Source organism: Pinus tabuliformis, chromosome 7 (genome assembly GCF_031772625.1).
Source record: "Pinus tabuliformis cultivar Carrire ecotype Pingquan chromosome 7, CPIR1, whole genome shotgun sequence".
NCBI lineage: Eukaryota > Viridiplantae > Streptophyta > Pinopsida > Pinales > Pinaceae > Pinus > Pinus tabuliformis.
Genome location: NC_142293.1, coordinates 770,144,228 through 770,216,316, shown reverse-complemented (window position 1 = coordinate 770,216,316; position 72,089 = coordinate 770,144,228). Strand labels below are relative to the sequence as shown.

The window sequence follows — 72,089 nt, the reverse complement described above, 5'->3', positions numbered from 1 at the left end:
ACATCTTCAGAAATCTTCAAATGATGGTCAACAGGATTCAAACCTCTGGCCTCTCTCTTTTGGTTAGCATGGGAGCCACTTTACTTGTTTGATCATTGTCTAGTCCTTAACATGAGTGCGACCAAGGACAAGATATCCTAGATCTGTGACTGCAACTAGAACAGAAACCCTAATTTCTATATGGGCTTCATATCCAAAGTCATGTTGTAGATAAATACTATCAGGTGCACTTAAATCATACTTCAACATTATAGAATACAAATATTTATAAGGGTAAGAATCTTGAGAAGTGATTCTACCTCTACCTAGGGATCTGCATCATTCATCTTCATTCATGTAGTCAACCTGTCCCAACTTGAGTCATGTAACAACATATCTATTAGATCATAAACATATGGCTATCAACATCATGAAATCAGTCTTTCATCAAAGGTTTAGACTCAAAGAAGCAAATAGAAGCAACATCATATCTCAAAGATTATGAACACATGAGCATTTTCTATCAAGTCACTCCATCAAGTTATTGTTTCATGTTTAACCATATTCCATCAAGACAAGACCATGGGTAGTAAGAGATCGGGAATATAAATCTTACACTTATACTTGTCATTTCAAAGTTACCATGCTCCTCATGACTAATGAGATCAAATTAGGTCAAACAACAAGAGTGCCAATCACTCTTTCCATATGCTTTCATCATGCTTATCGCAAGCATTAACAACAGAATCATGTATAGGAGTCAATGAACTATCCTTCTATGAAAAGTATCATTTTCTAGAGCCAAGGTACTATCCTCCTTTAGGATCGAGATATCCAAAAAATAGATCATAGATGTTAGCCAAACATTAATTGTATCAATGTATCAACATTAGATAACCTCATTGAATTCAATAAGATCAAAGTGTTCAATAACAGGTGTATCATTTCATCATAGGAAACATAGATCCAAGTCACTTTCATATACATGTATGATCTAATAAATAAAGAATCATTCTCATCCAATCTTAGGGCTTACCATGACAATAGTTGAAAGACAACATACCATCCATATCTTGTAGTATTCAAATACTAGAGCATGTGCTCATTACCCATGAGCTACTTGAAGTACTTTTTCATATTTTCATCAAGCACCTCTTTACCTATTTCCAGATATGCATCTCAAAAGGATCCTTAGGAAGGACCTATTCATCACATCTCATCATGGAGATTAGAAACATCCATATACTAAAACAAATATAATCATAAGATATATAAGTAAGAACATCATAAGTCAAGCAATGCATATCTTCAATGAGAGGTGATCCTCTCCCTCTTGAATCAATATTCAAGAGTCATCAATGTCCATGTAAAATTTACCATCGTTGTCTTCAAGTATCAAACGAAACCTCCTAAGGGTTATCCCATCTGCAACTTCATCAAATCTTCCATGCGTGATTGAGCATCTACACATAGATCATGCTGGAGTTTCATACATCAAATCTCGAGACTTTACCATAGACCAAGATTTTCTCTCCATCCCTAGCCTCATATAATACATCAAACCCTAATCATCAAAATGCCTATGGTTTTTGGTAAACCCTACCATTCTTATAGGTTTCCACCATCCTCTTGTTGCTTCCATAAATGGTGTCATCATCACGGTGATTTCCATGGATTTTATTCAACCCGGCTCTGATTCCATGTTAATTTTCCTTAAGGAAACATTGTTCTTTACTATGATAGTTGTGTTTCACCATTAATACTTTAAGTTCACCCAATATTACTAAATAATTATTCATGTCTACACTATTATACATCAACATGTGTAATAAAGTAGAAAGAAACAACATCACCATCATCATCAATGTAGAAGAATATAAAAGGAACATTAGAAGAAATCATGCACACATATAGAGACAACAGGATTGGTCTGCGACCAAGGAAAAACCCATTATTGGGAAAACCCTTGAAAATCTTCTTCTTCTTCTTAGATTGTCACAAAAAGTTATAACAATGAGTAAAACGAGCCTAATACATATGATCAACAATAGGTAACAACATGCTAGATCTATAGATCTATCATAACAACAGAGAAAGTCGGATCCACTGATATGTAGCAGAGAAACCCAAATCCACAGATCACTGATGCTGAGATGCCAAAACCCTGGATCTAAATTGGGTCACTATCATCAATATTGACTTTGAGCAACTGAAAACCTTAAAGTCACACTCACTAAGACATTATATGAGAAACTATAACAACAAATTCACTCTGAGGAGTGTGCCTATGAATATTGCCTTGAACACAAAAGAACCAAAGTCGCTCTCTTGTCGATCTGTTTGAGTGACCAGTAAGTCAAAATCGCACCCTTGTAGTGCTATTCGAGTGACTGAACTAACAAAGTCACTTCCTGGGCTATCTGAAGCCTGCAACCGGGGACCAGAACCTTTCGATGAGTCTCTAAACCCAAAGTTTCTCCCTCCGAACTAATTCCCAGTGACCAAAGGGCTAAATTCATTATCTTACACAATCTCTGCCAACAACTGAGGACGAAAACACCAGATATGTGCCATAGGAAGTTCATAGAAGCCATAGAAATCAACAAACACCCTAATAAACTTAATCAAGAGGATAGATGGAGAATTAGCAAGAACTCAATTCCCACCTTAACATCCAAATCAATATCTTCAAAACCTCCTCTCCCCAGCCTTGAAGAATCCTGAATGCGTCACATCATCAATCACTTTATCTATTTTTCTTAATTTGATTCATAAGATTATTAATATATAACCCCTTCTAATCAAAGCCTAGTTAATGACATTATAATCTATTAAAAAACAATCAAAATTTTTATTTCTAACTTATACACATTTGTTTGATTCTCATTATATATTTATATTCTTATTATCTTTTGAATATTTATTAATATAATATAATCTGATATGAATATTATAATCCTAACATTACTTAGTAAGGCATTTGTACATATTAAATTCATATTATCTAAATATTACAATTTATATTATTAATTGAACCATAAAAAAACTTAGTTGATTTTATCTTTAATCCCCATAAAATTCATAAATTCTAATTAATTATAAATTTTGTAAATTTAGGGTTAGTGTCAGCTATTATTCTCACATCCTCTTTCTATTTATTAATAACGCGGAAAGTTCATTATTTCATATCTTTTTCATCTTGAAGATGAACCATAGCTGTTGGTTCAAAACATCAATAGTAAAAATAGCAAATGCTGCGAATCCATAAGCTTTTTTACAACACAATGAAAATGGTCGCATAAATTTAAAATCCAAAATACTAGCAAAATATTTAAAATATCTAGGATATAAGAATTTCCACCATGGGATGAATAATATATTTATATAAGAATGTTTGAATACATGTAATATGAGATATGATATTTCGATGTTACAAAGGAGGGCCTATGAATATACCTAGGCAGGTGCCCCTTGATGAATGGTCATGTTCCCTTAGACATGCCTCCTAAGTACTAATTATTATTTATTTTATTATTATTATGATTATGATTTTTATTTTATTTTGTATATAATTATATTCATAATGTGATGAACAAGTTCATTTTCATAATAGAATATTCAGAATATATGGAATATAAGAATGTCTATCATGGGAATAATAATATATCTATATAAGAATGTTTAAATACAAGAGATATGAGATATTAGATGTCAATGTTACAAATGAGGGCCTGCTTATTGCCGACAATGTGTTTCATCTATTTATCTCTCTTGTAATTTATTCACATCTTTTTGGAATTATTCAAGTTGTCATCTTCGATGATAGAAGATGATAGGATCCTTTGAATGATAAATAAAGTTTTTGAACTCAGAAGGTATCTCACCATCCTAAATCAATATTCTATGGAAATTTCCAATTACTTGATGGCTGGGACAATTTCTTATCGTGAGACTGGATTGTGTTGACATCATTATTCTTCGAAACATAAGTGTTTTTTTTTTAGTGATATGGATACCCAAAATTTTTGCGATGTCTTCTCTCATGGTTCAGATGTCGATAAGGAATTTTGTGATTTGATTTTATATTATCATATGTGTGGCAACTTCCTAATTTACTTCGGGTATTAATGTTTTTGAGCTGGTTACAAAATATTCGCTTGGAAATTTCATCATCTGAGCTACAACATCTGAGTATGTTTTTCCTTCAACTGATTTGTCATATTCTTGAGTCATGGTATTGAATGGATCAATATTCTTTCCTTTTTCTTCAACTTTCATTGTTACATTTGAAAACTTTGATAGTTCTTTCATGATTAGTTCTTCTAATTTTTTCTTTAATGATTTCTTATCATCTTTAAGCTTCTTAATTTGAGTGAGAAAATTTTGGTTATCATTTTTTTAGAGTGAAAGTTCTTTAGCTTATGATTCAATTTTATTTTGATGCCATGTATTGGGTGAACCACGTATATCTATGTCTCTATTGTTTTATGTGTTTTCTATATTTATATTTCTGCAATATATTTTATGTGTTCCATTGCTTTGTAATATATAATTTTCTAACATTTATAAAAGAATAACAAGATTTTCTCATCTTTTAAATCTCTAATTTGTTCTAATAATTTTTTATTAAGGTTTTTTAAGTGCAAATTTTCTCATTCTTTTTCTGTTAGAGTTTTTTAAGTGTAAAACTCTATTTCTTTCTTCCTTTTTAATGGCCAAAAGGTATTGAGGAAAATTTGGAGAATCTCCTAAAAATGTGCAGTGAAACACTTTGATCACCATGGAAATACAGATGGAGTGTTTTATGGGAAAAAGGTTGAGATCGAAGAACACAACTCTGATACCATTATAGTAAAAAATTATTGTAGTTGTTTGTACTTATAATGTATTTGTACATAAAATATTGTAAACAATATACATATTGATGGATGATACAATAAATTGGATTGATAGTTATGATGAGGACCCATTATAAATACTAGACATAGTGCCCTTTCATATGAAGAGATGTGTTTCTTTGATAAGATACACCTTTACACATTTTAATTAATTATTACTCATTATTATGTTTGTTACATAGTTAACTTTCCCTTTTTTAATATTAATTTAGTTTTGTATTTTGAAAGTGAATTCAATATTTTTTTAAATATTGTAATGTATTTATTAAGTATAACAACTTGTCTCCCATACTGTTGTAAAACGCTAAGAGCTTTTAAAACTAAGAAATATAAAATAAAGATATATTCTAGGAATAAATCTAAAACCATATTATTATTTAAGTCACAATAACTATCTATATAATTAAAGATGAATAAAATTGCTTTTTTTGTATTTTATAACGAAACAATTAGGATTTTTTATATTAATATCAAGTAGTTTTAAAGGCTAGAACATTTTACAATTTCACCTAAATCTTCGACTATTGAGCTCAAACATGTCCAAAAATATCTTTTCAACTGCTACACTTCCTGCATACTGTGAATCTTAGTTTATATCATCTCAAAACCTTCTAGTAAAATCCTAAAAATGGTACATATTTGAAATACACAATTTAAAAAGAAATAGAGAAATAACCTACATTAATCAAGCCAGATTTAGGGTTAACATCAACAATTTCATCAGCATCTTTCATTAATTGCATTGGAGCAGGGACCTGGGTCACTTCCGCCACCTCAACATCTTTCTTCAGTCCTTCCAAGGTCATAAGTTAATTCACATCCAATATCTTTCTCATGTCCTCACCCAAGATAATTTCTTATACACCTTTAGCGCTCAAGGATTCATGTCTTACAAGATGGAGGTCTAATAGATCTATATTTTTTTGTAGTCTATCAGTTTTAGTTTGTAGCAGACAATTCTTTTGATTTAGGACCAGTAACTAGGCCTCAACCTCTCCGACCCCTGTTCCCTCTTATTTGTTTAAATAATATAAAATGTGATCCAATGTTGTAGAGTGGTAATCTAGATGATGGATGAACTCCTCCTTATCTAAGATAGGTGGTATCTCCATGTCTTGACATATGCAACGACCATGTTTATTTTCTATGACCTTAGATATTCAAACTTGAAATTTTGCAAAAAAAAAGTGATGACCATCCCAGCCTTATAATCTCATTATCCAGGAATATATGCCCCCACTAAGAAACAGATCCACACACCATCTTCAATGTACCAATTTTCAATGTACATTCTACAGACTAGAAATTCATATCTAAGTTAAAACCAGTGCAATTCTCTATCTGTGCCATTAAAATGTTTTACCTTAAGTGTGTTTGATTCTCCTTATTAATGATGGAAACATGCCTCTACTCCCTCCCACATTTATAATGAGTGTGGTTGAACCTCCATATATCCCATACCACACTTACAACAATATTTGGAAGGCATGTGTTTGCATGGGCTCGAATTTCAATGGTAATGAGGAGCCACCAAACTGTTGGGGAATCATTCTGAAGATTCATGAGACATGAATGTTGGATAACGTGTGGATTTGGGAATCATTCTGAAGGTTCATGAGACATTAATGTTGGATAACGTGTGGACATTGGACCACATTATTTAACTATAAAAAATAGAATTATATTTGACTTTAGAGAACCTCATCACTTTAAGCTACAATTACTATTTAATACTAGTGATAAATCAATTTTAAAATCCCAAAATTAAATATTGTTATTTAGGTTATGAGTATTTGTTAATAATAATAGTCTAATTTTGTGAAGTCCGACTAGCACAACCGGTTAAGCATGGGCCTCATTAACAAGGTGACCTAGGATCAAACCTCACATGGGGTTGTTGTACCCTGTGTTAGGGGAGGAGACATGTCAAAAAATTGATTCATCTTATGGATGGCATCGCCGAGGCTGAGTGCGATCCCTCGGTGATTTTGAGGGCTCGGATGCCCCTAGGTCATGAATCCAACTTAGATGCCCTTGGGTCGCTACTCCTTAAACCATACGTAAAGCTTGTAGGATCCAACTTGAAAAATAATAATAGTAATAATAATAATAATCTACTTTTAAATTTATGGAGTTAAACATTAAATTGATGTATGAAACTTTCTTGTTTATAGGATAAGTGACACATTTTATTCTAATAATTTGATTAGTTACAAAAGTATATATTCTTCCTTTTTTCTATATATATATATATATATATATATATCTATATATATATATATATATATATATATATATATATATATATATCTATATATATATTTTTCTTAACAATCATATCCACCAATACATATCTCTTAATTCATGAAATGAGATCAATACTAGTCTAAGAGTTAACTTTTTCATATTCAAATCTAAAACATACAAATGATCTAAAAAAAAGTGTTGTGTAATTATTATGAGTTTTGGAATTTTTGGTGAAATTTACTATAAATACTTTTAGTTAAATTGTGACATTTTGTTGTTTAAAGTGTTTTTTTGACTACATATACGATTACTTACCATGAAAAACACGAAGAGTTAGAGGATTGTGCAAAAATAACAACTAGTGATTCCAATCATTGGATCAAATTTCAAAAAGAAATTTTACAATATGAAGTTTTTGACTGGAACCGAGTGAAACTATTTTAGCTAAATTTTGATCTTTTATTCTTTAAATTTTCTTTTGTTTTATATATATGCGTGTGTGTATTCATCAACCTAAAAGACCTTCAGTGCCTTATTATGCCAATAGATCACCACCTTATTTTTTTGCAGATTATAGATTTTTTTTGCAAAATAGAGTAGAAAATTTTACTGGAAAAACTTCAAAATATATATCACATAGGTTACCACTTTGAAAAAATGTTTGTCTAATTATTATATGTTTTAGAGCTTTTGGCTAGAATCTAGATTATGGAGAGTTAACAATTCAAACTTGTTATTCCAACAATATACAATCTATTTTTTTCAATGTGTTTCATGAACCCCGAAGGTCTCTGAGTCCACGAAAGACTAACTCATCACTTAATAATAATAATAATAATTATTATTATTATTATTATTTTATTATTATTATTATTATTATTATTATTATTATTATTATTATTATTATTATTATTATTATTATTAAATTTAAAATCAGGATTAAATATTATTACTTATGTTACAAGTATTATTTAATAATAATAATTTAATTTAAAAATTCTAATAAATTGATTAGTTACAAAAGTATATGTACTTGTTTTTTAATGATATTTCATATATGTGTATATATATAAATCAGCAAATACATTTTCAATAATCTTCTAAAAAAATACATATTTTAAATGAGCAAATCAATTTATTGACCCAAGAGGAGGCTCATTATACAACGGAGTATGAGAGAGATTTGTGATGTCTAAATATTATTTTGTTCAACTTGTTGTTGACATGTGTCACATTTAAGATTAATATATAAATATATATAAACCATCACATATAATAAAAAACAAAACTGAATATGTTTTTTTAATTTAAACTATTATAAAACATCAATAATTTCACTTAGTTGCCATACTAAAGATAAGTGGTAAAAAAATTTCCCTCTCACTCTCAAGCATAAATAAAGTATTTAAATATACACAAAAAAAAAACTAATCTTATATCAATTTAGAGAAATAAATTAGTTAAAAGTTAGAGAAAACTATGTATACATTACATAAAGAAATTGAAAAAAATAATTATAGTTATAACATTTTAAGAAGTTCTCACTATTTTATGCTCAAGTAAATTTTTATCCATTTTATACATTAAAAAATGCAACATAAAAAATGAAAAATTACAATTTATATATAGATATATGATCAAATCTGTCTAGTTGTAAAAAAATTATTCAAATTTTCCACTCTGAAAGAAGTTATCGCTTGAGTATTTATTCAAATTTTCCACTCTGAAAGAAGTTATCGCTTGAGTATTTATTCAAATTTTCCACTCTAAAAGAAGTTTTCACTTGAGGAGATTTGATCATTCACTCTTGCTAGATTTCTAGCTAAGATGGATCTATATTGGTTGATCCTAGAGGCTCATTCTACAACCCAGTATGAGAGAGATGTGTAATTATGTCTCTCTTCAACTTGGCATTGACATGTATCACTTTTAAAATTAAATAAATAAATAATAAAAATCATCATATATAATAAAAAATAAAAATTAATATACATGTTTGGTTTGTTTAATTAAAAGTATTATAAAACATCAATAATATCTCTCAGTGGCCATACTAAGAAGAAGTGGTAAAAAATTTCACTCTCACTTTCAACCATAAACCAAACATTTCAATGTCCATATAAAACAACATAATCCTATGTTAAAGTAGTTAAAAGTTAATTCTACAACCAAATATGAGAGAGTTGTGTATGTGTATGTTCAACTTGCAGTTAACATGTGTCCATTTTAAAAAAAAATAGTTAAATAATAATAAAAACCACCAAATATAATACTTGGAAGATATACTCAAAAAATCTATATCAAACTTTAGACTACCTTATCACCTAATAATAATAATAATTAGTATTATTACTACTCAATTTAAAATCACAATTAAATATTATTATTTATGTTACAAGTATTATTTAATAATAATAATTTAATTTTAAAAGTATAATAATTTGATGAGTTACAAAAGTATATATACTTGTATTTTAATAATCTTCTAAAAAAGTACATATTTTTAACCATCAAATCAATTTATTGACATGAGAGGAGGCCGATTCTACAACCCAGTATGAGAGATGTGTAAATATTTTTTTGTTCAAATTGGACTTGACATGTGTCCCTTTTAATATATATATATACATATGTCCATGTTCAAGTTGGAGTTGGCACGTGTACCATTTAATATATATATATATATATATATATATATATATATATATATATATATATATATATATATATATACAAAAACCATCACATATAATAAAAAACAAAACTAAATATGTTTGTTTAATTTAAAGTATTATAAAACAACAATAATTTCTCTTAGTGGTCATACTCAACAGAAGTGGTAAAAGTATTTCCCTCTCACTCTCAACCATAAATAAAATATTTCAATATACACATAAAACAACATAATATTATATCCATTTAGAGAAATAAATTAGTTAAAAGATGTAAAAACATGGCCTAAGATAGCCTTCTTCATCTAGATCCTAAGCCATGGGCGAGCATTAACATGGGACCAACTGCAAGAAAAAGGAAAGCAATGCCCATCGATATGTGTGCTCTACCAAGAACAGGAAGAGACAATGGAGAAGCTTACTATTGCTTGCATTTTAGTGATAACCTATGAAAACAACACCATCAACTTTTTGAAATTAGAGACAGGAATCCAAACAACATGCAAGCAACAACAGAGAATTGGAGGAAAAAACCGTACTAGAACACAATTTTGAACCATGGTTGGAGACTTCGGCCAGGATTTGTTGTGTGGAATATATGGAAAGAATGAAACATAGGGATCTTTAAGGATGAAGGTAGAGCAAAAGCAGAAAAATGAAACCAGATAATCCAAAACATTAGAGAGACTATTCCTACAGAGAATTGGTTCGAGGAGGATTGGAAAACTAACCTGAAGGAAGCAAAGATAATGACCCGCCTGAACCTAAAAACAAGCATGTTGCATAAGCCTTCTAGGAAGCACCAAAACAAAAAAGAGGAGGAAGTAAACCAATTCAGAAGACCACAGTAGGATTTCATCAAACTAAACTTCGACGGCACTGCTAAAGGTAATCCTCGCAAGGCGAGGACAGTAGGAGTATTCAGAGACGATGGGGGGGACACTTAGAATCTATGCGATGGACTATGGTAATGCAACAAATAATGAAGTTGAGCTTCACGCCCTGAAAAAAGGACTAGAAATCACAATAAGAGAGAAATATAAAAAATTACATGTTGAAGGCAATTCGAAAATGGCGATCGAAATAGTAAAAAATATACAACAAGGAACTCAGTGGGAGAAGATCATCCGATGTTGGAGAACCACATGGCTAGTGCAGGAGATTTTTAAAATAACGAGATAGATTGACTACATCCTCCCTACACACGTGTGAAGGAAAGGCAGTGCGGCAACTAACAACCTCGAAAATTGGGGAAGCAACCAAGTAGGAAGAACTGCAGACATAAACATGGAAGAGCTACACCAGATGGAGGAGATGGAAAACTTAGTAAAAATCCTATAAAAAGTTAAGGAAAGGGAGGGGATCCCTCGATTGGGGTGTAACACAAGGGAGGAAGAGGGAGCGGGGAGATGGGAGCGGGAAGGGGGAGAAAGTGGCCAAGTGTGTGAAAGGACAAGCAAGGGAAATGGAGTGAGAAGACAAGGGTGAAGGCAAGTAGACGGGCAGGGCAGAGAAGGAACAACCCCTGAGAGGAGGGTGGAGACGGATGAGGAGGACAACGAGGATGGTAGCGGGGTCAACAGGAGGGCGGGCAAAAAAACGCCAACAAGTGGCAAGGCGAGGGATATGATCATATGACAAGAGCACCTGGGAGTAAGTGAGTGTTAATGTGAGGAGGTGGAAGTCAGGATGGAGGGTTACCATTCCAGGGTGACGACATAGGGATTAGTGCAACGAATGATGATAGATAGGTGGCCACAAAGGGAAAAGACAGAAAGGGTGGGGGGGAATAAAACATAAGGGAAAACAAGCCATAGACAGACGCATGCAAAGGGAGGAGACGAGAACCAGAGAGAGGAAAGGTGGTGGAAGAACGATGGTGCAGCCTGCAGATAGAGGTGGGGCCAGTCCTGCAAGTTGGTATGTTAATCCTCTGGCCCCTAGCTTCGTAAGGCATAGGATTAATTTCTACATTAATCTACGAAATTTTTAGGAGAAGGTATAAGTCAGGTGGGGAGGCACCCAAGAATTCCTAGGACCCTGGTTGGCCGAAAACTGTAGAATGGGAAATGAAAATCCCGGGGAGTAAGCTAGGAAGGGAGGGAATAGATTCCAAGAAGGGGAAGGACTCCACCATAGAAAATTCTCGGAAGGAAATGAGGAAGAGAAAGATCATAATTATCCCCATTAGAAACTCTGAGATAAAACCAGAAGAAAAAAAGGAAAAACCTCAGAGAGAAAGTAGAACCGAGAAAAGAGGGAATCTTGGAAACATAAGACCTCTCACGGTGGAAGAAAATAGGGTCAGAATTCTGAGGGAAAACATATCCATGACCAAGACTCCTTGAGATGCGAGAAATAATAAACCAGCCTACCCTGGGGGTGAACCTATGCGAATACCTCGTTCGTTCTATTTGAGAAACGTATGTTGCCGCGAGGGAAAAACTTCAAAAACATTAAGAATGGAAAGAACCCATAACTATGAGAGGAATGGGGAAATTATAAAAGACATCTCGCAGAGCATAAGTTCTGGCACTGAAAGGGATAACAAAAGTGACACAAGTAAAAGGGAAATTGATTTGTTTTATTATTATCAAACTGATAATCACAATGGTTATGTGATAGGTCTCACCTCACACCATGCACAGCACAGTGAGGAGGAAAATGAACAAAAAGAAGCAGCCAGCAGCAACCACGCAGAAAACATGGCGACCAAGGAGGGCAAGAGAGACAAAAAGATGGCAGAGGGATTGAGCGGCTCAAACAAACAACAAATAAATAAAGGGAGAAAGTTAGGAAACCTACATGGCAGGGAACATATCGGACATCAAAGCCGAGATTTTTGGATGGGAGAGAGAGGTAAACGACAACATAAGGAACCAAGACATCCCCATGGAGGAGTGGGAGATTATGGTTCCAGATCTACGAAACTCTCAAGGATTGCAGTCCCTCTTCAGACAGACAATACAACAGTATTGGGTCATGAAGAACATGGTGGCATGAGCCATGACTCTTAATTGGTAACAAGCAGCTAGTAGACGACTAGAGGAAAAGGAGGACGTCAAGGAAAAGGATCCTGTCAGGGTGGAACTCAGGGAGATTGCAATAGTCCAGATACAAACTTACGGAAACAGCTTGACTTTTGGAAGAATTGAGCAAACACTACAAGACATTAAGAGGAACAAGATGCTTGGCTTTAGTTCCAAAGCACCAGCCCCAGTAATATCCTGGACGAGGATTGAAACAGAGGTCGAGTACATTTCTGATAAAATTTTGGTGAACAACTTTTACTTGTTTAATTTGAACAATATTATAGATAGTAAAGACAATGTTGCTAGCTGAATAGAGAAAGACCTTTTCAAATTTTGGATAGGGTTTAATGCAGACATGTGGCTATCTGGTTTCCTCCGGGCAGGAAAGCCACCTGGAACAAATGGAAGTTCTGATTTTTGAATAGTTAATATTAATAGAGGAAGCACCACCAAGTTTACAAAAAAAAAAAAAAAAAATAGTTAAAAGATAAAGAAAACTATATATACATAATATAAAGAAATTGAAAAAAAAAAATTATAGTTAAAACATTTTTAGCAGTTCTCACTATTTTATGCTCATGTAATTTTTGATCCATTTTAAATATTAAAAAATGATGAAAATTACAATTTATATATAGATATATGATCAAATTTGTCTAGGTGTAAAAATTTTACTCAAATTTTCCACTCTAAAAGAACTTTTCACCTGAGGAGATTTGATCCTTCTCGGCTCTTGCTAGATCTCTCGCTAAGATCGATGTATATTGGTTGATCCTAGAGGCTCATTCTACAACCTAGAATGAGAGAGATGTGTAATTATGTCTCTCTTCAACTTGGAGTTGACATGTATCACTTTTAAAATTAAATAAATAAAGAAATAATAATAAAAACCATCATATATAATAATAAAAAAAATTAATATAGGTGTTTGGTTTGTTTAACTAAAAATATTATAAAACATCAATAATATCTCTCTAGCCATACTGAGGAGTAGTGATAAAAAATTTGACTCTCACTCTCAACCATAAATCAAACATTTCAATGTGCATATAAAACTACAAAATCTTATGTTAAAGTAGTTAAAAGTTAATTCTACAACCCAGTATGATACAGACGTGTATGTATGTCTATGTTCAACATGGAGTTGAGATGTGTCCCTTAAAAATAATAATAATAATAATAATTAATTAATTAGATAATAATAAAAACCATGAGATATAATAAAAAATAAAAATGAATATATGTGTTTGGTTTGTTTAGTTAAAAGTATTAGAAAACGTCAATAATCTCTCTAAGTGACCATAATAAGGAGAAGTAGTAAAAATATTTCCCTCTCAGGCTCAACCATATAAAACAACATAATCTTATATCAACTTTATAGAGATATAAAGTAGTTAAAAGTTTTAAAAGAAGTATATATACATTATATAAAACAATTGAAAAAGTTTACCTTTTGACAGTTAAAACATTTTAAGCAATCTCTCTATTTTATGTCTAAGTAAGTTTTGATTCATTTTATACATTAAAAAATGCAACATAAAGAATGAAAAATTGCAAGTGGTATATATATATATATATATATATATATATATATATATATATATATATATATATATATATATATATATATATATAGATATATATATATATATATATAATTTTTTATTGGACTAAAGCCAATTTTTCTCTAGCAAATGAAATAACATTTTCGAATTGAAAATTTATGCGATTATGTATATATAAATGTTTAAGCAATAGTGGAGTATTTTCCTTTTCAGGGTTCTTTTCTTCTAGCTGGAATGTCTCGCTATAAACTTCTACTGTAGCAATTGCTTCTTCTAACTTGATTCTCCAGGCTCACCTTTAAATCTACTACTACTTCCATAATTTTCTCTAACTTCATATTTACATATTTTAACTTATCGAAATGCTCAAAAGCTTTTTGACTCAAATCATCTAAACTAGAATGGACTCCCTACACATAAGACTATACTTTCAATCCTTCTTGTGATAGGTCATCTAAGTTTCATGCTACACATGTTAGTTGATAATTGCTGTAGGTCTAAAGCTTTATAATCTCTTGGGGCTTCCCATCTATCACTTTCTTATAATGTAGTAAATCTACATCAGCTACAACATTCCCATCTTTGATTTTTTGTACAAAATTGCGAGGAGGAAGTCTCGTTTCTAGGAGTAGAAGCTTTTCTACATCTTCCGCTTCTTTTTCTCTAGGCAGTGTGTATCTCATGAACTTAATATCTCTCAGAGAGGCAATCAGCAAACATTCGTGACATTCTGTATGTTGGCCCAAATGTTCCTCTTTAAGGATGCACTGAGGTCTTTGAAAGACTTGAATTTTTTTAGCAAAACTCGGACTTCTAGAGGCAATACATAATTTACAGTGAGAGGATGATTCATACTTGTGTTTTCTCAAATGCCTACTTAGGTCTGAAGTATCATGGCTTCTGAGAGAGTGACTTCTTACATGGATTTTCTGTAATGTAGTTTCATTCCTTAGTCTAATGATTGGTCCTCTACTCGACTCAAAAATAGATAATATTTTAGGTTTTGGAGTTAGAAAATACCTTTGAGACAATGGATGGTATTCTGTAGTCCACTCATCTAGGACTATTAATTGAGAAAACCTTATTGCGATAGGAGTGACATTACCAGGTCCAACCACTACTCCTTCTGTTGTGGCTCTTTGAGTAAGCTGAGGATTGTGTGATGGCAGAGTTGTTGAGACAAATCACAAAACAAATAGTGGAATGTAACTGGGCAATATCAGATTTCTCAGTGATATTAAAGCCAAAAAAATGGATGTAAGCTTGAAGTAGTTCATTAATATGGGGATCAGTTAACCAAGTAGTTCATTAATATGATCAAATTTGTAGAGGTGTAAACATTTTATTCAAAATTTTCACTATAAAGGAAGTTTTCACCAAAAAAAATTTGATCCTTCTCAGATCTTGGTATATTCATGGTAAAGACGGATCTATACTGGTATACATATTTCTTAACAATCAAATCCATTCATACATATCCCATATCTCTTAATTGAACAAATGAGATTAATACTTATTTCACAAATAAGCATTTCATTTGTGAATCTAACACATATAAATGATCCAAGAAGGTGTTGTCTAATTATTATGAGTTTTGAAGTTTTTGGTTAGAACCTAGTAAAAGTAGCTATGTTAAAATGTGATATTTTGTTGTTTAAAATGCAGATTTGACTACAAATATGGAGTCAAAACTTTAAAATTCACTAGGGTTTTTGGATTGTGGAAAGTTAATAACTCAAACTTGTCATTCCAATGAATCATTGGGTCAAATTATACCAAAAAACATCGCAAGAAAATATTAAAAAATATGGAGTAGAAACTCTAAAAATCCCTAGGGGCTTTGGATTGTGGAAAGTTAATAACTCAAACTTGTCATTCCAACAAAACATTCAGTCAAATTATACCAAAGGTGCCAAGAAAATATCAAAATTATAGAATTTTCTAATTATTATAGGTTTTGAACTTTTTGTCTAGAATCCAATGAAAATATTTTTGATTAAATTGTGATCTTTTGTTCTTTAAAATTATTTTTTTATTGCATATATGTATTCATCGGCCTAAAAGACCATAGCAGCCCTTGTGATTCCAACCATTCACTTCAGAATTTTATTGAAATTTGACTTGAGAATTTGCCCAGAAAGGCTTCAAATCATATGACATCTATACTACCACATCCAAAAAGTCATTGTCAAATTAATATATGTTTTGGTGTGTTTTTTTGTTGGAATCCAATGAAAATATTTCTGGTTAAATTGTATATATATAACAAGTCAAGGAATTTTTTATGGAAATTTAACGAAAATTCTATAAATTGTATATATATATATAACAAGTCAAGGAAATTTTTATGGAAATTTATCAAAAATTTTATAAATTGTATATATATAACAAGTCAAGGAAATTTATGGAAATTTATGGAAAATTTTATAAATTGTGTATATATAACAATTCAAGGAGTTTTAAATGGAAATTTATAGAAAATTTTATAAACATTCAAGAATCTTGCTTGTTTCTAATATGTAAAGTATAAAATGCTTGAACTTACTTTTATAAAACAGTTAAATTTGTAATGATTTTATATAGTATATATAAAATTTTAGTTATTTTCAAGGTAAAATAATTTTATGACTAACAATTTTTTGGAAAAATGGAAATTAGTGAATTTTTGTTTTTTGAAATCCATGATAAATTAGCCCACTTCCTTGCAAGAAGTGCATAAATGTAGGGACTAGATTATGGAGAATTAATAACTCAAAGTGTCATTTTAACAATTGTATTTTTTTTATGTGAACATGTGATCACTCGTTGTTAGGTCCATGGAATATTTGTATTTGTACTAGGTAAACAATAGAGCCTCAGCCTAAAGGTGTTGAGAGAATTGAATCTATGTCCTCTCAATACAAAATACACTTTAGTCATTGGAACTTGACTAATTAAGCTCACCCTCAAAATTAACAATAATCTATTATATATAAATTATATTCAATACAAATACTATTAATAAATTTAAAGTATTATATGTCAATAATAAATTATTAATTCCCATGAAATATATTTATTATAAATAATTTAGTGTGAATAAAATTCAAACGCATTATGGCCAATATTTTTTTTAGTTCAAGTTTGATGTCAAATAATTATGGGTAAAATTTTTAATATTTAAAAGAATAAATATTAATAATTTTTTTTTTTTCTCATATATATAGTTTAAGAAGGATTTTATTTATATTTTCATAATATTTATTTATTTAATTCAATTTTGAATATTTTTTTAAATAGTTTTTTTCCTAATTCAGATATATTATAAAATGTGAAATTTTAAATATATTATAAAATGTGGAACTTTTTAAGTGAGATATCAAACAATCAAATAATGAACCAAATTTTAAGTGCAATTTTTCATATTTAAAAAAATTAGGTGTTAACTAATTTGATCCTTCTCTTTTTCATTTTTGTTTTTTGTTTTTGAGATGAATTTCATTTGTTTTTTTAAGATTTTTACTTTTATTTAATTTAATAACTAAATTTTAAATATAATTTTTGATATTTAAAAGAAATACATATTAATAAGTTTGGTCTTTTTGTTTCCTACATTTTAATTTAAAATAGATTTAATGGTTTGGTTTTTTTTATTTAATTATAATAAATACTTTTTATTACTTTTTATTTTTTATTATTTTATTTAATGTATCATACATCTAAATATTAATAAGTTTGGTCTTTTTGTTTCCTACATTTTAATTTAAAATAAATTTAATAGTTTGGTTTTTTTTATTTAATTATAATAAATACTTTTTATTTTTTATTATTTTATTTAATGTATCATACATCTAAATTATTATGGACCCATTTTGATTTTTAATTCATATAAATTTTATATAATATAAATAATTTTGTGCCTATATAATTCAAACACATTATATAGTCTAGACATTTGCTGGTTGAAATATGATACCTGACCAAAATTTTAAGTTTACTCTTCTGGCAATGCTTCAAACAAAAGGTTACTATTCCACTTTTCACTAAAATTTTAGGTTGGTGCCTAACCTGTTTTTAGGAGATCAAATCACTCAACGTCTTCTTCACTCCTAGGTACAAAACAACATAAATCGACATGGTGTTGATAAACCAACATTCCATAGGGTTTGGGTTTCAAAGGGAACTATCCCAATTTAATAGATACTAAATAAAATCTATTATATTTAAATAAAATGATTTTAATAATACATTTCCAGTTATTAAAAAGAAAAGAATTTTATTTTAAGCTATTATTTTATTAATTATAAAAAATTAGTATAAGATTAAAATATATATACATTTTAAAATTTATAAGAAACGGTTGATCTTGGGATTCAGGTCTATTTTTCTATGAATATTTTAATATTATGATTTATTTATATTATAGTTTGATTATATCAATGTTATAAAACTTAAAAGACTTAAAATACATTCCTGCCAAATTTCAATTAAAGTTGATCATAAAAATGGAAAAGAAAAACTCTCTTTGTTGTTCGTTAAAGCCCGTGAATCTTGCTTGTTGATGCGGTTAAAGATGGTACCATATGTGGACATCTATGCGTACATGTCATTTCATGCCCTGTCATTTCTCCATCTAGGGCTATATAATTGTCACAAAACTACTCATCCTTTCACCTCTCATTTCTATTTGTTTGCAAATCTCAGTTATCTCTGAAGTTGCGAGCAACAAAAAAATTTGCGAAAACAAATTTGGGGAATCAGTTAATGATGACAATGACATGGAGAGCTATATTTCTTGTTACATTTACGTCTTTTCTCTGTTCTTGCATTGCACGTAAAATTCTCATTGTCAAATTGAATTGTTCAGGCTAATGTTTGTCTCAAATTTGTAGAGTAATAATGTTATTATGTTTTGTTAACTAATTTTTACTGAATGAATTAATGGAATCTGATGGATGAACAGAGTCACCTATGCCTTATAAAACAATAAGGGTGGTGAGCAACTGCCTGCAACGGTCATTTCTATTGGAAGTACTACACACCTACATGCAAACTCTGAGTTAGAGCATGGGACTACATGTAAGATTCCTTTTGCATGATTTACTCCTTGATTTGCTCCTTCTTTAACTCCGCAACTAGTTAGTTCTTCTACATGATTTAGTCCCTGATTTGCTCCTTCTTTCACTCCGCAACTAGCTAGTTCTCTCCGGAACTTGTTGTAGGTGTTGAGTCTTCTCATTCATCACCACTATGGTGCATTATCTTGGGATCTTCACCCAGTAATGCTATATCATGAGCATTGTAACCTATTTTCTAATGAATCGTTCTTTTGTTCTTTCGATTTTCTTTTAATGTTTTTGCTCTGCAAAGCTGTGTGTTCAACCCTTACTAGCTAGATTCATCTGTGTAGGTTTTTTAACACATTTAAATGGTATCAGAGCCCACAGGTTGCTAGATAAAAGGCACACCAGTACTTTATTTTGCAGGTATTACAGCTTGGAGATCGAATATTGACATAAAAATGGAGTTTCCCAAAGCATCGACCCTAACACCGTACAACTATCACGAATGGAAGGACCAAATGGCTTGATACCTTCGTCAAAAAGGGTTGTACAAGATTAACATGGCTTCAGAAGTGGAACCAACTTCAGCCATAGAGAAATCCAGGTACCTCAACCGCATGGATGAGGCCCACGGATCCATATGCATGTGCATCTCCCCAGAGTTGCAGTTTCATTTATCTGCCTGCAATAATCCCAATAAGATTTGGAAAAAGGTTGAAGAACTCTACGGGAAACAGGATGAGATGAAAGGACATCTGTTCAAAGTGGAGCTGCTGTCGTTCGATCCATAGAACTATGACAGAATTCAAGACTTCTTCACCAAATATAATGATCTATTGTTGCAACTCAAGGGTTGTGGAATTGACAAATCCAAGGAGGAGAGTTGTCAAGTTCCCTTATTATGTCAAAGCTTGGACTAGAATACTCCGTCTTTGTGTCTACATTTCATTCAGTAAGGCTTGCAATAGGTAAATCCTACACTATGCCTTCTCTCAAAGAATTCATGGAGTAGCTTACTTTTGAGCAACATAAACTCATTGGCATGGGGAAAATCAAACCTCCAAAAGCGCATGAACTTGCTGTGCATGATGGCAACCACAATAAAAATCACAGATATTATTCAAATCAGAAAAATCAGCAGCAAAAAGACAAGGGAAAAGCACATTCCCATCCAAATAAGGAAGGGTACACCAAGCCCTTCAATGACTCCTCCGGCTTGAGAAATGAGAAAGGGAAGAAAGGAAACACATGCACCTACTGTCAAAGAGGATTCCATCCAGAATCCTCTTGTATGAAGAAACAAATTGACCAAATGGCAGAAATCCTTCAGAAGCACAACCTTGGGGACCACATCCCTCAGGGTGCCAAGAAGAAAATTGAGGATCCGCCACACGAGAAAGGTAACAATTTTCATGCTTTAATTGCAATTAATTCTTCTCTTGATGCATGGATTATAGATTCTACTGCATCACATCATATGGCTGCTGCAAAGAAAGTCTATTCCTCTTTGGATGGATGCAAAGGACCTCCCATCCTCATGGGAGATGACTCACCTATTGAGGTCACTGGAAAAGGTAGAGTGGAACTTTTACACGGAAGCTTTGAAGATGTGCTTCATGTTCCAAAACTTTCGGTAAACCTACTTTAAATTTATCAGATCACTCATTTTGGCACCGAAAAGTGAGTGGAATTCACTCTAGATGCAGTGAACATATATGACCTACATAGCAGCTCCAAAATTGCAATCAGTGAGGTAAACAATGGAGCCAGACTATATAGATTTTTTTGAATTTATTGAATCTGAATCCTCCTTATTGCTTACACATGCTGATGATAGTAGTAGGCTTTGGCACAAGAGGTTTGGTCACTTAAATTACAGGTATATGCAACAACTAAGCAACAATGAGATGGTGGAAGGCTTGCGAAATATTAGTTTCTCCAAAGGAGTTTGTGAAGGGTGTGTCCTTGGCAAACATCCTAGAGAAAAGTTTAACACCGGAAAGACTCACAGAGCATCCTCTCCTCTAGATATGATCCATAGTGATCTCATGGGGCCTTTTACTCATCCTTCCATCAAAAAATCAAGGTATGTGCTTACATTTATTGATGATTTCTCACGATATACTTGGGTGTATCTTCTCAGGGCAAAATCTGAAGCTTTTGCACACTTTGAAGATTTCAAAGCACTAGTTGAGACACAGTCAGAGAGAAAGATCAAAGCCCTCCGTACAGACAATGGGGGGGAATATGTTAACACAACACTTTGGAACCTTTGCCTTCAGTTCGGCATACAGTTGTAGTACACAATTCCATACACTTCGCAGCAGAACGGAGTTGCCGAGAGAAAGAACCGATCTCTCAAAGAGATGGCTTCCTACATGTTTCATGCTAAGTCACTGCCTCATAAGCTATGGGTTGAAGCACTTAATTGTGCTAACTACATCTAGAATAGATCTCCTCATAGGTCTATCAAGGACCAGACCCCCTTTGAGGCTTGGAGTGGCACTAAACCAAAGGTCACCCACTTTCGTGTTTTCAGCACCCAAGAATGCGCCAAGATCCCCTCTGAAAAGGAGAAAGCTCTTGATCCACAAAGCATTGAGTTCATCTTTACTAGATACCCTGATGTTGTGAAGGGATATGTCTCCTGATTCCCTCTATGGACAAGCTCATCATTGACCGAAGTGTCAAATTTGAGGAAAGTCTCTCGCATGCACCTCAATCGCCGCATGCAGACACCTTTTATCTACCTCATGTCCAAGATGATGACTCGATACACTCAGATGTAGATACAGAGCATGCAAATGCCGAGGTAGAGCATGCAGATGCAGAGACAGAGTCTTCAGATACAAATCTAGTGCATGCAAATGATGATCCACATCCAAGCCCAGATTGGGTTTCCAGCAGTGAATCATATTCCCCTGTCATAAATCAGAGAAAAAGGAGCTTACGTGAGATTTATGCACAAGACCACCCAGCTGCTAGAAATGGTCTTGTGGGGGATAATTCTGATTTGCAGAGGACTAGCTCAGAGTTTATTGAGCCTCTTCTTGTCCTCACTACCACTGAACCATCGCCATCCTGGCATTGTCATTTGGTTCAGTCTTCTGATCCATAGTCTTATGCTGAGGCTACTGGGCATCCATCTTGGGAGTCCGCCATGGAGGAGGAGTATAACTCCCTCCTTGAGAACCAGACTTGGGATCTGGTCCCCCTTCCTTCTGGAAGGAAACTTGTCGAATGCAAATGGGTCTACAGGACCAAGAGTGCTACATATGGCCAAATCACTAGATAGAAAGCAAGGCTAGTAACCAAAGGCTTCCAACAAGTGCATGGCATTGATTATGATGAGACCTTTGCTCCAGTAGCAAAGATGGATTCCATACACCTTACACTTGCCATTGTGGCTGCCCAGGGGTGGGAAGTACATCAGATGGATGTGAAGAATGCCTTTCTTCACGGAGACCTATCTGAGGAGATCTACGTGGAGCAGCCACATGGTTTCATTCAGGATTCATCCTTGGTCTGCAAACTGAAGAAATCTCTCTACAACCTTAAGTAAGCCCCGAGAGCTTGGTATGCGAAGATGGATTCTTTTCTCCTATCACAAAACTTTGAAATATGTAAGTCTGATCCGAATGTTTACATGCTTAGGACACATGATTCTCTTCTTATATTAGTTTTGTATGTGGATGATCTCCTAATCATCGGCAACTCGGCTTTAGCCATTGCTACAGTTAAGAGAGCCTTCCATGATAGGTTCTTGATGACAGACATGGGTCCATTACACTTATTTATTGGTCTTGAGATCAGTCAGGATGCCACAGGCATCAAACTCCCTCAGGCTAAGTATGCACGGGATCTCCTTGAGAGATTTCGCATGACTAACTGCAAGCCAACACCGACTCCTTTTCTGTCTGGGGTCCGTCTTGAGGATGGAGGTGACGCTCCATTAGTTGACAACACTCTCTACTAACAGCTAATGGGGAGCTTATTGTACCTCACCCACTCCAGACCAGATCTCTCATATGCAGGGGGCAGTTTCCAAATACATGCAGGAGCCACATGAGCTACACTGGAATGCTGCCAAGTGCATCCTCCAATAAGTGCAGAGAACCATCACCTTCGGGATTCACTATGCAGCAGACACTCCATTGAATCTCCTTGGCTTCACAAATTCTGATTGGGCGGGAGATACCATTGATCGCAAGTCCACCTCCAGATATTCACTCAGTCTAGGATTTGGCCCTATCTGTTGGTTGAGCAAGAAGCAGGCTGCTATTGCTCTCTCTTCAGCTGAGGTCGAGTACAAAGGAGTAGTCAACATCATCATTCAGGCTCTATGGCTACAACACTTCCTCATTGAGCTGGGCATCCAGTTCCACCAGCCCATTGTCATCTAGTGTGACAACCAGAGCACTCTCAAATTTTGCAGGAATCCAGTACAGCGGCACCAAACGAAGCACATAGAGATCCATATGCACTACCTTAGAGACTTAGTACATGATCAGGTCATTGATTTGCAGTTCTGTCCTTCAGCAGAACAGACTGTAGACATCTTCACCAAGACATTCACTGAGAAGAAGTTTTTCTCTTTACGCGATCGTCTTGGAGTGAAGGACACAGTTTCTTAGCAACTGTCTTTTCTTCCTCTTTTCTTTTGATTACATTTTATTTTGAGGGGGTGTTTTTCCCATGAATTTTTTCCTCTTGCCTCAATTTTAGTACAAGTTGCACTGTATTTTGGGTGACCTTTGGCCTTAGTTGCCAGGGCCCATTTTCTATTTTTCCCCATAGTGGTGTTCAAGGGGGGTGTTGGAAGTACTACACACCTACATGTGAACTCTATGTTAGAGCATGGGACTACATGCAAGATTCCTTTTGCATGATTTACTCCTTGATTTTCTCCTTCTTTAACTCCGCAACTGGTTAGTTCTTCTGCATGATTTACTCCCTAATTTGCTCCTTCTTTCACTCCGCAACTGGCTAGTTCTCTTTGGAACTTATTGTAGGTGTTGAGTCTTCTCATTGATCGCCACTATGGTGTATTACCTTGGGATCTTCACCCAGTAATGCTATATCATGAGCATTGTAGCCTATTTTCTAATGAATCATTCTTTTGTTCTTTCGATTTTCTTTTAGCGTTTTTTCTCTGCAAAGCTGTGTGTTCAACCTTTACTAGCTAGATTCATCTGTGCAGGTTTTCTAACACATTTACAATTTCCATCGACATTTAAGAAGGCGTGTCCTCGTATGTTCCCCTTCTAAAATAGCACCATATGCCCTCCTTCCACGACTTCCTACACCCTCATCTTCCACCCCCACCGTCCTTTGCCCTGAATATGTAATGCATACATTTTCTAAGTTTGGCTCCCTTGGTGGGCTTCTCAGCTACTTCATTACTTCCACTCCAAACCCATTTCTGAATGGGCTCGTTATGTATTCGAATGCCAGAATAAGAGGTTGCATTACATGGTTATGACTGCAAATAATGTGTGTGTTGCACCAGCGATGGATATGAATTTGCTGCTGCATAATGGAAGATCTACATATATTTCTTTACTTCGCTTTTTTTGTCCTTTCTAATATCATGAAGCAGAGCATTTTGTTTTAGTATACAAATCTTATGTTTTCCGCCTCAAACACCAACCACAACTGAAAGGCGACGATATAGTACAGTGCACACTTCTTCCTTTTCACCTTTCAAAAATTGGTCTTCTTCCTGATCAATGATTATGTAGTTTCGTTGACACACTAGAATGCTTTGAAATTAGCTGACAACAGTGTGGCTCTAAATTTAAATCAAACTTTTTATAATATACACAGTAGCAGAGATTTATCTTAAACACCTAGATCTATTTTAAGCATATGTTTAGATCTGTTTTAAGTATAAATTTACCTAGAATTGAGAATAGATCCATTTTAGGGCACATATTTATTTATTAAGAATTGAGAGATAAAAACATATTTACATGTCAACAGACTTTATCTTTTATCTTTTTCAGAGTTAAGTAAATTTTGATTAAAATAAATTAATTTTTTAGAGTGATAAATTCAAAAAATTATATTAAAAATAAAAGGAATTACAAATTTTCCTTTAATTAAAATAAATAAATAAATTATTTTATCTTTAATTACTTTTTAATATAATATATATACTTACCCTTTTTATCTGTATATTTCATATTGAAATATATGATTCAATATTAATATTTAATATTAAAACCGTTTATTTAAATTATACTATAAAATATTGATAAGAGAATGTAACAGCCATCCACCAACAATATAGGAATTAATCAATTAACTGTTAAATAAATTAGTTAATATCATGCATTAATTTCTTTTTATCTTTTTAAAGTTTCCCGGAGAAATAGATTTATTGGATTACACAGCAGAATACTTGTTATATTAATCAGTGTGGTTTCTATACCATGTGTAAATATACTATTGCACTAAATACTTTTCTCCCGAGCTAACAACATTTATTTTGAGCATTGGAATGTTAATTTTATTAATCCTCTGATCACATTATTACTAGAATTTTGACGTTCATTTAACTTATTATATAAATTTAGAGGTTAGGCTTTGTAAACCTCACGCGAGACAACCCTTTAGAGACTCGCCATCTCACCACCTGTCATAATTGTGATTAATTACGATGGGTGCAACTATATTAGTCTCCACCGTCCAAGCATTAGGGTTTCAATTAAAGGTCTAGATTTCAACGAGACAGTTGATGGTCAGTGCAGCCGAAATAGTTTTTTATTAAAACCTAGCTATAAAATTTAAATTAAAAATGTCTTTTTGTTGTTGTTTAAAATACATTTTTGATTACATAAATAGATTCAACATTCAATACACCACTTAAGGGTACTCATGACAAAGCTTATATTTTAATGGAAATTGTTTCTAGTCCAAAACATGTCAATGGCTCCAATCTCCTTCAGTCACATTGATCTCAAAGGGTAATCCTTTTCTAACATGAGCATCTGCACGTGGTTAATGGGTGAATGCATTAAGATGGGTTACACTATGAAATTTCAAATTTTACTCTTTATCGAATTAAAGCCCTCAAAATTCATATAAGTGTTGTCAATTTTTATTCGGAGCAAATACAAAATCATGGAATGGCCAACAACCAATGTTCATGAAATACGAAGTTTCATGAGCATGGTCTTGTATTATTGCAGATTTGTCTAAGGGTTTTTGAATATGGCAAACCATATTTTTGAATATGGTACCATATTACCAAGCTCCAAGGAAAGAACAAGAAGTTGATTTAGACTGAAAAACGTGAAGACTTGTTCCCAAGGTTAAAAGTATTATTAATAACAAGGCCAATTTTGAAGGAACCACATATATATATATATATATATATATAGCTTAAAAAGGAGTTTATCTATTTTTTTTATAATATTTTTTATTTAATTTAATTTTGAATTTTTTTAAATAGATTTTTTTTCCTAATTCAAATATATTATAAAATAAATGGTGAAACTTTAAATATATTATAAAATGTGAAACTTTTTTTAAAGTAACATATCAAACAATTAAATAATGGAGGAAAATTTAAGTACAATTTTTTGTATTTAAAGTGATATATCAAACTATCAAATAATGGACTAAAGTTTAAGTACAATTTTTCGTATTTGAAAAAATTAGGTGTTAACTAATTTGATCCCTCCCATATGTCTGGTTTTTCTGTTTTTTGTTTTTAAAATGAATTTCGTTTGTTTTTTCAATATTTTTTATCTTATTTTATTTAATGAACTAAATTTTAAATATAATTTTTGATATTTAAAAGAAATACATATTAACAAGTTTGGTCATTTTTGCTGCATACATTTTAATTTAAAATAGATTTAACTTAATTTATTCATTTTTTAAATGTTTTATATATATAATTAAATTTGTTTTTGTGTTATTTAAAATGGAGTCACTTTTTTAATATTTCTTATGTAATTATAATTAATATTTTTTATTACCCTTTTTTTTTTCTATTTTATTTAATGCATCATACATGTAAATTATTATGTACCTATTCTGATTTTTAATTCATATAACATATATATAATATAAATAATTTGTACTCCCAATCGGGATGAAGAGCCGGGTAGGTAGAGATGACAGGAGTAATCATAGCACAGAGAGGGCAGGTGGATGTGACTCCTGGGAAAAGGCGGCACCCCCAACAAAACTAATGAGTAGGAGGTCATCCCAAGCCTCAAGGCATCGCAGTGGCGGTAGTGGTTTGCAGATGAGTAGAAGGAGTGGAGACGGTAGTGGCAGAGAGACTAGGATGGAGAGCAGTTTTTATATGAAGACTGAGGGAGGTAGTTGTAAACTTATCCTGTTCGTGGCGAGGGTGAAGCAGCAAGATCTGCAACCAGAAGCTCTCAACAGGGAGGTCGGCATCCACGGGTATGTGTTTACTGTGAACTCTGTTTCTTTTCCATATTGCGCTATTGTCAGAATGGAGATGTTTAATAGTTGTGAAGCTGGGGAGGACGAGAGTTATGAGAGCCCCTCTGTAACTCATGGAGAAGGTAATAAGGGATTATACTGGGCGGGAAATTCTGTGAAAAAGGAAAGTGGTCACAGAGATAATAGTGGGAGAAAGCATGAGGGATCCCGTGACAAGTATCCCCAGGAGGAAGAGGAGAAGAAACCTGGTAAGGGTGACCCGAGAATTACTCCAATTGCCCATCATCTGGTCCGTATGGCAGAGGGTATAATTGAGTTTTTTTACCCGGATGGGCGAGAGCAGAATCAAACATATGAAAACAAAGGGAATTGTAGTAGAAGCCAGGGATTATCCAAAGGAGCCGAGGCAAGGGCGGATGATGAGAAGCATATCCACAAACTAACTCCTGCAATTGATGAATGTTTACAGGTGAGTGCAAGACAAGGGATGGCACACTCAGGCCGGAGAAGAGGTCGTGGTGGTCGGGGTTGCCCAAGGTGGTAGGACTGCAGACTCATCAGGTGGACCACACAGGGGTAGGAGAACGACCCTGACTGTGGTTCAAGAGGCAGCCCATGCCTATCAGGAAGGGACCGATGAAGATATCAGGCGCATTATTCAAAACATGGAATCCAACATACTAGAAGAGCAGTTGGGTTTTGAGACAGAGGAATTAGCAGAAGAGGTGACCGACCCAGGCAATACTAGGGGCAGGATGACCCTGTACAGACAATCCTTGCATATCTACTGGGTCCTTAAGTGTTTGTTGGCTAAAGCCCTTGAACAGGTGGCTAAGGAAATAACTGAACTTGCCAATGGGGTGCCTAATATTCAGAAAGAAATGAAGAATTTTCAAGTTATCATGATAAACCAGAATAACAAGATTGAGGAGATGTCACAAATCCTGTCCAGGATGGTTGGACGTGGCCCCAGCCAAGCTGATCAGGTGCATATGCCCATGGAGATGGACCAGCAAACAGGAACCAGGGGAGAATGAGCTTCAGATGGCTCGATGTTAATTGTTTTGATTTTCTTTCTGTGTTATTTGCATGCGTATAAGTAGTCTGATAAGTAGTTTCAGTTGTTTGGTGTATGTAGCCAATATGGACAGATTAGCAAAATTTTGTTTTTGGAGTGCCTATAACAATCTAAGGTGGCCAACAGACCTGGTTTCCCTTAGGGGCAGGGTGAGGCCACCAGAACAATGTATATGGTTGCCCTGTTTGATATAATTGAAAAGAAAAAAGACGGTACTACCTTTACTTACAAAAAAAAAAATATAAATAATCTTGTCCTGATATAATTCAAACACATTATATAATGTAGACATTTGCTGGTTGAAGTATGATACCGGAACAAAATTTTAAGTTCACTCTTTTGGCAATGCTTCAAACAAAAGGTTACTATTCCACTTTTCACTAAAATTTTAGGTTGGTGCCTATCTAGTCTTTAGGAGTTCAAATCACTCAACGTCTTCTTCACTCCTAGGTACAAAACAACATAAATCCAAATGGTGTTGACAAACCAATATTCCACTTGTGTTTCAAAGGGAACTATCCTAATTTAATAGATACTAAGTAAAATCTATTATATTTAAATAAAATATAGTCTAAATAAAATAATTTTAATAATACATTTCGAGTTATTAAAACGAAAAGAATTTTATTTTAAGCTATTTTTTTATTAATTGTAAAAAATTAGTATAAGATTAATGTAAACAATATACATATTAATCGATGATAGAATAAATTTGATTAACAGTTATGATTAGGACCAAATATAAATATTAGATATAGTGCCCTTTCATACGAAGAGATGTGTTTCTTTGATAAGGTACACTTTTACACATTTTAATTAATTATTACTCATTATTATGTTTGTTACATAGTTAATTTTCCTCTTTTTTAATACTAATTTAGTTTTGTACTTTGAAATTGAATTTAGTATTTTTTAAATTATTGTAATGTATTTATTCAGTATAACAACTTGTATCCCATATTGTTGTAAAACACTAAGAGCTTTTAAAACTAAAAAATATAAATTAAAGATATATCTTAGGAATAAATCTAAAAAAATATTATTATTTAAGTCACAATAGCTATCTATATAACTAAATATGAATAAAGTTGAGTTTTTATTTATGTATTTTCTTTTAACGAAATGATTAAGATTTTTTTATATTAATATCAAGAAAATTTTACAATTTCACCCAGATCTTCGGCTATTGAGCTCAAACATGTCCAAAAATATTTTTTTCACTGCTACACTTCTTGCATACTGTGAATTTTAATTTATATCATCTCAAAACCTTATAGTAAACACTTACAACTAGTACATATTTGAAAAAAATAGTGAAATAACCTACATTGATCAAGCCAAATTTAGGGTTAACATCAACAATTTCATCACCATCTTTCCTTAATTGCGTTGGAGCAGGGACCTGGGTCACTTTTTCCACCTCAACATCTTCCTTTGTTTCTTCCAAGGTCGTAAGTTAATTCACATCCAACACCTTTCTCATGTCCTCACCCAAGATGACTTCTTATACACCTTTAGCACACAAGGATTCAAGTCTTGCAAGATGGAGGTCCAATATATCCAGATTTGTTTGTAGTCTATCAGTTTCCATTTGTAGCAAACAATTCTTCTCATTGAGGAGCAATAACTAGGCCTAAACCTCTATGACCCCCATTTCATATTATTTGTTTAATTACGACAAAAAATGATCCAACCTTGTAGAGTGGTAATCTAGATGACAGATGAATTCCTCCTTATCCAAGATATGTGGCATCTCCATGTCTTCACATATGCAATGACCCTATTTATTTTCTATGACCTTAGATATTCAGACTTGAAATTATGCAAAAAGAAAAATAAAAAAAAATTGATTAGCATCATAGCCTTATAAACTCATTCTCCAAGAATATATGCCCCACTAAGAAATAGATCCACACACTATATCCAATGTACCAATTCTCAATGTACATTCTACTGACTAAAAATTCATTATCTAAGTTAAAACCACTGCAACTCTCTACCTATTCCATTAAAATGTTTTACCTTAAGTGTGTGTGCTTCTCCTTGTTAATGAGGGAAACATGCCTCTTCTCCTTCCCACATTTATTATGGGTGTGGTTGAACCTCCATACATCCCATACCACACTTATGACAATATTTTGAAGGCATGTGTTTGCATGGGCTCATATTTCGATGGTAATGAGGAGGCACCAAACTATTGGGGAATCATTATTTAACTATAAAAAAATTCAATTATATTTGACTTTAATCTACCATTACTATTTAATAATAGTGATAAATCAACTTTAAAATCACAATATTAAATATTGTTATTTAGTTATTTAGGTTACAAGTATTATCTAATAATAATAGTCTAATTTTCTGAAGTCTTACTAGCATGGGGATGGGCCTCATTAAAAAGGTGACCCACGATAAAACCTCACATGGGGTGGTTGTACCCTGTGCTAGGGGGAGGAGACATGTCAAAAAATCGGTTCAGCTTAGGGATGGTGTCCCAGAGGCATCCCTGGGTGATTTTGATGGCTTAGATGCCCCTAGGTCATGACTCCAGCTTAGAAGCCCCGGGTCGCTACTCCTCACACCACAGGTAAAGGTAAATCCTGGAGGATCCAACCTGTAAATAATAATGATAATAACAATAATCTAATTTTAAAGTTATCAAGTTAAATATTAAATTAATTTATGAGACTTTCTTGTTTATAGGATAAGTGACACATTATACTGTAATAATTTGATTAGTTACAAAAGTATATATGCTTCCTCTTTATATATATATATATATATATAAACCAACAAATCCATTTATATATATATTTCTTAACAATCATATAATTGATGAAATGAGATGAATACTAGTTTAAGAGTTAACCATTTAATATTCAAATATAAAACATACAAATGATCTAAAAGAGTGTTGTGTAATTATTATGAGTTTTGGAGTTTTTGTGAAATTTACTGTAAATACTTTTAGTTAAATTGTGATATTTGTTGTTTAAAGTTTGTTTTTGACTACATATAAGATTACTTACCATGAAAAACACTAAGAGTCATACCATTGTGTAAAAGTAACAAATAGTGATTTAAATCATTAGGTCAAATTTTAGAAAGGAATTTTACAATTTGAAGTTTTTGTATTTTTGACTAAATTTTGATCTTTTATTCTTTAAAATGGTTTTTTATTATTATTATATATAATATATGTATTAATCAACCTAAAATACCTTCAGTGCCTTGTTATTCCAACACATCACCACCTTATTTTTTGCAAATTAGAGTAGATTTTTTTTTCAAATTAGAGTAGATTTTTTTTGCAAATTATAGTAGAAAGACTTCAAAACATATAGCACATAGATGACAACTTTGAAAAAAAGTGTTTCTTAATATGTTTTAGAGTTTTTGGCTAAAATCCATATTATGGAGAGTTAACAATTCAAACTTGTGATTCTAACAATATACAATCTTTTTTTTCAATGTGGTTCATGAACCCCGAATATTTTTGAGTCCATCGAATATTTATACCAAAACTATCTATCCAAAAAATTTATATTGGACTTTAGACTACCTTATCACTTAATAATAATAATAATAATAATAATAATAATAATTATTATTATTATTATTAAATTTAAAATAAAAATTAAATATTATTATTTATGTTGCAAGTATTATTTAATAATAATAATTTAATTTTAAAAATATAATAATTTGATTAGTTACAAAAGTATATATATTTGTTTTTTAATAATATTTCATATATGTGTATATATATAAATCAACAAATCCATTTTTATTAATCCTCTAAAAAAATACATATTTTTAACCATAAAATCAACATGAGAGGAGGCTCATTCTACAACCTAGTATGAGAGAGATCTGTGATGTGTAAATATTTTTTTGTTCAAATTGGAATTGACATGTGTCCCTTTTCATATATATATATATATATATATATATATATGAGAGGGGTGTAATTATGTCCATGTTCAAGTTGGAGTTCGCACATGCCTCATTTAAAATTAATATATATGATGATGATGATGATGATCATGATGGTTAATGCCCACTCAGACCAAACTTTGGTCTATCAGACCTAAAGAAACGAATTATTTAGTTTGATTTAAGATTTTATTCCTATGCTCAAAAAGCTTGGAGAGAAGCCTCCCAAATATATATATATATATATATATATATATATATATATATATATATATATATATATATATATAAATTGAATATGCTTGTTTAATTTAAAGTATTATAAAACATCAATAATTTATCTTATTGGTTGTACTAAGGAGAAGTGGTAAAAATATTTCTCTCTCACTCTCAACCATAAATAAAATATTTCAATATACACATAAAACAACATAATATTATATCAATTTAGAGAAATAAATTAGTTAAAAGATAGAGAAAACTATATACATTATATAAAGCAACTGAATTTTTTTTTTATAGTTAAAACATTTTAAGGAGATCTCAATATTTTATGCTCAAGTAAATTTTGATCCATTTTATACATTAAAAAATGAAAAATTACAATTTATATATAAAATTTGTCTACATGTAAAAATTTTATTCTAATTTTACAATCTAAGAGAAGTTTTCACCTCAAGAGATTTTATCCTTCTCGGATTTTTCTAGATCTCTCGCTAAGATGGATTTATATTAGTTGATCCTAGAGGCTCATTCTACAACCCAGTATGAGAGAAATGTATAATTATGTCTCCCTTCAACTTGGAGTTGACATGTATCACTTTTAAAATTAAATAAATAAAGAAATAATAATAAAAACCACAATATATAATAATAATAATAATTAATATAGGTGTTTGGTTTGTTTAACTAAAAGTATTATAAATAATCAATAATATCTGTCTCGCCATACTAAGGAGAAGTAGTAAAAAAATTCACTCTCACTTTCAACCATAAACCAAACATTTCAATGTGCATATAAAGCAACAAAATCTTATGTTAAAGTAGTGAAAAGTTAATTCTACAACCAAATATGAGAGAGATGTGTATTTACGTATACTTTCAACTTGGAGTTGACATGTGTCCCTTTTAAAATTAAAAAAATAAATAAATAATAGTTAAATAATAATAAGAACCATAAGATATAATAAAAGATAAAAATTAATATATGTGTTTGATTTGTTTAATTAAAAGTATTAGAAAATATCAATAATCTATCTAAGTGACCATAATAAGGAGAAGTAGTAAAAATATTTCCCTCTCACCCTCAACCATATAAAAGAACATAGTCTTATATTGACTTTATAGAGAAATAAGTAGTTAAAAGTTTAAAAAGAAGTATATATACATTATATAAAAGAATTGAAAAAAAAGACCTTTTGACTTAAAATTTTTTAAGAAATATATCTATTTTATGTCCAAGTAAGTTTTGATTCATTTTATACCTACAAAAATGTAACATACATAATGAAAAATTACAAGTGGTATATATATATATATATATATATATATATATATATATATATATATATATATATATATATATATATATATATATATACATATATATATATATATATATATATATAAATAATTTGTGATTGGACTAAAGCCAATTTTTCTCTAGCAAAAGAAAAAATGTTTTCGAATTAAAAATTTATGGGATTATGTACATTTGAGCAACAGTGGAGTATTTTCATTTTCAAGGTTCTTTTCTTCTAGCTAGGATGTCTCGCTATAAACTTCTATTTCATTAATTGCTTCTTCTAACTCGGAATACTCGAGACTCACCTTTAAATCTACTACTACTTCCATAATTTCATCTAACTTCATATTTACATCTTTTAACTTATGGAAATGCTCAGAAGCTTTTTGACTCAAATCATCTAAGCTAGAGTGGAGTTCCTACACATGGGACTGTACTTTCAGTACTTCTTGTGATAGGTCATCTAAGTTTCGTGCTAAACATGTTAGATATATTTGTTGTAGTTCTGAAGCCTTATAATCTCTTGGGGCTTCCCATCTATCGCTTTCTTATAATGTGGGAAATCTACGTCAGCTACAACATTCCCATCTTTGAATTTTTGTACAAAATTGCTAGGAGCAGGTCTCCTTTCTAGGAGCAGAAGCTTTTTTAAAAATTTCGTTGCCTTTTCTCTAGGATGTTTGTATCTCTTGAACTTAATATCTACGAGAGAGGCAATTTGCAAATACTCCTGACATTCTATATGTTGGCCAAATGTTCCTCTTTCATGATGCACTGAGGTATTTGAAAGACTTGAATACTTTTATCAGAACTTGGACTTCTAAAGGCAATACATAATTTACATTGAGAGGATGATTCATACTTGTGTTTTTCCAAATGCCTAGTGAGGTCTGAAGTATCATGGCTTCTGAGCAAGTGACTTCTAATAGGGATTTTGGGTAATGTAGTTTCAAATCTAATGACTGGTCCCCTACTCAACTCAGAAATAGATAATCTTTTAGGTTCTCGACTTGGAAAGTACCTTTGAGATAATGGATTGTATTCTGCAGTCCCCTCATATGGGATTGTTAATTGAGAAACCCCTATTGTGATATGAGTGACATTACGAGGTCCAACTACTACTCCTTCTATTGTGGCTCTCTGAGTAAGTTGAGGATTGAGTGATGGCAGAGTTTTTGAGACAAATCACAAAAAAAACCATGGAATGTAACTGGGCAATATCATGCAAGAAAAATGGATGTAAGATTTAAGTAGTTCATTAATATGGGGATCAGTTAACAAAGTAGTTCGTTAATATCATCAAATTTGTAGATGTGTAAACATTTTATTCAAAATTTTCACTCTAATAGAAGTTTTCACCTCAAAAGATTTGATCCTTCTCAGCTCTTGGTATATTTGTGGTAAGCATGGATCTATACTAGTATAGATATTTCTTAACAATCAAATCCACTCATACATATCCCATATCTCTTAATTGACCAAATGAGATTAATACTCCTTTCAGAGATAGTCATTCATAAGTGAATCTAAAACATATAAATGATCCAAGAAGGTGTTGTCTAATTATTATGAGTTTTGGAGTTTTCGGTTAGAACCTGGTAAAAATAGTTTTTGTTATGTTGTTTAAAATGCATATTTGACTACATATATGGAGTCGAAACCTAAAAATCCCTAGGGGCTTTGGAATGTGGAAAGTTAACAACTAAAACTTGTGATTTCAATGAATCATTGGGTCAAATTATACCAAACCATTTTCGAAGAAAATATTCAAAAATTATAATAGTTAGACTCCCACATCCATTCCAATGAATCATTGGGTCAAATTAAACAAAAAAATGTGCCAAGTAAATATTCAAAAATTATAATAGTTGGACTCCCACATCTAAAACACAATTGTTGTAATTTTTTTTTCTTTAAAATGCTTTTTATATTGCACATATGGATTCATCATCCTAAAATACCATTAGGGTCCTTGCGATTTTAACAATTCACTATAGAAGGTTTTTAAAATTAGACTAGAAAATATGCCCAAAAAAGCTTCAAATCATATGACATCTAGAATACGACACCCAAAAAGGGATTGTAAAATAATATATGTTTTAGCCTTTTTTTGCTGGAATCCAATGAAAATATTTGTGGTTAAATTGTATATGTATATTTATATGTATATGTGTGTGTATCTATCTATCTATCTATCTATATATATATATATATATATATATATATATATATATATATATATATATCTATAGATATATATATCAGAAGTCAAGGAATTTTTTTATGGAAATTTATCGAAAAGTTTATTAACAGTCTAGAATCTTCCTTGTTTCTAATATGCAAACTATAAAATGCTTGAAGTTATTTTTGTAAAAATAGTTAAATTTGTAATGATTTTATATAGTATGTATAAAATTTTAGCTGTTTTTAAGGTAAAATAATTTTATGACTAACATGATGAGAAAACTCTACAATGGAAAGGCATGGGACAAGCTGAGCCAAAGCTAGAGAACAACAAGCCTCATCCAAGAGCTGGGCGAAATAATGAAATGGTTTGATTATATGATAATCAAGGACGTAAAAAGAGAAGGGAATAAAGCTGTCGATTTCCTGGCCAATGTTGGTAATAATACTGAGAGGGGGGGTGAATTAGTATTATCAATTTAACAATTTTCATTTCCATAAACAAATTTATATACACTACTTCTGTTAATTAAACATGCGTACATACGCAACTGTGTTTAGAGAAAACTGCGTATATCTTGTAGATGTCTAATTTAGTTAGTTGATCTTAATTTTTGTATAAGAACCATAAAACAATAATCAAGTGCAGTAAACAGTACATGCAATCACACACATGAACACAAGATGTAAGGTGGAAACCCAATGTGGGTGAAAGCCAGCTACTGCAATTCGTCTCTATCTTATTTTAGTAAGAAACTTCTTTTACAAAATTTTTGTACTGGTGCAGTTTTATTCCAATACGCAGGCTTCTACCTACAAAAGGCTACAACCTTCTCTCGTTCTCTAGCTTCTCCTGGAAGGGAGCTACAACCCCCTTAGCTCTTGTACTGGATGATGTACTAGTACATAGGTGCTGACCTACAGAAGGCTACCACCTTCCCTTTTCTTCCAGGGACCATGTTTCATAAATTTTCAGACTGGATCCATCAATAACATCAATCAAGCTTCAAGTATATCTGCATCAACCAATCTCCTTTGCACCAACCAAAACTAAATCTTACAATCACTTTTCTGAATGTTGTAACGAGAATACAGTAACAGTAACCAGAAACTAGTCCTTAACCCAGAATACTGCAGTAATAAATAGATGTAGCTAAAACATGTTTTATGAGACGTACACTACTTCAATATGTAGAACTTGCATGCATATGCTACTGTATTAAGGCAAACCTATGTATATGCTTTTTTGAATTACCGAATCAGCATGTATATGCGCCTTTGCTATGCTAAACCTGCATACAGATCTGTAGAAGATAATTTTATCCTTTTCACCTATTCAAACATCATTTATACCGAGATCATTAGATTTACCGATCAAGACATGTGCCAAATATAACAGATCAAAATCACACAAAGGTACTTCTCTTCAAGCCTTAAGATCTTGACCCATCAATAGAACTTATCTTTCTTCTAGTGCTCGGGTTCCTCCTTGATTCAGATCCAGCTATGCACCATAACACAATGACTAGTATTCTAGATCTTGCTTTTCATAATATATTCAATCCTTGAGTGCCTTTTCCTAATGATCTCCTTCCCCTTTTATAGTCTTAGGCCTTACTCAATACCATGGTCCAAAACCACAGGTTCAAATACTAAGGACTAAATACCATGGGCTAAAAACAAGTTTTTCCACATGTACGTGCTTTTCCTTGCATGAAAGTGTGTGCATACGCATACGCGTCTTTTGATAGGTGATCTCACATGTATACGCGACTTGGTTAAGTAGAACCTATGTATATTTCTTTTTCCTTCATTCTGAGAGTCTAAACTATGATCTATCATCTGAATGAGTTGCCATCAAGGACAACACCTGTGTCACAGTGCCAAGCCTGTGCCATAATGCAAATAATTTCCCCCATTGGATGTGATGGCAACCCCGAGTCACTCAAATTCATTCTCCCCCTTTATCATCAAGGGCAAAGGGTTATGCTCTCCCTAAGTACATGGTGAAATCTCTACTCTACTGTGTTGTCCATGCTCCCCTTGACTGTAGGCAAGGTCTGCAAAAATATGTTCTACAAGAAAGAACATGACTCTATACATCATAAATGACCTTCCTATCACCAAAGACTCATGCATACTTCCATCTCCCAACTGGTGGGGATATACAAATATTGACTCATCCACCCAAAGTGGGGATACACGAAAAGTTTATAAATGATAAAAAAAGAACATTACATCATCCATCCCAGGCATGGTGGGGAAACAAGATAGGTCGTTACATGACCTTGATAATAAAAGAAATACATGACATAGAGACTAAATATCTAAGACAAGACTATGATAGTCATCAGCAACTATCATCAGCGGCATCTGTGAATCATTATCCAGACTAGCAACCATGATCTCCCTCTGCACCTGTTTCACCTGAAACAAAAACAGCCAAGGTCTTCTAAGATAATGCCAACAATGAATTATTAGAAGTATATGCTCCCCCTAAACCTGTGCCAGATGGTCTATGTCAGACCCATATCAGACTCTTTTCTTCCTGAGTCTGGCCCACTGTTTGTCTTCAAAACAACGTATATGCGACTGTATCCAAAGAAACCGGCGTATGTGCATGGATACTCTTCATGAAACTCGCGTACAACCACTGTTCTCTGAACCAGATAAGTGTCAACAGCAAGATGATGCATCAACTACTCCCAGCTTCTGCCTGAGGTATTCCAATGTCTCCCTGGGTAGTAGTTTGGTAAATATATCAGCAACCTGTTCCTTGGAGGGGACATACTCCAATTTCACTTCTTGCTCAAGCACTTCTTCCCAGAGAAAATGATATTTGATAGGTATGTTCTTGGTATTTGAATGCATGACTGGATTCTTTGAAATATTGATTGCACTTGTATGATCACATAAAATGGAGATAGGTGGAGTGCAAGTGATTTGAATGTCTTACAAAGTTTGCATCATCCAAAGGATTTGTGTGCAGCAAGATGCAACAGCCACATATTCTGCTTCAGTTGTAGATAATGCAATTGAACTTTGTTTCTTGCTGAACCAAGATACTAATCTGGAACCCATAAAGAATGCACCACCACTAGTTTTTTTTCTTTCATCCACACTTCCAGCCCAATCTGCATCTGTATATGCATGAAGGGTGAGATCTGTATCTCTAAGATACCATAAGCCATAGTTTTGAGTTCCTTGAAGATATTTGAAAATACTTTTAACTACCTGAAGGTATGCTTCCTTTGGATTTGCCTGAAATCTTCCTACTATTCCCACTACATGCATGATGTCTGGTCGGGTACCTGTTAGATAGAGCAGACTGCCAATCATGGATCTATATGTTGGTTGATGTATTGCTGATGATTCATCATTTGCAGTGAGGTTGTATCCTGTTACTATAGGGGTACATACTGGTTTCGAATCTTCCATGCTATATTTCTTCAAGATCTACTTGAGGTACTTGGTTTGTGATAGAAAGATATCGTCTTTGTTTTTTTAGACTTGTAAACCAAGAAAATATGCGAGCTCACAAAGGAGGGACATTTCAATTTCTTTCTGTGTCACCAAGGCAAAGTTTTGACTCATGGCTTCTTCGTTACTACCAAAGATAATATCATCAACATACACAACAATTATTAGCAATTTATCATTGTTAATTTTTATATATAGATTGCTATTTGTTGATCCTTTTGAAAAACATTGTTGATGGAGGTATTTTTCTAGACAATAATACCAAGCCCTTGGAGACTGTTTAAGACCATAGAGAGCCTTTCTAAGTCTGCATACAAGTTTTGGATCATTTCCAAGGATGAATCCATCTGGTTGCTCAATATACACTTCTTCTTCTAAGTATCCATTTAGAAAGGCAGATTTCACATCCATTTGGTATACTTTGAACTTCTGAAAGCTAGAAAGAGCAAGGAACATTCTTATGGCTTCAAGTCTAGCAACCCGTGCAAAAGTTTCTTCAAAGTCTATACCTTCTTGTTGAGCATACCCTTTACAACCAAGTCTGGCCTTGTTTCTAATAACATCTCCATTTTCATTCAGCTTGTTTTTGAATATCCATTTGGTCCCTATGACATTCTTATCATTAGGTCTAGGAACCAATTACCAAGTGTTATTCTTTTCACTTTTCTCAAGTTCTTTATTCATGGACTTGACCCAACATTCATCTTTACATGCTTCACATACATTTCGTGGTTCGATGGAGGAGAGCAATGCTAGATAGCTTGAAGCCTCTGTAATAGTTCTTCTTTTTTGAGCACCTACCTCTTTCTGCCCCAAAATTTGAGTCTCTGGATGGTCCTTCTAGACATACCTGGATGGAGTCTTTTCTTATACTCTTATTTGTTCTTCTAGTGCCTCATGAGATTCTTATTCATCATTAGTCTAATCTGAAGTTGAAGGATATTCCTCTTAATCTTCAAAATCTTCGGTTTTTATCTGCTTTGGATTGTTGCTTGCTTCATCAACCACCAAATCAATACTTTCAACAATTTTTCCAAGTCTTTTATTGTAACACTTATATCCTTTACTTTGGGAAGAGTAACCGAGGACAATACCTTCATCTACTCTAGGTTCAAACTTGCCAAGATTTTCATCAGTCCTTTTGATGTAAAATTTGCTTCCAAAAACTTTGAAGTATTTTACCGTAGGAGTTTTAGCATACCAAAGTTCATGAGGATTTTGAGTGCTATTTACCCAGATGTTTGTTTTGTTGAGAATAGTAATGGCAGCAAATGCAGCTTCACCCAGAAGGTTGCAGGAGTTCCAGACTCATCAAGCATAGCACGAGCCATTTGTTGAACTGTTCTGTTCATCCTTTCCACTACTCCATTTTACTGAGGAGTCCTTGCAGTAGAGAATTCCCTTCTTATTCCATGTTCTTCACAAAAATCGAAAAATTCATCTGAGGTAAATTCCCCTCCTCGATCAGACTTGAGGCATTCGATTCTGCGATATGATTCATTTTCAACCAAGGCTTTGAATGCTTTGAACTTTTCGAAAGCTTCGTCTTTATGCTTCAGAAGTCCTATCCAACACATCCTTGAAAAGTCGTCAATGAACAATATAAAGTGTTCTTCTCCTCGAGGTGACTTTTTCCTTGATGGACCACACAAATCAGTATGGACAAGTTCAAGTGGCTTACTAGCTTATCCTTCCTTCTTAGGGAAATGAGTTTTGGTTTGCTTACCAAACTGACATGATTTGCATATTGTATTGTCTGGAATTTTGATGTCAGGGAGATCCTAAACCACCTGATATTTGCATGTTTTCCTTATTTAAGGGAAGCTTAGATGCCCCAATCTTATGTGCCATAGCCAATCTTCATCATTTTTGCTTAGATAGCATTGTTGCTATCCTCCCTTTAGTATGTATAAATTATTTGGAGTTATTATGCCTTTGATAAATATTTCTCCTGTATCAAGTTTACAAACAATACATCCATTTGGTTGAAATATTACCTCATTTCCTTGATCACACATTTGACTAACACTCAATAGATTATGCTTTAAGCTATCAACATACATAACATTTCTAGCTTTGACCTTTTCTTTCAAAAGAATAGAACCTTTACCTTTTATGAGTGCGGGGGTGTCATTTCCAAATGAGACCTTCCTTTCCTTTTCTAAGGCACTATATGACTGGATTTTTTCTTTATCACTTGTCATATGTTTTGAACATCCACTGTCGATGTACCACTGATTTTCCTGTCCTTTTGCATATAAGGCTATACCACATCTTTCTGGTTGCGGTTCTTTCTTTCTCCATGTTTTGGGACCCAATGAAGGTTTCTCCTTCTAAGATGTTTGCCAAAACATACTCCTGCATTCATAATCTTCATGACCAAAGTTGTTACAAATAGAGCATTCTATTTCATTTTTAAGAGCAGAAAAGTTATTGTATGTCCTCTTCATGATCCCAGTCACGCTCCTTTGATTTCGTGCTTCTCGAGTCATGATGGTCTTGTAGGCAACACATTGAGCAGCTTTGTGTCCAAAGTTATGACATGAAAAACATTGGCCATTAAAGAAATTCCTGTGATTATCAAATCTACCGTCCAAGTGATTGTAGTTTCCATTGAAATTCATTCTTGAGGCAAATTGAGAATGATTTACCTGCGGTTGGTTGTAGCTTCTGTTCATCCTTGAAGTAGATTGACCCCGATTTACTTGGTGATCTCTGTTCATCCTTGAAGTAGATTGACCCTGATTTACCTGGTGATCTGCTTTATGCCTTTGCTGATGATTGTCAACCTATTCACTTCTCCTTGCTGCATCAAGATAACTTTTTGAGGTTGATGGCTTCTGTGCTTGAGATGCTTATTCAGTATATCCAAGACCTATCTTGATTAGAGGAGAACGTTGCACTTTGATAATCTCATCTAAAGTTTCAAATCCTTTAGCAAATCTAAGATTAAGAGATTTTGTTTTCTCAATATCTTTTCTAAGTCCCACAATTTCACATTCTAAATTTTCATTGTGTTTTTCCCATTCAGCAAGTTGGAATGTCAGAGTATCTATGATCATAATCTTTTCTTCTAAACAAATTTTAAGTTTAGAAATTTCTTCATAGAGATCATCTTCATCTATAGCATCCAAGAAATCATCATCTTCAAAAGCCATCAAAATTCTATAATCATTACCATGTTCATTTTCATCACTATTTGAAAGTCCATCACTATCTTCATGTGTATAATAACTCTTCTTACTTATGTTCTATTTTTTGTTCCATTTAACTGGTTCCTTATCTTTATCAAGCTTATCTTTATGAGGACATTTGGCTACATAGTGACCGACTCTTCCACAAGCAAAACATTTGAAAGGTAGCTTACCTCTGAATCTTCCATAACCCCGTTGAAGGTTCTTGACAAAGTTTGATTCTTCCTCTCCTTCTGACTTATGCCCTAACTCATTGTATTCTCCTTTGCTTGAAGATTTTAAGGCGACTTCTCTCATGTCTGATCATCCCCCTTTTCTTATTTCGAAAGCAATTAGGATTCCGTTCAATTGTGACATAGTAATACTCTAAAGATTCGGCTTTTCTTCTATGGTAGAAACTTTTGAATCAAACTTAGAAAACAAAGATCTTAGAACCTTTTCAACTAAAGTAACTTGTTTTATCTCTTCACCCAAGTTTTTCATGCGATTAACAATCTCATCTATATGTAAGAAATCATCAGCCACACTTTCATCATTTTGCATTCTGAGAGTTTCATATTGAATTCTGAGAGATTGTAGTTTTGCATGTTTTACCTGATGTCTCCTTCATAACTTAGAATGATCTTGTCCCATATTTCTTTGGTGGTTTTGAGCTGCATAACATTGACGAATTTTGATTGAGATAGAGTCCCCAATAGAGTATTGACAACCTTTGCGTTTGTTTCATACTGCTTTTTACCAGCCGTATCTGTAGGAGTTGCTGATGGAAATGTGTATCCTCCTTCCACGATATCCCAAACTTCTGTACCAAGAGAATGAAGATAGGTTGTGGTTCTTACCTTCCAATAGACAAAGTTTCTCCCATCAAAGATTGGTGGCTTGATGGATGCCTCTTTTTCGTAGTTGCTCATGATGATAGATCTTCCTTCAAGTGATCAAGATTGTTCTGAAGGACCTGCTCTGATACCAATTGTTGGAAATAATACTGAGAGGCCGGTGAATCAGTATTATCAATTTAAAAATTTTCATTTCCATAAGCAAATTGATATACACTACTTCTGTTAATTAAACATGCGTACATATGCAACTGTGTTTAGAGAAAACCGCGTATATCTTGCAAACTTCTAATTTAGTTAGCTGATCTTAATTTGTGTATCAAAACCATAAAATAGTAATCAAGTGCAGTAAACAGTATAGGCAATCACACACATGAACACAAGATGTAAGGTGGAAACCCAATGTGGGTGAAAATCACTTGCTGCAATTCATCTCTATCTTATTTTAATACGAAACTTCTTTTACAATATTTTTGTACGGGTGTAGTCTTATACCAGTACACAGGCTTCTACCTGTAGAAGGCTACAACCTTCTCTCATTCTCCAGCTTCTCCTGGAAGGGAGCTACAATCCCCTTAGCTCTTGTACTAGCTGATGTACTAGTACGTAGGTGCTGACCTACAGAAGGCTACCACCTTCTCTTTTCTTCCAGGGACCACATTTCATAAATTTTCAAACTGAATCCATCAATAACATCAATCAAACTTCAAGTATATCTACATCAACCAATCTCCTTTTCACCAACCAAAATTGAATCTTACAATCACTTTTCTGAATGCTGTAACCAGAATATAGTAATAGTAACCAGAAACCAATCCTGAACCGAGAATACTACAGCAATAAACAGAAGTAGCTAAAACATGTTTTATGAGACGTATGCTACTTCAATATGTAGAACCTGTGTGCATACACTACTGCATTAAGGCAAACCTACATATAAGCTATTTTGAATTACCGAACCAGCGTATATACCCGCCTTTGCTATGCTGAACCTACGTACAGATCTGTAAAAGAAAATTTTATCCCTTTCAACTATTCAGACATCATTTATACCTGGATCATCAGATTTATAGATCAATACATGCGCCAAATATAATAGATCAAAATCACACAAAGATACTTCTCTTCAAGCCTTGAGATCTTGACCCATCAATAGAACTTATCCTTCTTCTAGCACTCAGGTTCCTCTTTGATTCAGATCCAGCTATGCACCATAACGCAATGACCAGTATTCTAGATCTTGCTTTTCATAAGATATTCAATCCTTGAGTGCCTTTGCCTAATGATCTCCTTCCCCCTGTATAGTCTTAGGCCTTACTTAATACCATGGTCCAAAACCACTTAGAATCAATACTTGGGACCCAATACCTAGGTTCAACACTTCAAACGAGATACCATGGTCCAAAACCATAGGTCCAAATACCAAGGACTAAATACCATGGACTAAAAACAAGTTTTTACACATGTACGCACTTTTCCTTGCATGAAAATGTGTGCATACGCATACGCATCTTTTGATAGGTGATCCCATGTGTATACGTGGCTTGGTTAAGTAGAACCTGTGTATATCTCCTTTTCCTTCATTCTGAGAACCTAAACTATGATTTGTCATCTGAATGAGTTACCATCAAGGATAACACCTGTGTCATAGTGCCAAGCCTGTGTCATAATGCCAACATCCAACTGGGGGTGTAATCAGCAAGGAGGACACATGGAAAGAACATGTCCTATACAACCAGGGGATACAAGAATCGAGCCGCTAAGAGATATATTTGCCCAAGATGCTTCTCATGACCAAACGCAATGATAATGATCACAACAAACCCCCGATCGGCATGACGGAGTTGGTAATCAATGTAATAATGGATGTCAGGGGCCAGGAGGTGAGAGGATTGCCTACGACTACCCACACGCTTATACCACAGGGTGTGGTGGCATCCCGCATGTCTGCAGTGATGTCAGAAGGGAGAAGTGGCATTTGGTACGCAAGTAAGAGAAGAGGTGGTAAGGACGACTGTGTAAGGTGGATGGGATGATAGGTAGGTAAGACAAAGTATGAGAGAGAGCATAGAGAAGGAAGGATGGATAGATTGCAGGGTAGTAGGAGAATGAGAGCGGACGACCAACCATACTCGCATTTAGCAAGTAGGCATAGAAACCACGGGTACGTTAACTGTTTTCTTTTTGTAATTAGTAAAGGAAAGTCTAACATGCTGGGTGGGGGAAGAGAATAGTGCATTGTCAGGAAGAAAATACCACGGGGAGAGATTATGTTGAGCAGAAAGAGGACAAACAATGAGGAAGAGTGGCCCTTTAGCTCTGCGATGCTACTGGTCATGCTTGAGGGCATAGAAGCTAATAGGGAGTGGCGCATTTTGCTCAGGGAAAAGGTTAGCGAGGCTAGAGAGGATTTTATCTGGGTGGAATGGAGGATTGAGGGTTCAATGAAGTTCTACAAGCCAAATTTCTGTGTAGATAGGGGGTGATATGGCAGTAAAGAAGAGAAAGCCTTGGAGGGGCAGCTAGGCATGAAGCTAAGAAAGGAATGAGTGGCATGCAGAGGTAGTAGCACTATGAGGGTAGGGAGTGGCAATGGCATGCAAGGCACGGGGACAAAGGAGAGTCTCAGTGTGAAGCTCCCTTTGCACACTTTACTGAGGTTGAACAGGGAATGGGTTAGCCTGAGGGACCTTAATGCAGGAGGAAGGGACAGTGGAGGACTGACCGAGACCATGCTGGGTCTAATCGAGGGGCGGGACGGGTTGAGCAAGGAGAAGATCAAGCCCACGCCTGTTTCACCTGAATGCCTTGGAGCAATGGAGTGCGGGCAAAGCGCAGTCAGGGATGAAGAACAAAAACTCCACGAGGCAATCGGCATTTGGACTGGTAATGGTTCTATTATCCTGACATTGAACTGTGATCACTGTGAATAGGTATTAGACAACTATGACATGGTGCATCCAGCCAGAGGAGGAGGCCGCAAAGGACGAGGAATGTTGAGGCCACCTATTAACTATATGTGGTTTCAGTTTGTTTATATATAAATAGAAAAAGAGGATCTACCTAAGCTTTATATATATATATATATATATATATATATATATTATAAATAAAATATAAAACATTAAATATATTATAAAATGTGAAACTTTATTTTAAGTGACATATCAAGCAATCAAATAATGAAGGAAAGTTTAAGTACAATTTGTATTTAAAGTGAGATATGAAACAATCAAATAATGTACTAAAGTTTAAGTACAATTTTTCGTATTTGAAAAAATTAGGTGTTAACTAATTTGATCCCTCCCATATGTCTGGTTTTTTTTGTTTTTTGTTTTTAAAATGTATTTCATTTGATTTTTCAATATTTTTTATTTAATGAAATAAATTTTAAATATAATTTTTTATATTTAAAAGAAATACATATTAACCAGTTTGGTCATTTTTGTTTCATACATTTTATTTTAAAATAGATTTAACTTAATTTATTCATCTTTTAAATGATATATATATATATATATATATAAATATATAAAATTAAATTTGTTTTTGTGTTATTTAAAATGGAGTCACTTTTTTAATATTTTCTATGTAATTATAATTAATATTTTTTATTAAATTTTTTTCTGCTATTTTATTTAATGCATCATACATCTAAATTACTATGTACCCATTTTAATTTTTAATTCATATAACATATATATAATATAAATAATTTTGTCCTTATATAATTCAAACACATTATATAATGTAGATATTTGCTGGTTGAAGTATGATACGGACCAAAATTTTAAGTTCACTCTTTTGGCAATGCTTCAAACAAAAGGTTACTATTTTACTTTTCGATAAAAATTTTGGTTGGTGCCTATCTCGTTTTTAGGAGTTCAAATCACTCAACGTCTTCTTCACTCCTAGGTACAAAAAAACATAAATCCATATGGTGTTGACAAACGAACATTCCATAGGTTTTGAGTTTCAAAGGGAACTATCCTAATTTAATAAATCCAGATGGTGTTGACAAACCAACATTCCATATGTTTTGAGTTTCAAAGGGAACTATCCTAATTTAATAGATACTAAATAAAATCTATTATATTTAAATAAAATATAGTATAAATAAAATGATTTTAATAATACATCTCCAGTTATTAAAATGAAAAGAATTTTATTTTAAGCTATTATTTTATTAATTATAAAAAATTGGTATGAGATTAAAAAATATATACATTTTAAAATATTGTAAACAATATACATATTGATCGATGATAGAATAAATTTGATTGATAGTTATGATCAGACCGAATATAAATACTAGACATAGTGCCCTTTCGATGTGTTTCTTTGATAAAGTACACCTTTACACATTTTAATTAATTATTACTCATTACTATATTTGTTACATAGTTAATTTTCCTTTTTTTTAATACTAATTTAGTTTAATTTAGTTTTGTAGTTTGAAATTGAATTCAATATTTTTTTAATTATTGTAATTTATTTATTTAGTATAACAACTTGTCTCCCATACTGTTGTAAAACACTAAAAGCTTTTAAAACTAAAAAATATAAATTAAAGATATATTCTAGGAATAAATCTTAAAAAATATTATTATTTAAGTCACAATAGCTATCTATATAATTAAATATGAATAAAGTTGAGTTTTTTATTTCTGTATTTTCTTTTAACGAAATGATTAGGATTTTTTATATTAATATCATGTTGCTTTCAAGGCTAGAACATTTTACAATTTCACCTATATCTTCGACTATTGAGCTCAAACATGTCCAAAAATACTTTTTTCACTACTACACTTCTCGCATAATGTGAATCTTAATTTATATCCTCTCAATACCTTATAATGAACTCCTACAACATGTACATATTTGAAATACATAATTTGAAAAAAATAGTGAAATAACCTACATTGATCAAGCCAAATTTAGGGTTAACATCAACAATTTCATCACCATCTTTCCTTAATTGCATTGGAGCAGGGACCTAGGTCACTTCTACCACCTAAACGTCTTCCTTTAGTCCTTCCAAGGTCATAAGTTAATTCACATCCAACACCTTTCTCATGTCCTCACCCAAGATGACTTCTTATACACCTTTAGCACTCAAGGATTCAAGTCTTGCAAGGTGGAGGTCCAATAGATCGAGATTTGTTTGTAGTTTGTCAGTTTCAGTTTGTATCAGACAATTCTTCTCATTGAAGAGCAATAACTAGGCCTAAACCTCTGTGACCCCCATTTCCTATTATTTGTTTAACTAAGACAAAATATGATCCAACGTTGGAGAGCGGTAATCTAGATGATGGATGAATTCTTCCTTATCCAAGATAGGTGGTATCTCCATGCCTTCACCTACGCAATGAACCTGTTTATTTTCTATAACCTTAGATATTCAAACTTGAAATTATGCAGCAAAAAAAAAAAAGAAGAAGAAGAAGAAGTGATGATCCGGCTCTTCGACCTTCAACCTTCCTTATACCTTCACTGACCTTTTCTTTTTACTTTGCTTCCCCTTCTTCCCCGCCCTTTTCCCCTTCTTCCCCGCCCTTTTCCCCTTCTTCCCCAAGCACCTCAGGAGCATATACGCTAAGCCTCCCGCGCTACCAAACCGGTTCTCATGACCTCAGTCGATCGTGGAGGTGGATCTCAGGTCCGTCACCGTGCGAGGCAAATTGTTCACTGAAATAGATTGTAGGAAAATCCATGGCTGTAATATCCTCACCAGGGTATACAATGAGGTAACCGACTGCGTAAGGGACTTGTAAACTCATTTTCCAGAAATATATGCCCACTAAAAAATTGATGCACACTATATACAATATACTAATTTTAGATTTACATTCTACTGACTAAAATTCATTATCTAAGTTAAAACCACTGAAATTCTCTACCAGTTCCATTAAAATGTTTTACCTTTAAGTGTGTGTGCTTCTCCTTGTTAATGAGGGAAACATGCCTATGCTCCTTCCCACATTTATTATGGGTGTGGTTGAACCTCCATATATCCCAGACCACACTTACAACAATATTTTGAAGGCATCTGTTTGCATGGGCTCATATTTCGATGGTAATGAGGAAGAACCAAACTATTGGGGAATCATTTTGAAGTTTCACGAGACATGAATGTTGGATAACGTGTGGACAGTGGACTCCGTTATTTCACTATAAAAAAATTCAATTATATTTGACTTTAGAGCATCTCATCACTTTAATCTACTATTACTATTTAATATGATAAATCAATTTTAAAATCACAACATTAAATATTTTTATTTAGGTTATAGGTATTATCTAATAATAATAATCTAATTTTGTGAAGTCTTACTAGCACAGCACAAGAAGTTGAGGATGGGCCTCCTTAAAAATGTGTGGTTGTACCTTGTGTTTACAGGGTTGGTTGTACCATGTGTTAGGGGGAGGAGACATGTCAAAAAATCGGTTCATCTTAGTGATGGTGTCGAAGAGGCCGAGTGTGATCCCTGGGTGACTTGATGGCTTAGATGCCTCTAGCTTAAATGCCCCTAAGTAGCTGCTTCTCACACCACAGGTAAATCGTGGAGGATGCAACTTAATAATAATAATAATAATAATAATAATAATAATAATAATAGTAATAATAATAGTAATAATAATAATCTAATTTTAAAGTTATCGAGTTAAATATTAAATTAATTTATGAGACTTTCTTGTTTATAGGATAAGTGACACATTTTCTTGTAATAATTTGATTAGGTATAAAAATATATATACTTCCTATATATATATATATATATATACCATCAAATCCATTAATATATATATTTCTTAACAATCCTATAATTTTAATATATATATTTCTTAACAATCATATAATTGATGAAATGAGATCAATACTAGTTTAAGAGTTAACCATTTAATATTCAAATCCAAAACATACAAATGATCTAAAAAAGTGTTGTGTAATTATATGAGTTTTGGAGTTTTTTTTAAATTTACCGTAAATACTTTTAGTTAAATTGTGATATTTTGTTGTTTAAAGTTTGTTTTTGACTAGATATAGGATTACTTACCATGAAAAACACTAAGAGTCATAGGATTGTGCAAAAATAACAACTAGCGATTTAAATCATTGGGTCAAATTTTAAAAAAGAATTTTACAATTTGAAGTTTTTTTTTTTTTCTTTTTGACTAGATTTTGATATTTTATTTTTAAACTGTTTTATTTATTATTATATATAATATATGTATTAATAAACCTAATGTGATGTTCGCCGAAAAATCTCTCACAAACCTAAATTACCTTCAGTGCCTTGTTATTCCAACACATCACCACCTTATTTTTTGCAAATTAGAGTGGAAAAACTTCAAAACATATAGCACATAGATGATCACTTTGACAAAAATTGTTTCCTAATATGTTTTAGAGTTTTTGGCTAAAATCTAGATTATGGAGAGTTAACAATTCAAACTTGTGATTCTAACAATATACAATCTATTTTTTTCGATGTGGTTCATGAACCCCGAAATTCTTTGAGTCTACCAAATATTTATAGCAAGAATATCTATCCAAAAAATTTATATGGGACTTTAGACTACCTTATCACTTCTTCTTCTTCTTCTTTTTCTTATCATCATCATCATCATCATCATCATCATCATCATCATCATCATCATCATCATCATCATCATTATTACTCAATTTAAAATTAAAATTAAATATCCTCTAAAAAAATACATATTTTTAACCATCAAATCAATTTATTGACATGAGAGGAGGCTCATTCTACAACCCAGATGTGTGATGTGTAAATATTTTTTTGTTCAAATTGGAGTTGACATGTGTCCCTTTTTATATCTATATATATATATGTATGTATGTATGTATGTATGTATGTATGTATGAGAGGGGTGTAAGTATGTCCATGTTCAAGGTGGAGTTGACACAAGCCTCATTTAAAATTAATATATGATGATCATCATCATCATGATGGTTAACGTCCACTGAGACCAAACTTTGGTATATTGGACATAAAGAAATGAATTATTTAGTTTGATTTAAGATTTTATTTCTATGCTCAAAAATCTTGGAGAGAAGCCTCTCGAATATATATATAAACCATCACATATATTAAAAAAGAAAACTTGATATGTTTGTTTAATTTAAAGTATTATAAAACATCAATAATTTATCTTAGTGGTCATACTAAGGAGAAATGGTAAAAATATTTCTTCCTCACTCTCAACCATAAATAAAATATTTCAATATGCACATAAAACAACATAATATTATATCAATTTAGAGAAATAAATTAGTTAAAAGATAGAGAAAACTATATACATTATATAAAGAAATTGAAACCTTTTTTTTATAGTTAAAACATTTTAAGTAGATCTCACTATTTTATGCTCAAATAAATTTTGATCCATTTTATACATTAAAAATGCAACATAAAATATGAAAAATTACAATTTATATATAGATATATGATACAATTTGTCTAGGTGTAAAAAAATTATTCAAATTTTCCACTCTAACAGAAGTTTTCACCTCAGGAGATTTGATCCTCTAGATCTATGGCTAAGATGGATTTATATTAGTTGATCCTAGAGGCTCATTCTACAACCTAGTATGAGAGAAATGTGTAATTATGTCTCTCTTCAACTTGGAGTTGACATGTATCACTTTTAAAATTAAATAAATAAAGAAATAATAATAAAAGCCACCATATATAATAATAATAATAATTAATATATGTGTTTGGTTTGTTTAACCAAAAATATTATAAATCATCAATAATATCTCTCTCGCCATATTGAGAAGGAGCGGTAAAAAAATTCACTCTCACTTTCAACCATAAACCAATCATTTCAATGTGCATATAAAACAAAAAAATCTTATGTTAAAGTAGTTAAAAGTTAATTCTACAACCCAATATGAGAGAGATGTCTATGTATGTCTACATTCAACTTGGAGTTGACATGTGTCCCTTTTAAAATTAAAAAAATATATAAATAATAGTTAAATAATAATAAAAACCATAAGATATAATAAAAGATAAAAATGATTATATGTGTTTGGTTTGTTTAATTAAAAGTATTAGAAAACATTAATAATCTATCTAAGTGACCATAATAAGGAGAAGTAGTAAAAATATTTCCCTCTCAACCTCAACCATATAAAACAACATAATCTTATATCAACTTTATAGAGAAATAAGAAGTTAAAAGTTTAAAAAGAAGTATATATTCATTATATAAAACAATTGAAAAAAAAAAAAAGAACTTTTTTGACTTAAAACATTTTTAAAAATATATCTATTTTATGTATGTATGTATGTATGTATGTATGTATGTATGTATGTATGTATGTATATATATATATATATATATATATATATATATATATATATATATATATATATATATATATATATATATATATAGATATATATATATATATATATATATATATATAATTTGTGATTGGACTAAAGCCAATTTTTCTCTAGCAAAGAAATAACATTTTCGAATTGAAAATTTATGAGATTATGTACATTTGAGCAATATCGGAGTATTTTCATTTTCAGGGTTCTTTTCTTCTAGCTAGGATGTCTCGCTATAAACTTCTATTGCATTAATTGCTTCTTCTAACTCGAAATACTCGAGACAGACCTTTAAATATACTACTACTTCCATAATTTTCTCTAACTTCAGATTTACATCTTTTAACTTATGGAAATGCTGAGAAGCTTTTTGACTCAAATCATCTAAACTAGAATGGAGTCCCTACACATGGGATTGTACTTTCAGCACTTCTTGTCATAGGTCATCTAAGTTTCGTGCTACACATGTTAGATATAATTGCTTTAGTTTTGAAGCCTTATAATCTTTTGGGGCTTCCGATCTATCGCTTTCTTATAATGTAGGAAATCTACGTCAGCTACAACATTCCCATCTTTGAATTTTCGTACAAAATTGCTAGGACCAAGTCTCCCTTCTAGGAGTAGAAGCTTTTTTAAATCTTTCGTTGCCTTTTCTCTAGGAAGTTTGTATCTCATGAACTTAATATCTCTGAGAGAGGCAATATGCAAACATTCTTGACATTCTGTATGTTGGCCCAAATGTTCCGCTTTCTCGATGCATTGACGTATTTGAAAGAATTGAATATTTTTATCAAAACTTGGACTTCTAGAGGCAATACATAATTTACATTGAGAGGATGATGATACTTGTGTTTTTCCAGATGCCTAGTGAGGTCTGAAGTATCATGGCTTCTAAGCGAGTGACTTCTAATAGGGATTTTGGGTATTGTAGTTTCATTCCTTAATCTAATGGTTGGTCCTCTACTCGACTCAGAAACAGATAATCTTTTAGGTTCTCGACTTGGAAAGTACCTTTGAGGCAATGGATGGTATTCTGCAGTCCACTCACCTTGGATTGTTAATTGAGAAAACCAGATTGTGATATGAATTACATTACGAGGTCCAACTACTACTCCTTCTGTTGTGGCTCTTTAAGTAATTTGAGGATTGAGTGATGGCAAAGTTTTCAAGACAAATCAAAAAGAAAACGATGGAATGTAACTGGGCAATATCATGCCAGAAAAATGGATGTAAGATTGAAGTAGTTCATTAATATGGGGATCAGTAGTTCGTTAATATGATCACATTTGTAGATGTGTAAACATTTTATTCAAAATTTTCACTCTAAAAGAATTTTTCACCTCAAAAGATTTGATCCTTATGAGCTCCTGGTATATTTGTGGTAAACATGGATCTATACTGGTATACATATTTCCTAACAATCAAATCCACTCATACATATCCCATATCTCTTAATTGACCAAATGAGATTAATACTCCTTTCAGAGACAATCATTTCATATGTGAATCTAAAACATATAAATGATCCAAGAAGGTATTGTCTAATTATTATTAGTTTTAGATTTTTTGGTTAGAACCGAGTCAAATTAGTTTTTGTTATGTTGTTTAAAAAGCATATCTGACTACATATATGGAGTCCAAACCTAAAAATCCCTAGCGGCTTTGGATTGTGGAAAGTTAACAACTCAAACTTGTGATTCCAATGAATCATTGGGTCAAATTATACCAAACAATTTTCCAAGAAAATATTCAAAAATTATAATAGTTAGACTCCCACATCCATTCCAATGAGTCATTGGGTCAAATTAAACAGAAAAATGTGCCAAGTAAATATTCAAAAATTATAATAGTTGGACTCCCACATCCAAAATAGAATTGTTGTGATTTTTTGTTCTTTAAAATGTTTCTTATATTGCACATACGGATTCATCACCATAAAATACCATTGGGGCACTTGTGATTCCAACAATTCACTATAGAAGGTTTTTAAAATTAGACTAGAAAAATATGCCCGGAAAAGCTTCAAATCGTATAACATCTAGACTACCACACCCAAAAAGGGATTGTAAAATAATATATGTTTTAGCCTTTTTTTGTTGGAATCCAATGAAAATATTTGTGGTTAAATTGTATGCACATATATATATATATATAAGAAGTCTAAGGAATTTTTTATGGAAATTTATCGAAAAGTTTATTAGCGTTCTAGAATCTTCCTTGTTTCTACTATGAAAACTATAAAATGCTTGAAGTTATTTTTGTAAAAATAGTTAAATTTGTAATGATTTTATATAGTATATATAAAATTTTAATTGTATTTAAGCTAAAATAATTTTATGACTAACAATTTTTTGAAAAATGGAAATTAGTGAATTTATGTTTTTTGAAAACAATGATCAAGCAGCCCACTTATGAATATTAGCACCTAAATTTTCCTTGCAAGAAGTGCATAAATGTAGCTCACCTCATATTATGGAGAGTTAATAACTCAAACTTCTGATTCCAATAATTGTATTTTTATTTTTTATGCAATCATGTTGTATTTGTACCAGGTAAACAATAAAGCCTCAACCTAAAAGTGTTCAGAGAATTGAACCCATGCCCAAAAATGTACTTTAACCATTGAAATTGGACTAATTAAATGACCCTCAAAATTAACAATAATCTATTATATATAAACTATATTTAATACAAATACTATTAATAAATTTAAAGTATTATATATCAATTTCAAATTATAAATTTAAGGTATTATAAAATTCAAACACATTACTTTTTTTAGGTTCAAGTGTGATGTCAAACAATTATGGGTAAAAATTTTCATATTTAAAAGAATATATATTAATAAATTATTTTTTTCCATTTATATAGTTTAAGAAGGAGTTTATCTATTTTTTTTATAATATTTTTTATTTAATTTAATTTTGAATTTTTTTAAATGAGATTTTTTTTCCTAATTCAAATATATTTTAAAATAAAATGTGAAACTTTAAATATATTATAAAATGTGAAACTTTCTTTTAAGTGACATATCAAACAATCAAATAATGGAGGAAAGTTTAAGTACAATTTTTCATATTTAAAGTGAGATATCAAACAATCAAATAATGGACTAAAGTTTAAGTAAAATTTTCGGTATTTGAAAAATTTAGGTGTTAACTAATTTGATCCCTCCCATATGTCTGTTTTTTTTGTTTTTTTGTTTTTAAAATGAATTTTATTTGTTTACTAAATTTTAAATATAATTTTTTATATTTAAAAGAAATTCATATTAACAAGTTTGGTCATTTTTGTTTTATACATTTTAATTTAAAATAGATTTAACTTAATTTATTCATTTTTTAAATGTTTTATATATATAATTAAATTTGTTTTTGTGTTATTTAAAATGGAGTCACCTTTTTAATATTTTTATCTAATTATAATTAATATTTTTTATTACTTTTTATTTTTTGTTATTTTATTTAATGCATGATACATCTAAATTATTATGTGCCCATTCTGATTTTTAATTCATATAACTTTTATATAATATAAATGATTTTGTGCCAATATAATTCAAACAGTAGACATTTGCTTCTTGAAATATGATACCGGACCAAAATTTTAAGCTAACTCTTCGGCAATGCTTAAAAAAAGGGTTATTATTTTACTTTTCTGCAAAAATTTTGATGGGTGCCTAGCTCATTTTTAGGACTTCAAATCACTCAACATCTTCTTCACTCCTAGGTACAAAACAATATAAATCCACATGGTGTTGACCAACCAACATTCCATGGGGTTTGCGTTTGAAAGGTAACTATGGGGTTTGCGTTTCAAAGGGAACTATCCTAATTTAATAGATAGGAAATAAAATCTATTATATTTAAATAAAATGATTTTAATAATACATTTCAAGTTATTAAAAAAAGAATTTTATCTTAAGTTATTATTTTATTAATTATAAAAAATTAGTATAAGATTAAAATATATATACATTTTAAAATTTATAATAAATGGTTGATCTTGGGATTCAGGTCTATTTTTCTATGAATATTTAAATATTATGATTTACTTATATTATAGTTTGTTTATATCAATGTTCTAAAACTTCAAAGACTTAAAATACATTCCGGCAAGATTTCAATTAAAATTGATCATAAAAATGGAAAAGGAAAAACCGTCTCTTTGTTGTTCGTTAAAGCCCGTGAATCTTGCCTGTTGATGCGGTTAGAGATGGTGCCCTATGTGGACATCTATGCCTACATGTCATTTCATGGCCTGTCATTTCTCCATCCAGGGCTATATAATTGTCACAACACTACTCGTCCTTTCACCTCTCATTTCTTTTTGTTTGCAAATCTGGGTTATCTCTTGCGAGCAACAAAAAAAATCTGCGAAAACAAATTCGGGGAATAAGTTAACGATGACAATGATATGGAGAGCTATATTTCTTGTTACATTTACGTCTTTTCTCTGTTCTTGCGTTGCGGGTAAAATTCTCATCTTCAAATTGAATTCATATTCATGGAAGGCAGATCCATTCTGGTCGGGATCCATTTGGGGGAGGACTGGTTGTGTCTTCAATTCCCAAGGGATCGGAACCTGCGATTCCGGTGATTGTGGAGGAAAGCTGCATTGAAGAGGCGAGATTCAAAATATAACGGCAATCACAAAAGCAGACTTTGAACCTCTGGGTGGAATCGCGAAGCCTGACATTTTTTCAGTTACATTGGAGAAGGGTTACAATCTTCCAATGTCAGTGGTTGCAAGCTATGCCGCCAATAATATCAGTAAAAGCCGTCCCTGCGAGTCGATGGAGTGCAGAGCCAACGCGGATGTGGTGTGCCCGAAAGACTTGCAACGCTCATTTCGATGGATATTTGCCAAGTTCGCCCGCGTTCAGCGAGGCATTTAAGAAGGCGTGTCCTCGTGCGTTCCCCTTCCAAAGTAGCACCGTATGCTCTCCTTCCACGGCTTCCTACACCCTCATCTTCTGCCCTCGCCGTCCTTCGCCCTGAATATGTAATGCATGCATTTTCTAAGTTTGGCTCCCTTGGTGCGCTTCTCAGCTACTTCATTACTTCCACTCCAAACCCATTTCTGAACGGGCTCGTTATGTATTCGAATGCCAGAATAAGAGGTTGCATTACATGGTTATGACTGCAAATAATGTGTGTGTCGCACCAGCCATGGATATGAATTTGCTGCTGCATAATGGAAGATCTTAATTTTTTTTTTGTCTTTTCTAATATCTTGAAACACAGAATTTTGTTTACCGCATCAAACACCAATCACAAGTGAAAGGGGACGATATAGTACAGTGCACACTTTTTTTTTTTTTCTTTTTCTTTTTGTTTTCACCTTCCAAAAATTCGTATATAGTTTCGTTGATACACGTTGTGGCTCTAATTTAACCTCTAAATTAGATGACAACGGTGTAGCTCTAGATCTAAATCAATTTTTTTTTTAATATACACATTAGTAGAGAACACATAGATTTATTTTAATCACAGATTTAGATTGATTTATCTTCAACACATAGATCTATTTTAATCATAGATTTAGATTTAGATCTAGATCTATCTTAAGTACAAATTTATTTAGAGTTGAAAATGGATAAGAATTGAGAGATCAAAACAAACTTACATATCAAAAGACTTTATCTTTTTCGGAATTAGATTATTTCTGATAAAAATTAATCCACATTTTTTAGAATTTGATAAATTTAAAAAATTATATTAAAAATAAAATAAATTACAAATTTCCTTCCATTTAAAGAAAAACTAAATTATTTAATCTTTAATTACTTTTTCTTATAAAACATATACTTATACATTTTGTCTATATATTTCATATTGAAATATATTATTCTATGATGATGATGATGGCTAAGACCAAACATTGGTCTATCGGACCTAAAGGAAAAAATTATTTATTTTGATTTAAGATTTTATTCCTATGCTCAAAAAGCTTGGAGAGAAGCCTCCCGAGCTCACTATAATTTTGACATTGTAAAAGGCTAGGAAGGTCAGTGTTGTAACAAAGATTGTGAAACTGAGATCTAATGTGGTTATACTTGGGGCACTCTAAGAGGAAGTGGTTTTCATCCTAGATGTTCCTATTGTCACATATATGGCAGATCCTTTCCATCCATGGCCTTTTAGAAGCTGCCCGATGAGCTGTTTCACTAAGGAGCTCATGAGAATTCATTCTAATCTTTGCTATATTAATTTTCTTCTTTGAGCTAGTTAAAATAGAGAGATACTTTTGATCTTCTAGAGTGGGGTTGATAACCTTATAATAACTTAATTTTCTTTTTTTTCCTTCTTAATATTAACACTTTAATTAAGTTCTACACTAAAATATTGATAAGAAAATGTAACCACCATCCACCAACAATATAGTAATTAATTAATTAACTATAAAAACATTGGTTAATATCATGCATTATTTTTTTTATTTTTTTATCTTCTTAGAATCTAGAGGAGAAATAGATTTATTAGATTCATGTGATTTCTATACCATATATAAATATACTACTACATTAAATAATTTCCTCCTTAGCTAAAAACATTTATTTTGAGCTTTGAGCATTGGAATGTAAATTTTATATATTAATCCTCTGATCATATTATTACTAGAGTTTTGACGTTCATTTAACTTATTATATAAATTTAGAGGTTAGGCTTTGTAAACCCCATGCGAGAGAACCTTTTAGAAACTCACCGTCTCACCACCTATCATAATTGTGATTAATTACGATGGTTTAACTATCGTTTTAATCGAAGTGTCTAGATTTCAACCAAACAATTGACCATAGTAAAATGTAGAGGAAATAGTTTTTTCATTGGAATCTAGTCATATAATTTAAAGCAAGAATGTCATTTTTTGTTAATTAAAATATATTTTTGAATGCATAAATAGATTCAACATCCAAGAAAAGTACATGACAAAGCTTACATTTTAATGGGAATTGTTTCTATTCAAAAACATGTCAATGAATCCAATCTCCTTGTGTCACACTCATCTCAAAGGGTAATTATTTTCTAAAATCAGCATCTACACATGGTTAATGGGTGAATGCGTGAAGATGGTTTACACTTTTGGGTCAAATGTGGTGAGAAAATTTCAAATTTTACTCTTTTATCGAATTGAAGCCCTCAAAATCCATATAAGTGTTGTCAATTTTGATTTGAAGTAAATACACAATCATGGAATGGCCAACACCAACCAATGTTCAAGAAATACGAAGTTTCATGGGCATGGTCTTGTATTATAGCAGATTTGTCTAAGGGTTTTTGAATATGGCAAACCATATTACCAAGCTCCAAGGAAAGAACAAGAACTTGATTTAGACTAAAAAATGTGAAGACTTGTTCCAAAGGTTAAAGGTATTATTAACAACAAGGCCAATTTTGAAGGAACTAGATATGGAGAAAGAATGTTTGGTTTGCACTCATGCCTCCAAGGAGGGTTGGGCTACATATTGGTAGCTAACCTTACATGGTTGGTTTGTGAGGAAAACCTAATTATCACCCTTTTGTAATAGAAATTGTTATTTAAAGTCTACTTTAATTTAATTTTAATTTAGATATTAAAATTAATTTAGAGAATTGCCTGGTTCTAAATTTAAATCAATTGTTTTAATATACACACTAGCATAGATCTATCTTAAGCACATATTTATCTGGAGTTAAGTATAAATCCATATTAAGCACATATCTATCCATAATTGATAGGAATCAAAAAAAGAATTACATATCAACAAACTTAATCTTTTTTAGAATTTGATAAATTATGATTAAAGTAAATCCATATTTTTTAGAGTTTGATAAATTCTTATTAAATTAAATCCATAGTAATGTCTCTCCATGTGTAATTTTTTAGTGTTTAAATTTTATTTTTTAATAATTTATTTTTAAAATGTTTTGTACTAAAAATTGAATGGATTGCAAATTTTCTTCTATTTAAAAAAACTAAATTATTTTACCTTTAATTATTTTTTCATATAACACATATACTTACAGTTTTTATCTATATATTTCATATAGAAATGTATTAATAAATAGAAATGTATTAATCAATATTGATATTTAAAAGGCTTATTTAATTTCTACACTAAAATATTTAATAGAAAATGAAATAACTATCCACCACCAATATAGTAATTAATAAATTAACTGTTAAATACATTCGTTAATATCATGCATTAAAAAAAATAGAATCTCGAGGAGAAATACAGATTATAGAATCTCGAGGAGAAATACAGATTTATTGGATTACAATAAGAGAATAGAATAACCATCCACCAACAATATAGTAATTAATCAATTAACTATTAAATACATTTGTTAATATCATGCATTAAAAAAAATTAGAATCCGGAGGAGAAATAGAAATTTATTGGATTGCAAGGCAGAAAACTTGTTATATTAATGAGTGTGGTCTCTATACCGAGTGCAAATATACCATTGTATTAAATAAATTTTTACTCAGCTTACAACATTTATCTTGAGCATTGGATTGTAATAATTAATCAATTAATTTTTAAATACATTCGTTAATATTATGCATTAAAAAAAAAGTTAGAATCTCGAGGAGAAATACAAATTTATTGGATTACAAGGCAGAATACTTGTTATATTAATCAGTGTGGTCTCTATACCAAGTGTAAATATATTGCATTAAATAGTTTTTTTGCTTAGCTTATAACATTTATCTTGAGCATTGGATTGTAAACTTTATATATTAATTATCTGATCATATTATTACAAGAACAATTGTGATATGGGAATGGACAAATTAGATGTAGCAGAAAAGAAATCTTAAAGTCGAAGTTGATTTAGGGTGGAGAAGACTATATTTTTAATTAATTATTGAATTAATATTGCATATAAATCTCATAAAATTCTTTGTTATTATAACTTTAGCATTGTTCCAACCAACAAAACTATCTTCACATTTTGGAAGATCAAATGGCAACAAGTCTTACTTGGATTCCATTTGGTGAAATAATGTTGATACTTCTACATGGTTCCTATTCCTATTCATATAAGTGGGGTTCTTGTCATGCTTTTACCTTCCCTTATGGTAGAACGATGTTCAAGTAGACATGATATTATTCTTAATTTTTTTTTTAAATTGCTTTGGCTTTTGTTATAAATCAATAGTTTTTATATTTTATATTGTCTAAACCATAAACCCAAATACTCCCATGAGAAATTCTTCCATTTATAATAAGAAGATTATAAAAATTTAGTGAAACTTACCTAAAAGAAAATATCTACCATCCCATGAGCAATTCTTCCATTTATAATAAAAATTTCTTCCATTATAATAAGAAGACTATAAAAATTTACTGAAACCTACCTAAAATAAAATATCTACTAAAACGACTCTCCCCATTTCTAGAGATGAATCTATCCCCACCTAGAAGTGGATATTGATGGGGTTATCCCACAATTGGCCTCGATATTGCATATTGCATATCCATTATTTACCTAAACTTAGTGAGGCTTAACATTCTCATTAGGTGGGGGGATACCAGAACTATGAGAACTAAATAGAGAAGCCCAAGAACATTGCACATAATGATGAGGGTTGGATGAACATTAGCACATGATGATAAGGCGCGGGAATTCATCTGGTAGGTCCATGCACTCTTAAAAATAACTCTTATATGGTATGTACTATAGGGATGCAAACATTCAATCTATGGGAAATTAAGAGGCTTGGCAATTCACCCATACAAAGGAGAATTTTGATATAATGATAGAGGTTTGCGAGTTCATCCAGTTAGATTTACAAGGGATTACCGGAAAAAATCATATATGGTATGCACTGAGTAATGGGATGGGTATTTTGTTAGTAGCACTGCAGAAATGAGTTGATTAGAATGATACATTTTCATGTAATGATGAAACCGGTTAATTCATCGAGGAAAATTTTCCAAGGCCTACTCCAAAAGCTCCTATATGGTATAAATGAATTGTGAGATAGTTGTTATGTCAATAAAATTACAGAAATAAAGACAAAGATGAGGCTTGGGAATTCATAGAATAAAACATTTTCGAATGCCTATTGGAAAAATCTCTAATATGGCATGTACTTAATAATCACATTCTTATCATGTACAATTAAAATTCAAAGCATGCACTACTTAAAGGCCTATGAGTCTTTTCATCAGTTACCTAGCTTAAGTTCGTACTCCTTGAGAAGTTGATACTACCTCCTCTTTAAGAGTATTGTAGATCCTGGAAGAACTTGGAAAAATTCTCTGTATGCCTTTGTGAGGGCTTGGGAAATATGCCTCTATTTGACAAGGGGAAAGTCCTATAGTTTCATAAGTTTGTAGAAATTATCTTTGATCACTGTAGCGAGGTTAATATCCCTGTAAAGGTTGTTTGTCACTAATTTCCATCTTATCCAAAAGTTACCTAATGACTTGGGAAATTTAATGCCACTTAGGTTGCTGAGATTGTCTACAAGTCCAAGCTTGTCAATGCTTCCTCCTTCCATTTGCAAAATTCAGCAATTAGAATTTTTTGATATTTCACTGTGCAGTTCTTTGAAGGACCTTCCCCTAGAATTTGATCAACTATCAAACCTAAAGGATTTGGACATGAGAGAGTGCCTTGGTCTGAAGATCCTACCTAAAGCATTAACCACAGATTCATTGTTGGATATTTTGGTATATGTCTATGGAATGGATTGGAAAGATGCTTTTGTCATCTTGTTAGAACTTGCAAGTCCTAATCTCATAAATCTCACAAGCGATTCAAGGTAAGGAACTTGCTTAGATTTGCTACCTTCAATAAATTCGTCAATGGTTTTGTTCTTTTCATTCTTCATATTTGTATCTCAACTTAATTTTAAGCGGTGTTGTCCATCAAAGTCTTTGATGAGAGCCAGCTTTGCAAAAAAGTAGAGGAAAAAAAATAATTAGAAAGTAAGAAAGTAAGATAAATCAATGTGTTAGCTCGTAAAGATAAAGGTTTTTTTCAGATCACTACCTTCGGTTAATACAAGTTTTGATGTATCAGGAATCTAGCCAATGAGGATGCTCTTGCTAGATCATCCCTAAAACTTATTCTCTTTTCCCTGCATAAGCATTGAATAATTATTTGTTCAATTTACTAAATTTTAAAATTTAATAAGGAAGCATTTTTATCAGCATAGCATCTCATCTTTCTAACTTTTATATTTCTGGGACATTACTATAGGTTCAATGGAAGAACAAGGTTGGTCTCAAATATATTTTTCTAAGGTGAAAGCTTTGGCTTTGTTCTTTGATGCAAGTCAATACTTTCTCCCAACATTTTTACATACCATGCCAAAACTTCAGGTGCTTATCATGTACAATTACAATTCAAAGCATGCAATACTTAAAGGCCTATCAGTATTTTCATCAGCTTAAGTTTGTATTCCTTGAGAACTTGATACTACCTCCTCTTTATGAGTACTGTAGATCCTGGAAGAACTTGGAAAAATTCTTTGTATGCCTCTGTGAGGGCTTGGGAAATATGACTCTATTTGAAAAGGGGCAAGTCCTAGAGTTTCCTAAGTTTGTAGAACGACGAAGCATAGATGATCACACCTTCAGATTTCAATTATGCCTGAATGGCATCTCTAAATATCATATAAAAAGAACCAAATTTTGAAAATAAAGAATCCAAAGCTAATACAAATTGAAGATACCATTTAGGCTCAATAAAAAATCAAAGATGTATTTTGCACTATATCAATTGACCATGGTTTTTTATTTTAACAAAGGGAAAGTTATCTGCACAAGAATTTTATAATAGTTGTACATAGACGTAATTCCTTTACATGCTATGAAAAAGTGTTTCTTTGGTTTATTTTTAAACTCTTTCATTTAAACTTTTACATATATAGACATATGATAGAACATTTGCTAAAGCTAAGAATTTTTTTTTCTATATACAATGAAGAATGTGTAAAAAATGAAGCATGTCCAGCAGAACGAAGTTGTTAGAAATTAATTAATGGAGCAAAGAAATACATAAAATATTGTGGAAAAGCAAATACAAAAATGCATAGGACAAGAGAGACACATATATACGTGGTTCGCCCAATTTGGGCTACGTCCACGAAGAAACAGTCAATCCTTCCTTTTATATTATACAACAAAATAGAGACATACAGTCTACAACAGATCCATTATAATTTCCTCTTCACTCTCACACGGTCTACTGTCTCTTTCTTGCTCATAATAATAATACATATCCACAACAAAATTTCCTCATAAGTTCTACCATAAGATCATCTGCCTAATGAATGACCCATATTGACTACGAAATTACATTATCTCAGCTTCCCCCCTTAGACCCCCCAGGCAACAATAGTGGGGAGGCATGCCCCCCCACACCCCCTCCACACGTCGAGGATTGGGATCTAGAAGCGGCTGAGACAAGACCTCTGAATCAAGAAGATAGTCAGGCTCCACATCCAATCGAAGGTGCAGAAGCAAAATTGAGTAATATGATGCAATATAATTATTCTTTCACTTGCACAGTCCAGCATAAGAAAAAAGGATAATTGCAGTATCGAAAAAACAGAATGGCAAACTGATACGTTATTACACAAAGCAACAAAATGATAAATTGATGGTTTACACTTCTGCATGTCCTATAAGGAAAGCTTATGCTCAATGAAACAAGGTTTTGTGCACAAGTTTGTGTGCACTCCACCCAACTTTTACTCAATTGACTAGTGATATGTATTGTTTATCACTAAAATATTACCAATAATATTAGCAATAAAAGCGTGTAGTGCAAAGTGCAAAGATGCGCACAAAGAGAAATTTTGCACAAGATCCTTAAAAAATGGATATTTCATATATTTGAAAATATGAAGATAATAATTATTTAAAATTAAAATATTACCAATAATTTTGTACATGTCAACCACTAACTAAAATAACTACTTGCTCTAGTGGAGTCTAGCTTAGAGCATGTGTGGAGGAGGTGTGCCTAGATATAGCATGTGTGGAAGAAATTTTTCATACTTCATTGTGCAGAGCAAGCATGGGATGAGACAAAAATGTTAGAAAAATGCGGACCCCACTTAATTAGCTGTAGAAACAAGGAGATACACATTATTTATGACTAAAATATTATCAACAATATCATAAAATTCCAGTGTTTTCTTTGGTATTATTGCGATAAAAAATTATGCATTGTTTAATACTAAAACATTAGCCATAAAATCCTTTAGCGCAAAGTGTAGCTATCCACACATTGAAATCTTCATCTAGACAATGGACTTCATCCCCACTTCTGCACATATGCCTAATCTCAAATATATTTGGAAATATGAACACATGCACTATTTACAATTAAAATATTATCAATAATAGATACATAAAGTATACATTTTTAATAATAAAATATTAGCAACGAACTCCATCAATGCGAAGTGCTATCGTCCACACAATGAAGGCTTCAAATCTTCCTCCATGCAATGAATCAATTAAATAGCAATAGTATATGCATTATTTATAGCTAAAATATTAACAATAATATAAGCATACACAATGTTATTGGAAATATAAAATATGGAATATGTTTTGATACTAAAATACTAGCAATGAAATATTTCAATGCGAAATGCGAAGTTCCACACAATGAAAGCCTAAAATATTCTTTCGCACAATGAACCTTCTCCGTACTTCCGCACATACCACAAACAAAGCTTCTGCTCAATGAAATGGAGTTTTATATAGAATTACTTAAACAACATTAATATACATTATTTACAATTAAAATACTATCAATAATATAAGCATAAACAATGTTATTGTCCACATAATGAAAGCTTGAAAGCTTCTTCCACACAATGAACATTCTTCGCACTTATATGTGCCCTATAAAGACTGCCTATCCTCAATTAAATGTGTTTTTGTACAAAAATTTTTGTGCACTCCACACAACTTTTACTCAATTGACTAGTGATATGCATTATTTATAACTAAGATATTACCAATAATATTAGCAATAAAAAATGTTTAGTGAAAAGTGTGAAGACTAACACTTCCATGCAAAAGCCTATAGATAAACATTATTTACACTTAAAATATTACCAATAATTTTGCATATGTCAATCACTTACTAAAATATAACAATAAAAGCCTTTAACGTGAATGTATTTATCAATTAATAACGACTTCCAATGTCAATGGCTAACCAATTATGGGGTAGCTACTTCTTGATCCAATTTCATTTTGATGCTCAAGTTTCTCATCTTTTAAATCTTTAATTTGTTCTAGTAATTTTTTATTAAGTTTTTTTAAGTGCAAATTTTCTTATTCTTTTTCTGTTAGAAGATTTTAAGTGAAAACTTTATTTATTTCTTCTTTTTTAATGGCCAAAAGGTATTGAGAAAAAATTGGAGAATCTCCTGAAAATGTGCAGTGAAAAACTTTGATCACCATGGCAATATAGATGGAGTGTTTTGTGGGAAAAAGGTTGAGATCGAAGAATATGACTCTGATACCATTATAGTAAAAAAATATTGTAGTTGTTTGTACTTAGAATGTATTTGTACATAAAATATTGTAAACAATATACATATTGATCGCTCATAGAATAAATTTGAATGATAGTTACGATCGGGACCGAATATAAATACTAGACATAGTGCCCTTTCATATGAAGAGATTTGTTTCTTTGATAAGGTACACCTTTACACATTTTAATTAATTATTACTCATTATTATGTTTGTTACATAGTTAATTTTCCTTTTTTAATACTAATTTAGTTTTGTACTTTGAAATTGAATTCAATATTTTTTTAATTATTGTAATGTATTTATTCAATATAACAACTTCTCTCCCATATTGTTGTAAAACACTAAGAGTTTTTAAAACTAAGAAATATAAATTAAATATATATTCTAGGAATAAATCTAAAAAAATATTATTTAAGTCACAATAGCTATCTATATAATTAAATATGAAGAAAATTGAGGATTTTATTTCTGTATTTCCTTTTAATGAAATGATTAGGATTTTTTATATTAATATCAAGTTTCTTTCAAGGCTAGAACATTTTACAATTTCACCTAGATCTTCGACTATTGAGCTCAAACATGTCCAAAAATACTTTTTTCACTGCTACACTTCCTACATACTGTAAATCTTAATTTATATCATCTCAAAACCTTACAGTAAACTCCTACAACTGGTACATATTTGAAATACATAATTTGAAAAAAAATAGTGAAATAACCTACATTGATCAAGCCAAATTTAGGGTTAACATCCACAATTTCATCACCATCTTTCCTCAATTGCGTTGGAGCAGGGACCTGGGTAACTTCTGCCACCTCAACATTTTTCTTCAGTCCTTCCAAGGTTGTAAGTTAATTCACATCCAACAACTTTCTCATGTCCTCACCCAGGATGACTTATTATACACCTTTAGCACTCAAGGATTCAAGTCTTGCAAGATGGAGGTCCAATAGATCGAGATTTGTTTGTAGTCTGTCAGTTTCAGTTTGTAGCAGACAATTCTTCTCATTAAGGAGCAATAACTAGGCCTAAACCTCTATGACCCCCATTTCCTATTATTTGTTTAAGTAAGACAAAATGTGATCCAACATTGTAGAGTGGTAATCTAGATGATGGATGAATTCCTCCTTATCCAAGATAGGTGGCATCTCCATGTCTTCACCTAAGCAATGACCTTGTTTATTTTCTATGACCTTTGATATTCAGACTTGAAATTATGAAAAAAGAGTGATGATCATCCTAGCCTTATAAACTCATTCCCTAGGAATATATGTCCCCACTAAGAAATAGATCCACACACTATATCCAATGTACCATTTTTCAATGTACATTCTATTGACTAAAAATTCACTATCTAAGTTAAAACCATTGCAATTCTCTACCTGTGCCATTAAAATGTTTTACCTCAAGTGTGTGTGCTTCTCCTTATTAATGAGGGAAACATGCCTTTGCTCCTTCCCACATTTATTATGGGTGTGGTTGAACCTCCATATATCACATACCACACTTACAACAATATTTTGAAGGCATTTGTTTGCATGGGCTCATATTTCGATGGTAATGAGGAGGTACCAAACTATTGAGGAATCATTTTGAAGGTTCACGAGACATGAATGTTGGATGACGGGTGGACATTGGACCATGTTATTTAACTATAAAAAAATTCAATTATATTTGACTTTATAGGACCTTATCATTTTAAGCTACAATTACTATTTAATAATAGTGATAAATCAATTTTAAAATCACAACATTAAATATTGCTATTTAGGTTACAAGTATTATCTAATAATGATAGTCTAATTTTGTGAAGTCCCACTAGCACAAGAAGTTGAGGATGGGCCTCATTAAAAATGTGACCCAGGATCAAACCTCACATGGGGTGGTTGTACCCTATGCTAGGCGGATGGTGTCGCAGAGGCCATGGGTGACTTTGATGGCTTAGATGCCCCTAGGTCTCTACTCTTCACACAACAGGTAAATCCTGGAGGATGCAAGTTGAAAATAATAATAATAATCTAATTTTAAATTTATCGAGTTAAATATTAAATTGATTTTTGAGACTTTCTTGTTTACAGGATGAGTGACACATTTTCTGTAATAATTTGATTAGCTACAAAAGTATATATGCTTCCTCTTTATATATATATATATATATATATATATATATATATATATAAACCATCAAATCCATTTATATATATATATATATATATATATATATATATATATTTCTTAACAATCATATAATTAATGAAATGAGATCAATACTAGTTTAAGAGTTAACCATTTAATATTCAAATTGAAAACATACAAATGATCTAAATGAGAGTTGTGTAATTATTACGAGTTTTGGAGTTTTTGTGAAATTTACTGTAAATACTTTTAGTTAAATTGTGATATTTTGTTGTTTAAAGTTTGTTTTTGACTACATATAGGATTACTTACCATGAAAAATAGTAAGAGTTGTAGGATTGTGCAAAAATAATAATTAGTGATTTAAATCATTGGGTCAAATTTTAAAAAGGAATTTTACAATTTTAAGTTTTTGTATTTTTTGACTAAATTTTGATCTTTTATTCGTCAAAATGTTTTTATTATTATTATATATAATATATGTATTAATCAACCTAAAATACCTTCAGTGCCTTGTTATTCCAACACATCGCCACCTTCTTTTTTGTAAATTAGAGTAGATTTTGTTTGCAAATTAGAGTAGAAAAACTTCAAAACATATAGCACATAGATCACCACTTTTAAAAAAAGTTTTTCCTAATTTGTTTTAGAGTTGTTGGCTAAAATCTAGATTATGGAGAGTTAACAATTCAAACTTCTGATTCTAACAATATACAATCTATTTTTTTCGATGTGGTCCATGAACCCCAAAGATCTTTGAGTCCACTAAATATTTATACCAAGAAGATCTATCAAAAAAAATTTATATCCGACTTTAGACTACCTTATTATTATTATTATTATTATTATTATTATTATTATTATTATTATTATTATTATTATTATTATTATTATTATTATTATTATTATTATTATTATTATTACTATTACTATTACTATTACTATTACTATTACTATTACTATTACTATTACTATTACTCAATTTAAACTAAAAATTCAATATTATTATTTATGTTACAACTATTATTTAATGATAATAATTTAATTTTAAAAGTATAATAATATGATTAGTTACAAAAGTATATATACTTGTTTTTTAATAATCTTTCATATATGTGTATATATATAAATCAGCAAATCCATTTTTATTAATCCTCTAAAAAAATACATATTTTTAACCATTAACTCAATTATTGACAAGATAGGAGACTCATTCTATAACCCAGAATTAGAGAGATGTGTGATGTGTAAATATTTATTTATTCAAATTGGAGTTGACATGTGTCCCTTTTAATATATATATATATATATATATATATATATATCTCTGAGAGGGCTGTAAGTATGTCCATGTTCAAGTTGGAGTTGACACATGCCCCATTTAAAATTAATATATATGATGATGATGATCATGATGGATAAAGTCCATTGAGACCAAACTTTGGTCTATCGGACCTAAAGAAATGAATGGTTAAAGTCCTATGCTTAAAAAGCTTGGAGAGAAGCCTCTCGAATATATATATATATATATATATATATATATATATATATATAAACCATCACATATATTAAAAAAGAAAACTAAATATGTTTGTTTAATTTAAAGTATTATAAAACATCAATAATTTATCTTAGTGGTCATACTAAGGAGAAGTGGTAAAAATATTTCTCTCTCACTCTCAACCATAAATAAAATATTTCAATATACACATAAAACAACATAATATTATATCAATTTAGAGAAATAAATTAGTTAAAAGATAGAGAAAACTATATAAATTATATAAAGCAATTTTTTTTTCTTATATAGTTAAAACATTTTAAGCAGATCTCTCTATTTTATGCTCAAGTAAATTTTGATCTATTTTATACATTAAAAAAATGCAACATAATAAAATGAAAAAGTACAATTTATATATAGATATATGATCAAATTTGTCTTCATGTAAAAATTTTATTCAAATTTTCCACTCT

General features: G+C 31.7%; 1 pseudogene; it reads left to right on the top strand.

Moving 5' to 3' along the window:
* The first annotated feature begins 57,871 nt into the window (after positions 1-57,871).
* On the top strand, positions 57,872-58,466 carry LOC149249836 (thaumatin-like protein 1; annotated as a pseudogene).
* The last annotated feature ends 13,623 nt before the right edge of the window (positions 58,467-72,089 follow it).